Source organism: Macaca thibetana, chromosome 6 (assembly GCF_024542745.1).
Source record: "Macaca thibetana thibetana isolate TM-01 chromosome 6, ASM2454274v1, whole genome shotgun sequence".
NCBI lineage: Eukaryota > Metazoa > Chordata > Mammalia > Primates > Cercopithecidae > Macaca > Macaca thibetana.
The window spans coordinates 23,148,626-23,220,714 of NC_065583.1; the positions used below are offsets into that span (position 1 = coordinate 23,148,626).

Sequence of the window (72,089 nt, forward strand, 5' to 3'; positions counted from 1 at the left end):
TCCATGTTGGCTCTTAGAAATCACCACAGTTTTTGCTCAGGCTTCAGTGCTTCTCTAGTCAATTGCCTGTCCTAGTATTTTGGTCAAGCCAAGTTAAAATTAAGTTCCTGTCTTTTGTTGTTTAAAAAAAATCATAAAACTGTTTGCTTCTAGCATTACCTCATGGATCTTATTCCTGAAACAGTCTCAAAGATTACAAACAGCTTTACTTAACAACATAATACAGGATTCATATCTACACCCACACACATGTTGTGATTCTCCCTGCTCTTCCCTTCTCTAGCAGTCAGAGGAGAAATAAATATCTTTTCTCACACAGAAATCTTCAACTTTTCTGTCATTTTCCTTTTCATCTGCTAAGCTGAAGTAGTTCCCTTCCTCTTCTTCATGCCCCAAACGTGAACCTGATGGCAGATCTTGTTTATTGAAGCATATGCTGCCGGATACACACCACCACAAGGCAAGCCCTGATCCAGTTTGGAAATAGGAAGTATGAGATACAGAGACAAGGATTTCTGTACAGAGTCCTGAGTTCTGGTCTCAGCTGGACTATTAAATGTTGTACTCAGACCCTTAGGCAATTATTAAAACATTTTCTGCTGCTGTTCATCTAAAACATTTAAACCAATATTGACTTCCCCACTGAACTCACAAGATGGTTGCGAAAATCAACAGAAGAAAATGCTAAGGAAAAAATGTAAAGTACTTTCTTGATGTATAAGGTTAAAAGGATTCAAACTTAGAGTTCAAGCCTTGAACTGTACCCACTGTCTATCCATCGTTCTCTGCTTTGATTTTAGTGTTGCTGCCTTTTCCAACATCAATTTTCTCCTATTCTTCTGGCCCAGAAATTCCCTAGTTACTGGTCCATCCCAACACACTGCCTTGTACATTTTCAGCAAGATGATTACTGACTAATTGCGAAAACAATCCAAACTTGTGAGGAAATGGGTCATAATGTGTTTTCTCTCTGGGCAACAAAGAGCAGTCTCTTGACCACCATGGAAGTTATGTTCCTGAAAATCACTGGGGTTGTCAAATCCATGCTTAGCAATGTCAAGGTCTTGTAACAAAGAGGAGATCGGAGGAAAGTGGCATTACAGATAAATGTCTTAATATATACTTTTGAAATACAAAAAGAAAAGATTCTAGAAGGTCTCTACTTCCAGAACACTTTCATCTATGCTTAAAATACTTCCAATATCTTCTTAATACTTTATGAAATATTTCTATCAACTTCTAAGGCAGATTCTTTCTCTAGTTTTCTACAATTTAAAATCTAGATTTTCTGAAATTGGGGTCGCATTGAAAACCTCTCTGCTGAATCTGGCCCGACATATATGTGGGTGTGTATATATAATATTGTATATATAATATTATATCACATATACAGAAATTTTTTTCTTACACTGTACTTACAATTTTTAAAATTTCAGTGTCTTGACACAGGGTTCTTTGCTTTGCTTTGCTTTGCTTTTTTTTTTTTTTGAGACTGAATCTTGCTCTTGTTGACCAGGCTAGAGTGCAGTGGTGTGATCTTGGCTCACTGCAACCTTTGCCTCCTGGGTCCAAGCAATTCTGCTGCCTCAGCCTCCCGAGCAGCTGGGATTACAGGTGCCCACTATCATGTCTGTCTAATTTTTTGTATTTTTTTTTAGTAGAGACAGGGTTTCATTATGTTGGCCAGGCTGGTCTTGAACTCCTTACCTCAAGTGATCCACCTTGGCCCCACAAATTGCTGGGATTACAGGCATGAGCCACCGTGCCAGGCCTACACAGGGTTCTTTTCTAATTGCCACAGTCCACACCACTCTATCTGGTTTGCCCCTGCTGACATGTGTACATTAACATAAAGAGCACAGCCTAGGAGCCAGAAACTTTAGCGGCTAATTCCACAGGGGCATTGATTAGAAGTAAATGTTTTTCCAGCTTTCTCATGTACCAACACTATTATCTTGGTCTTGTTCCTTCTCTCCAAGTCTCAGTTTCTTCTGTATAATAAAGGTACTATCGTATTCTCTGCCAACATTGCAAGTATGATGTGAGGGTCACATAAAATAATGCACATGAATGCAATTTGCACATTGTAGAGTATACTGAAAATCTATAGTATTATAAGGTGGTAGCTCCTGGCCAGCACAAGACAACCTTCTGTCTATATGCACATATTCAGATACCTTGCATCATCTGCCAACCAAACTTTGTGAGTTGAAGAAATATAGGAGAAGAATACAAAGGGTCATTTACCTTGGTAGTTAATGCCCTATATGGATTCTATTTATACAGGACCGTCTACAATTTTTCAGTCTAAAAATTACTCTGCACAGTTGCTTAATGGCCCTTTTATCTTCCATTTAATCACATCCAGGACTTCTCACCATTCCCCCATTAAAGTTCCCATTTGTCTCTCTGATCATTCTCCTGATCTTATTTGTATGCAGAGCTGTACATAACATATACTATGTTTCTGGGCTATCTAATAGCAATTGAGGCCAAATGTACCAAATAGCCAAGTAAAAAGAAAGAAAGAAAAAGAAAAAAACCCAAAAACATATTATTCTAACTATATAAAACACACATGCTTCTCTATGTTTGGCCATGAAACATATGAGCTTAGAGAGACATAGAACAATGGCACATTCATTGCTATGTTGGAGGCACTTTCACTAGAACAGTGGCTCCCAATCTGGCTTAAGGAGCTTTAGAAAAATATACAGACACTTGGGCCCCATACCAGAGATTGTGATGTAATTTGTCAGAGTGGTGTGTAGACATTGCTTTGTTTCAGAAAGTTCCCCTTCTCAAAGTGATTTTAATGAGTAACCAGTATTGAGCATACTACAATAGGAGTAAATCTTGGCTCTGGTCTTGTCTTCTATACAACTGAGCCTTGGCTTGTGTTGAACAATGGAAATTCTTTCTTTAATACAGATATTCCTCCCTGGAATTACAAGTGTTAATAATACGCTCCCTCTAAAAATTCCACTGCCATCAATCAAGCTTAGAGCAATACAACCCCACTGTGTAAAGACGGAGGTTCAAGGTGACACTATGAGTAATAGTGAACATTTGGAAGCCATCCGAACGCTTGCCAATAGAGGATCAGTTTTTTAAAAAGGCACAGCCAATGCAATGAAACACTATACAGCCCTTAAAAAAAGAATAAGTGAAGTCCTGGAAGTCTATCCTGACAGAAATAATTACCCAGAATCCATTTTTAAATGAAAACAAACGGAGGTTGTAGGATATGTATGTAAGATACATTTTTGTGATAAACTTTCTTCAAAAGAAATAACACAAATTACATAATCTCAATTCTTGATTAAACAGAAAAAATTCAAAACAATAAGCCTTACAACAGTTACTCTTAAGAGTAAGATGAGATGGGAGAAAGGGGAAACTTTTACTTTTCACTTTATATTTCTTTGTAATATTTAAATGTTTATAAACAGAATATATCATGTTTATACTTTTTTAAGAGAGAGGAAACATTTGCCAGCCACACCCTCTCCCCTCACACATATTGCCTTCCAACCCAAATATTAAGCTGGCTCTTTTAAAACAGAAAATGATGGCCACTATACTGGCTAAATTTTTTTTGCAGATCAAAAACACCCTGCATCTTTTCCATTCAGCATTCCATGAAAGTGCAACGGAGCCAAGTCTTGTGTGTGGGAAAGTGTGTCTTTGTGTGTGTGGATCTCGTTGTAGTTACAAGGGCCCCTCCCTTTGGTAACAATTTAACACCCACATGCATCCTCAGGAAGGTCAAAAGGGAACAGCAAGAGTGAAAAAACATGTTTTAGAAATGTGAACCAGCTCCCACATCCAAAATTCTTTTCCCCCACATTGAAAAAAAAAAGCAAAAAAACCGACATCATGCATGTTTCCAGGAGTTTCTGGTGGATTTAATAAAACGAGTGGTGATGCGATCCACAGAAAAAGTGGGAAACTGGCAGCAAACTTTTCGTCGGAAATGAGGCACTGTGCTGGGAATAGTATTGTTTTACAACCTAAATGCAAAAGTCATCATGCTTAATTCTGTGTCGTTTTCATAATTCATACAGGGGTCTTGTGGCCATTTGGAAATGTTAGAGTCCTAGGCAAAGAACAATCATGGAATTTCCATATTCGTAGAAAATCAGCACCTCCTCAGATTATTTTAAAAAATCAAAATTCCCTTCACAAAAGAGAAAGTTGGTAATTTCCTGTAATTTTATATTTGAAACTTCGATTGGAATCTTCAGCACACTTAAGTGGCAAAGCAGAAAATCTAATAATCAGCATGTTTTAAGATATTTCAAGTGAAAGAAATAAGTTCGGAGGGTTCATAACGATATTTAGAAATTCTTTCTGAATGTGCTGTGATTCACTGCTTTTTGTTAGCCTGTTTTCACCAATCTATCTTTCTCTGAAGGGATGAGTCAGTAAAATACGATACAATCTTATGCAATGTACAGTCTAGCTTCAGAATCCTTAGGCAACATAGATTGTAATACAAGTTTTACCCTCAAATCCCTATGCAATCTCAAGCATGTTACTAAAACTTTCTGTGCCACTGTATTACAACGTCCTAAAGCATGAATAAAAATACCTGCCTGTCTGATAGAACTGTGATGGTGATAGATGAGAGAGTGCACAATGAAGCATTTTTTAAAGTTAAGGGACTATGAAGAGAGGCAGCACAGTGTAAACAGAAGTGATACTAATGAAAACTGAGCTGTGTCAGGTAACTTCTGAAAGCTTGTTTCTTCATCTATGAAAGGGGATGATTAATTCATAATTAATTCAATGAATGTTTAGTATCCCCGACATGTCAGGCACTATATTACCTGCCTGGAAGGATAATTGTTGCATTCTGCCCACTCACAGGGATATTGTGAGCATCAATAAGGCGATACCCACCAAACACTTTGGAAAACACAAAGTGTTGCACTTTCATGCAGGATTATTATGCATATTTTTAATTTTTCACTCATTAAAAAAAAAATTTATGAGTACCTGCTATGTTAAAGCAACAAATCAGACAAATTCTGTTCTCAGAGCTTAAAGTGTAATATGGTTGCTGAACACATGGATAGAGTTGTAAGTTTTTTAAAGTAAAGTGACATAAGTATTATATGTGTGACAACCTAGCTTCTAGAGCAACTCTAGACATTATGCTTAATTCTGTATCCTTTTCATAGTTCATACAGGAGTCTTGTGGCTACTTTCAAATGTTCGTGGTTCAGGAAGGATTCCTGTAGGAGATTGGCTTGAGCTTCCCTGATGCTGCTGCAGGGATGCTTGTCAACCCACCAGAACTTCATCCATTCAACAGATGTCTATTGAACACCTACTAGGTGCCAGACCCTGTGCTACGCTCCATCATGGGGTGTATTCTCCAGGAAAACATATACACGTGGGTTTCATCTGCATGAAGTTTAAGCCATCATACATTTTCTCCCAGTGCTTCTGAGTACAGGCCTTTTGAAAAAAAAATCTGTATATACCAAACACTACTCTTCTAGACAGGATAGATGCAGTGATGTGCTGATAAACCAGCTCTCTGGAAGCAGGGAGGGAGGAAGAAGCCCTGATTTGTAATACTTGTTGAGTTACATGGTATAAATACTCCCACTGTGGATGATTTCAAGCTACCAATTGTTTGACACCTGACTTGAAGAAATCCTGAATACTTAATTACTGGTTTTCGTAATTTGGTTTGAGCCAGCCCTAGCACACGACTGAAGATCCAAGTGTTTTAGCTTACTGTTTAGTCCAAGAAATGGCAACATAGATTCCTGATGAGTGGCCATTAAATGGCTCTTGATTCTAGTCTCAATCCTTCCTCAGGAATCCACCAAGTCCTTCCAGGATGTCCCCAAAAGTCCGCAGGGCTATAGCCAGTGTGATTCCATACTAGCTCCACACCCTGCAGTCAGAAATGTCCAAATGGGCTAAAGAGTGTTCTCCAGAATGCTGAAATACCATCTTGTGAAACAAAAGTCTTAGGACTCAAATACAAAACAAAAGTAAACAAAAAAAGATCTGCCCATGACTTTTTTAACCTTATGGCATAATTTCTAAGTTAAAAAAAAAGAGGCCATGTGGTTAGGAAATAATTAATGTCATAATAGGAAAGAAAAAGAACAAACAAGGTCAAAAGAGAGAGCCACCCTGTCCATAAGTCCTTCACACTGTAAACAGCATTCATTGCTCAGGGCACATGCTAGTTCAAAAGAACAAACTCTCTGTATGAGTGTTGGGTGGGACTCAGAGGTCTGTATCCAAATAGAAGCGATTTGCTATTTCACCACAAATTCCAGGCACAAGTACATGCTCCGTTCAACTTTACTTAACACAAAGTGCAATTGACAAGTATTTGTGGAGAAGCTACACAGGCAAGACAGTACCCTCGAGAGGTAGGGAATACATTCCCCCTTCTCCCTGAAGCTTGCAGTCTTCTTGGATTCATCTTATGTATACTGGCAAAAGGGTGGTTTGAGTGAGGAAAATTAGGTATGTCCAGACTGGTGGTTTTTAAGTGACAGGTTGAGGGAAACCCAATAAATTCCAAACACCTCTAGGCTATTTTCCAGGTCATTTGCTATCTGGTTTACCTATGTCCTCTCCCCATCCCTTCCTTACAGTCTCCACGACATCACACTCAGTTCCTCAAGTAAAGCATGTTCTTTGCTCTCTATGAACCTTCACAAACCCTGTTCCTTCTTCTGAAACAGGCTCAGTTACCTACCATTTCCCCTCCCCATCTCCCTTGCATATGATTTTCTGAGAGTCGTACTTTAGATCTCACCATGATTTTGGAGGGAATTTTTTTTTTTTTTTTTTTTTTTTTAGCTCTCAGAGGGCCAGAGGACTGGGTTTGGGTCCTGCACGGCCACATATGGACACATTAAGGAGAAAGGCCCACCACCTATTGCCTCCATTGCCCATCAGCAGCACCTCTGACACTAGGGACTGGACACTAGGAATGAAACCACAGCTGTGTGAGGATGGGAGCCCCCTTTACAATGAGGATCTTCTCTCCTTACGCATGGCCGTCACCTCACAATGCTCATGGCTGTCTCTAAGTCTTGTAGAGATGTCCTAACTACAAAGAAGCCTGGGCAATGCAGTTTTTCATTTCCCAGCCTCTATGATGTGGATGTTACACCAGGAGGGCATGGGAATGGCACTGAGTGTGCTGTCTTATAGGAGCAGCTATTTGCTTCACTCAGAGCATAGAAGAGCCAGGATTTAAATTCTAAATTCCAAGCCCATGAATTGAATTTTTACTCTACCCTATACTGGAAGTTACTGGGTGGATTCAGTATTTTCTAGCCTCCTCAGGCCCACAATTCTTGAGATGTGTGGTTCTTCCAGGTTTACTAGCAGAGGAACACCTAAGCTTTAGATTTTTGGACTCCTCATAGCCTTCTTTTTTCTCCCTTGAGGATGAATATAGAACCTCTAATGAGTGACACTGTCGAGAGGAAGGAGGTGGCCGGGCGGGGTGGCTCATGCCTGTAATCCCAGCACTTTGGGAGGCCAAGGCGGGCAGATCATGAGGTCAGGAGCTTGAGACCATCCTGGCTAATACGGTGAAACCCTGTCTCTACTAAAAATACAAAAAATTAGCCGGGTGTGGTGGTGGGTGCCTGTAGTTCCAGCTACTCGGGAGGCTGAGGCAGGAGAATGGCATGAACCCAGGAGGTGGAGCTTGCAGTGAGTCAAGATCATGCCACTGCACTCCAGCCTGGGAGACAGAGTGAGACTCTGTCTCAAAAAAAAAAAAGGTGGGGGAAAGGAGGTGCTTTAAGGAGGCAATAGGACAGGATCTAGGAAAAAAGTTAGGATGATATTGAATAAAGGTCAAATATCGTGGCTACCATTCATTGGTTAGGCACCTGGCATGTATTAACTCTGATTCTCCCAGCAATCCTTCAAGGAAAACAGTGTTACCACATTCTTTAGATGAGTGAGTCTTGATTTTAAGGTAAAGACACCTGATCAAAGTCACACAGTCAGTACGTGATGGAGACAGAGCCAGAAGGCAGGTCTTTCTGCTCCCAAGACTAGACATTCCTAGGTGAAGAAAATAACAAAAGGTATAGGTTATAGAGTCAGAGTACAAGAATTCCAACCTCAATTTATGGGCTGCACAACCTTGGTTAACTCCTTTAAGCTTCCTGGGCCCCGATTGCCTCATATGTAAAATGGAGGTATTTGCATCTATCTGATGGGGTTATTGAGACAACCAAATGAAATAATCTTATGTCCAGCATTTGGCCTATAATCAGTGCTACATGAGATGTTCGCTGTGCTATTATTGCTGCTATGCCATCATCATCATTATTATTATTTCCCTGTGCTGCTGCCTCTCCAAAACACAATATCCTAAGAGGGCAAATTGTATGTTGAATAAAAATGCTAGAGATGCTCATTTGCACAGCACATTCATGGGACCATGAGCTCCTCACTCTTGCTGGAGTGGAGAGTTCCTGCAAAAGAGTAGTGGGTGATAAGACTACAGACAGATGCAGAGCTGCATTGCACTGAAAGCTTTGAATTCCCTGGGAGATGGGCTCAATTGGGCCCTGGCAGGGACCTGCCTCGGGGGGTGGCAGTCACAGAACTATTCCCAGCCGCTGTGCTTCTCATCCTCGCCCCAACACAAAAGGGAAGGATGAGTGACACCTCAAACAACTTTGGAGAGTCTAACAACAATTTTCAACTTCAAACAGGCCACACATAAAAGTTGAAGACTTTTGCTACAAACCCAACCACTGGGAAATCACTGCCTGGCTGACATTAATTCCCCAGCCACTGTGAAGCCGTTACTGAAAATGCAACTTTTTTTATTCCAAGTCCTTTAACATTTCAATCTAGGGCATTGGCAATGTGGAACAAATCCAGGTCAGGTCCTGCTTTAATCCCCAAACTGAGTATCAGTGTTAAGTCCACAAGGAATTAAGACTCAGAGGTGAGGGCAGGGAAAGACAAAGGGCAATAGGAAGTTATTTAGATACCACTAGAATTGTCTTTCTTTATATTAGGATCAATATAGGATTTGGGTTGCTATGATTTTTGTTGGCACTGAGTTTCCAATTTTTAATCTCATATTACATTCAGGTAGCATTTTAGAGTCTATAAATCTGATCTATGTATTATCCTCTGATTTCATTTGCTTTGTGGGGATTGAACAAGTTAGGTTGCAGAATGATGAGGTTAGGAAAAATAGGAACCTCCAAGATCATCCTACTTTTGTTTTAGCACGAGCCATCTCAGAAAGTGTTCACCATGGCTTCACTGCCAGGCAACGTCAGAATTTGGAACATCTTCCACATCACCAGAGGTCTAGACTTCAAAGTGGAAATCATTCACTGAGTTTCTGTTAGTGCAATGGTGTGTGGCACTGGAGACTGGGGTAAAGGTACAACCCTTATTTTAGAGGAGGTTTCAGTCTTGTGGAAAAATAAACAGCTCCTTAGGTAATCATAAGCAGTGGAGAGCAAATGAGGTACAGTTAAATACAAGTTGGGGTGGAAAACGCTGTCCATGCTCAGCGTTTCATGGGACAGGTTGAAAGATAGTTTTAATGTTTGGGGATAAATATGGCATAAGCTTATTGTTTAAAAAAATTCACATAGAAAAGTAAAAGAAAAAAAGTAGACTGTATCTTCAGACCCTACTACTCAGAGATAAAACAATGTTAAAATCCTATTTAACATTCTTGAGATATGTCTCTGTAGCCATCTGATTTTGCAGAGCTGTATGAATGGGAATAGCTGTAGATACAGAGATTCACATGTGAAACCACTCTACACATGCTGATTTGTAAACCTCTTTTTTATTTTAGAATATCACATCAACAAATTTTAATGTCAATAAAAATAGAATTGTCACATCATTAAAAAAAACTTGAATCCTATTTCACTGTATGGATATACCATGTTTAGCCAGTACCCTTTTGATAGTCATTTCAGTAGTTTGCAGTTCTTCATCATTTATTAGCAATGACGCGATGTTCATCCTTCTGTGCACATCTTGTATACTTAGGTGAATGTCTCTTTAGGGTAAATTTCTAGAAATGGGATTGTTTCGGATGACTCACACTTAGGATTTGACAAAAATGGCAAAATTGCCTGATAGGCTACTTTTAAAGTTTCAGGTCCCAGACATCTGGTTGTGGGGTAGTCTTTTCTGCCTTGAAGCTCACTCTTAGCTCCCTGGAACTTGCAAGAAAGGTCAAGGTAGAAAGAATGTGGAGCGGGAAACACACCTAACATGTGCCTGGTCCTGCAGGCTTTTTTTGCACATCGTCTAGTGTAAGTCAAATGTCATTCTCAGGAAATTGGTATCATCCTGGTCACTTGATATAAAAGAAGGGCTGGGAAGCTCAGAAGCTGGGTCGATTTCTTTTCTTTTCTTTTCTTTTTCTTTTCTTTCTTTTTTTTTTTTTTTTTTTTTTTTGAGACAGAGTCTTGCTCTGTTGCCCAGGCTGGAGTATAGTGGCACAATCTCGGCTCACTGCAACCTCTGCCTCCCGGGTTCAAGCGATTCTCCTGCCTTAACCTCCCAAGTAGCTGGGACTACAGGCATGGGCCACCATGCCCAGGTGATTTTTTTTTTTTTTGTATTTTTAGTAGAGACAAGGTTTCACCATTTTGGCCAGGCTGGTCTCGAACTCCTGACCTCAGGTGATCTGCTTGCCTCGGCCCCCTAAAGTGCTGGGATTACAGGCCTGAGCCACTGTGTCCGGCCTGAAGCTGGGTCAATTTCTTAATTTCTCAAAGAAAGAGAGAAGTTCAACACTGAAACTTGGGCGTTCATGGAGTTACAAGATGCCCTGGAGACTTAAAAGATGAGTAATGGAAGTAGGGTGAAGAGAACAAGCTTTATTTACTTTGAATGTTTGTCCCAAACTCCACTTTGTCCTAGTCCTACTAACACTCATTAAAAACCAGCACTATGTATGAGAGCTGTGCCACTGCTCTCTCTGTAACTGGCAGCGCTTGCTTAGGGCTCCTAAGATTGGCTCCTTATGAGGTTGGCTTTTTCATGAGCTTCGGTGTGAGAAACAGGTAAGTTTCCTACTTCTCTAAGATCTTAATATAGGAAAAATTAGCCAGAAGCTTGTGAGGGGAAGCTAGCCAAGGTGTGTGTTTGCTGGAAATAAAATCAGTGGGCCTTCCAGGGCTGGGGGAATGGACGTGGGGGTATTTCTTCACCATCTGTCTCAGTCTCCAATGTGTCTTGATAGATGGTTTTCCCCTATAACCCATTAGTCACCTCATTCCTCTCCCTGAGCTCTGTTTTTTGAAATATGGTTATCTCATTTGAATAGCAATGAGTAAGTGCATTGGAACCTACTTGAATGCATTCTAAAAGCATTAAACTTGGAACATACAATTCAGTGACATACAAATTGCCAAACTATAGTAAAAATTGAAGTGATTAAAACAATTTAATGGCATGAACATGTATCCAGAAAGGAAGAGACAGACAGAGAGAAAGAGAGAGAGAGAGAAAGAAATTTTTTCCAGTGCAGCGTCAGCCCAGTGGTTGATATTTCGGAAGAAGTGGGTGGAGGCCATTGCCAAGAGAAAGTGAAATAATTGATGAAGACCCAAAGGAAAATGTCCTTGATCTTGAAGTTATTACTTCATTTCATGAAATACGTTAAAAGTCAGTGAAAGACTATAAAGTCAGAAAGTCAATTGTTTTTTTCCCCTTGGATACAATTCCAATATGTGCATATAAACATGTCAGAAAGTTCTCTAAAAGAAAAGTATAGCTTGGGATCTAGGTCATGCTTTCAAATAGCCTTATTATACCCGTTATGAAGTGGACACTCAGGTATTTGGCTTGCAACTTTTATCCACACCCAAATGGCTGGGTGATTTATAACTTGCTATCCACATTCTCATAGCTGTTTGGTCAATGCAAAAGCCTCAAATTAGGCTTGAAGTTTATTAGAAAATACAGACACACACACACACACACACACACGCACACACACACAGTCTCTGAACTATCATTCAGCAAATGATGTCATAAGCTAACCACTATTTCCAAGTACCTTTGCACTGGAGCTACATTCTACTTATATGTTCTTCCTCCCTCCTTCCCTCCCTCCGTCCCTCCCTCTCTCCCTCCCTCCTTCCTTCTCTTCCTCCCTCTCTCCTGATGTTCTTTCCTTTCTCCCTTCCTTTCTTCTTTTCTTTCTTCCTTTCTATTTTTATTCTTCTCCCTGTCCCTCTCTCTGCTCCCTCCCCTTCTCTTTCTCCTCCTCGTTCTTCTTTTTAACATTCGTAGCACGGGGAAATAAATGATTGACTTCTTCTTGTCTTATTCCAACCGATTTCATTCTCTTTTGTTTTGGAAATAGTGCTAAAAACCTCAGGAGGAAATGTTTTTTGTTCAGTGACTGATCTTGATACTTCCTGCTTCTTGTCAAGCCAGAAATAGCTCCTCAACAACTGCAACCAGGGAGTAGCAAGAAGTGCAAAAATGAAATAAAAATCTGTGTATTTCTCCACACAGAAAAAAAAAATCCATTTGTTCATTCATAAATAAATAAATATTGATTGGACTCCTCTGATGATAGGTCTTGTGCCCATGCTGGGGCTACACCAACAGACAGAGAAAGAGATGATTCCTCATATCACTGAGCTCAGAGTCCAGCTGATCAATACTTACCTTGAGAAACAGTGTTGTGGACATGATCTGTTACTCTTCCAGGCAACAGGAGGAACATTTGTTTCTCCACGTGTGTCACCATGGGGTCTGGAAGAATTAACACCATCTTCAGCTAAGAGTCAAGCCCTGACTGATCTAAATTGATTAATATAATCTTATCCCTATAGCACAGTATAGTACAATTATTGTGTCAGAGATGGACACATGAACTGTGTTGGTTCAATCAGAGATAGTATCTTTGCTTAATGATTAAGGAAGGAGAACCAACTTCTCTCTCTCTCTCTCTCTCTCTCTCTCTCCCCCCACCTCCCACCCTCTTTCTCTCCTCATTATCTTCCTCCCCATTCCTGCTGAATGTGAATGAGAAAGTAACAAGGCATACTGTGGCTATGAAGGGCCTAAAGTGAAAATGGAAAGCAGAAAGAAATCAGGTCCTTGGTAACATAGTAAGCTGCTGGATCAAACCCTATCTAAAGCTTCTTGATGTTTAACTCCTTCATCTAGATACAGGTTTTACTTGCATTTCCTACCCCTTAGAGGTGAATGAATACTGATACACACAGGGATATATGACTTATTCAACAATTTGAGAAATACAATATTGTACTCACAAAAATGTTCCATGTAACTGAAATGACACTTTATCAAATATACTTGATTTATTTTTTATAATCATTATTCTAAATTATATTATACCCATTGGTGCCTCAAAAATTATGCCAAATAAAAGATGTGAGAAGTACTCATATAATCCTAAATACCTCCTCCACGTTCCATAGTACACTGACGCCTTTGCAAACTACCGACATGGATCAGATTGTTGTCTACATGCTAAATATTTCTGAATACTGTCCTTTTTTAAAAGCTACATTTTGGAGTTTTGCAGTTATATTCTAAGCTTCTAGCTTCCACTCTGTGTGAAGATCATGATGCCAGCCTTTAATAGCTATTTCTTCCATATAAATTACTGCTTCTAAATCTCTTACAAGCTGGGAAACCATATTACTGAGTTTGTTAGAATTGTTTTTAAAACAAGAGTGAATGGACACTACGTAAATGCCTTGGGGGCAGGTGGCATGCAGCAAATCTCCTGTCTATTACATATTATTATTATTATTATTATTTTTGAGACAAAGTCTCGCTCTGTCACCCAGGCTAGAGTACAGTGGTGCGATCTCGGCTCACTGCAAGCTCCACCTCCCGGGTTCGTGCCATTCTCCTGCCTCAGCCTCCTGAGTAGCTGGGACTACAGGCACCCACCACCACGCCCAGCTAATTTTTTTTTTTTTGTATTATTAGTAGAGATGGGTTTTCACCGCATAAGCCAGGATGTTCTCGATCTCCTGACCTCATGATTCACCGGCCTTGGCCTACCAAAGTGCTGGGATTACAGGCATGAGCCACCGCGCCTGGCCCCTGTCTATTACATATTCTTAACCCTATTGTTGGAACTCTAAGGCTCCATGTTGAGGCCTGAGAAGCCAACACAGGAGATAAAAAGACAATAGAGCTGTGGGGTCCTGGGAATACTCCCTCCCCAATTCTGCTTCAATCAGTGCATTTCCATTTTTATCTGTTTTATATAACAGAGTTCAGAAAAAGATTTCATTTGAAATAAAGATTCAATTCTTTAAAGGAAAAAAAAAATGCTCCCCTATACCAGTGTATATGATGGAATACTGTACTAGTTATTTTCAGGTAGAGTATTTTCCATAGCAGAGGTAAAGTCTTGGTTTTGGAAACTTATCTACATAGTTCCAGTGAAGAGAAATAAGAAATAAGAATTGCAGTCTCTACCTAGTGGACAATGGCTTAATTTAGTTTTACTGATGTTGCTTATTCAAATCTCACCTCAACAAAATGCATCTTTGCAAGGTCAACAGTTTATTCTGTTCCATTAAATCTAAGGTGTTATCAAGATATAAGATATAAGGTGTTATGTAAGATATACCATTATTGTATGTAGAACTAAGAAAGAAAAAGCATGGCCAGTTAAACCGTACACTGCGCATATCCTTTGTGCACCACTTCACATACGACAGTTCTGTGCAGTGTTTGGCCTGCTTCTGATTGCTTCCTGCCCCAGAATTTCTCTGACACTGCACTGCAGAATGCCAGGAGCCTTGACATTTACACACCTGCAACTTAAGGATGTGGGGAGGTCATGCTCCATGGAGCAACCCACAACCAACTGTAGACAACGTCCTCACAACAGATGATTCTAAGCCAAATTTCATAAAGCTCTCCACAGAAGGTCCTGGGTGAATTACTAGTCACATACAGGCTAGGTCATTCAATAACATCACCTTGCATTGATTTTCCCCCCTTCTTGTTCACTTGCTCTCTCCTGGCCCTAGAAATCCATTCTCAAATAAGCTACCTGCATGCAAACCTTTGTCTTAGGCAGGTATTGTGAATTGTAAAACATACCCCAATTTCAGAGATGCTAAATATTTTCATCTAAGAATCATGAAGTATGGTAATTTATAAGAATAAAAGACAAATTTGTTAAGTAAACAGGTTGATATCAAAGACTGTCACTCTATACTTAAATAAATAAATAAATAAATAGCACTGCAATTTTATTTGTAAATGGCTCTGCTTTGCATCTCATCTACAGCCCGGGCAATGTTCCACAATGACCACAATGATGACACTTTGCCCCTGTAAGCTCCTCAGGCTACAAAGAGGGATTAGAGAGTTCACTTCACTCTCTGCAGAGAAGCAGAAAAGTCAGTGAGAGACTTTTATGATCTCTCTCCATACCTGTTCCTCCTCTGTTAAATAAATGGCACCTCCATCCACCCAGGTGTCCATAACAGAAACTAGAAATCATCACTCATAACTCTTTTCAAGAAATAATGCTCAATTTATTATCAAGTTATGTAAGGTCTGCCTCCTTAGAATTTCTCAAATCTGTATAATTCACCTTATCTTCACTGCACCATATATTTCATGCCACCAGTATGTTTCCCTGGGCATTCATTGCCTCTGAACTGGTCTCCTACTTCTACGTTACCCTACTCCAACCCATTTTCCATACTATTCTTTTCATCCATCAGTCCGTCCATTCGTCCATCTGTTTGTCCATCCATCCATCCATCCATCCATCCATCCATCCGTCCCTCCATATGTCCATCCATCCATATGTCCATCCATCCATCTGTCCATCCATCTGCCCATCCATTCATCCATCCATCCATCCATCCATCCATCATCCATCTGTCCATCCATCCATCTGTCCATCCATCCATATGTCTGTCCACCCATTTATCATCCATTACTTTGTCAAATAATTATGGAATGTTTATATGCAGGCACTGTGCCAGAGTTTGAGGAGTCAATGTTGAACAAGAAAAATATTGTCTTTGCCCTCATGAAATTTTACAGACAAGTATAAAAATCAGGTTACATATCTATATAAATGTTCATATATATATGTGAACATTTCAGATTATATATTTATACAAATCAACTTGACACTTTATCAAATCTACTTGATTTATTTTTGATGGTAATTATTATAAATTATATTATACACATTGGTGCCTTAAAACTTTATACCAAATAAAAGATATGGAAAGTACTCATATAATCCTAAATACCTCCTTCATGTTCCCATAGTACACAGACAACTTTACAAACTATCGATGTGGGTTAGATTGTTGTCTACATGCTAAACATTTCTAATATTGTCCTTTATTAAAAGCTGCATTGTGGAGTTTTGCAGTTATATTCTTAGCTTTCATCCTCCAATCTGTGTGAAGATCACTATGCCAGCCTTTAATAGCTATTTCTTCCATGAAATATATTTATATATTTATAAATATATTTTACATATATAAATGTTCCGATTTATATATATAAATTAATCTGAAATGTTCCAATTTTTATGTATTTATATATAAATGACAAATATTTCAATATTTTATATTAAATATTTAAATACTATACATAAATATTTATAAATATATAATATATACATAAATATAGATAAACTTGACAAATATTTAAATAATATATATGTATATGTATATATACATACATACATATATATTATATATATAAATTGAACATTTTATTCCCTTTCTTTAGTGATACTCAAATAACTTCCAAAATCTTAGCAGGTGAGCCCTATAAGATCTTTCACAATCTGGCCTCTCAATATCTAGTCTTGCTGCAGATCACACTGTGACGCCCTCCCTCTCTCCCTCCCCCAACACACAGGCACATCTTCTGGTCACCGGCTACAGTGGTTTTCTATCAGCTCCCGTAGCATCAAGCTCCTTCCCATCACAGGTCACCAACTTTCTCTTCTCCACCTGAAATATTCCGTCTCTTCATTTCCTGGTTAACTCTGATTCCCCTTCAGAAGGAATGCCTTCTATGAAGCCTCTACTAGGCTGAATCCCTCTTTTAAGAGCACATCGCATGCTGTGGCACTCATCAAAAGTTTAATAGAAGAATACATTTTTAATTCGAGGTTTATGTTTTTTGTTAGACTGCAAACCTATTGATGGCAGAGCCTTTCTTTATTGTATATGCAATGAGCAGCTCAGTGCTTTTCACATAGTAAATGCTCTTAAAACACTTGTTAAATGTGTTTAAGAAAGATCTTCACGATAGCAAAGTAAAAAGAATATTGGACAATGATTCAGGAGGCCAAGGATCTACGCTTTATCCTTCTTACCCTTTGTGGGCTGCACATATGCCCCTTGCAAAATAAGTGGATACCTACAGAGATCTAAACTCTCTTACAGTTTCAATTCCCACAGACATAGGATTTAACAATTTAAAGGATTAAACCTCCAAATTCGAAATTTTCACAACTGCCTGAATTTCAAATGTGCTGGTCCATCACAACGCTCTCCTTAAAGTGCACTGGGCACATTTTAAGGAGTTTAAATTGAAAATATTTAATATCTAAATATATTCTTGTTTCAACTGAGATATATAACATGTATATTATATATGCCATCTGAAATGTTCAGATACATATATAACAGATATTATATATAAACACACATATAATAGATATTATATATACACACACATATAATAGATATTATATATAAACACATATATAATATACGTATAATTTGTTGAAACATTTACCTGAGCAAATAAAAGACATGGTGTTTTTATGGTAGATTCTGAAAGCTAACTTGAAAGAAATGGTAAAAAAAAAATTAAGATTCATCTCTAAGTTAATATTATAGAATCCCAAACCACTAGATTTTAAGGTTTTTTATAACATTCTCTTAATAACAATTTTAGTTAACCATTTATTGAATAATCACTATATTCTAATAAGATATTTTGTTCATTATCTACATAGTGCTGTGGTTTGCATGTGGGGGTCCCCTCCAAAATTCATGTTGATAAAGATGGCAACAATAGAAACCAGGGACTACTACACTGAGGGAGGAAGAGCAGAAAGGGTTGAAAAACTGTTGGTTACTATGCTCGGTACCTGGGTGATGGGATCATTCATATCCCAAATGTCAGCATCATACAATATACTCAGGTAACAGACCCGCACATGTACCCCCCTGAATCTAAAATAAAAGTTGAAAAATTGGGAGGCTGAGGCAGCGGATCACTTGAGCCCAGGAGTTCGAGACTAGCTTGGGCAGCATGGCAAACCCCTGTCTGTACAAAAAAAAAAATTAGCTGAACATGGTGGCATGAGCCTGTAATCCCAGCTACTTGGGAGGATTGATTGAGCGTGGGAGGTCAAGGCTCCAGTGAGCTGTGATTGCGCCACTGCACTCCAGCCTGGACAACAAAGTGAGACTCTATTTCAATTTTTTAGAAGTCGAAAAAAAAGTAAAATAAAAAACAAACAAACAAAAAACCAAAATTCATGTTTAAACTAAACCCCCATTGTGATGGTATTAAGAACTGAGACTTTTGGAGAAATGATTAATTCATGAGGACTCTACTCTCATGAATAAATTAATGCCCTTGAAAAGAGGCTTCAGAGAAAATTCTCTCTTTTATGCCCTTCTGTCCCTTCTGCCATGTGAGAACATGGCATTTGACCTCTTTGGAGGATGCAGCAAGAGGCTCTTACCAGGTACCAAATGCTGTGCTTGATCTTGAACTTCCCAGCTTCCAGAACTGTAAATAACAAATTTCTGTTATTTATGAATTACCCAGTTTCAGGTATTTTATTATAGCATCACAAATGGACTAAGTCATATAGCCATTCCAACTTTCCTTTGTTGGTATTTTGTGATGCATCTTCATTTCATCCTTTTACTTTCAACTTAGCTACAATCTTATATTCAAATTTTATCTCTTATAAATGACATATAGTTAGGTCTTTTTCAAAAAGTTAGCTTGACAATCTTATTAGGGTATGTACCTTGACTGTATTTACTGATACTCACTGGGGCTTTCTCTTTTCTAGTTCTCTATTTTTTGTTTCTTTTTTTGTTCCTTATTCTTGCTTTCCTGCATTCTTTTGGATTCGTCATATGTCTTTTATTCCATATTTTGTTCTTTAATAGTGTTTCAATTATATGTTCTTGTATTTTATTTTTAATAATTTCCCTAGATACGTCAGTATGCAATCCTGAATTTAACAGTCTATTTAAGACACTTATGAGTTTAACCACTTTTATTTTACTCTCCACCCTTTGTGCTATTGTTGATGTATCTTTTCACTCTTATGTGATAGACTCTACAAGACAGCACTATTACTGTTCCTTAAACAGCAATATTTGTTTATATTTTCCTATCTATTTATCCTTTCTGGTGTTCTTCATCTTTTCCTGCTTACACCTGGGTTCATTTTCCTTCAGCCTGAAGTATTTCCTGTAAACTATGTCTTAGAATATCTATTTGCTTGTAATAAATTATCCCATATTTTGTTTGTCTGAAAGGTCCTTATTTCACATTAATTCTTGAAAAACATTTTTACTGGGTATGGCATTATAGATTAGTAATTTTTTCCCATAAGCACTTTAATGATGTAATTACATTGTTTTTTGGCCTTAATAATTGCGAATGAATAGTTAGTTGTTAATCTAATTATTCCTTCTTTGAAGGTAATGTATCCTTTTCTTCTGGCTGTTTTTAAGAGCTTTTTTCCCTTGTTCTGTGTTTTCTAACTGTTTGAATGAGATGTGCCTATTTAATTTGTTTTTTAATCTTACTTGAGATTCATTGAGCTTCTTGAATCTGTGGGTAATGGCTTTCATAAATTTTGGAAAATTCTTGACCATTATGTATTTATATGTTTGTGTCTGCCTCACCATCCTTTTTCCTAGTGTAACACCAACTATAGGTATTAAACCTTTCTAGTGTTTTTCATATGGCTCTTATACTCTTAAACTCCCTTTTGTTCCTTTCATTCTTTCTTCTCTTTGTGCTTTGTGGATATTATTCATTGGCCAGTCTTTGAGTTTAATAATTATGCCTTCTGTTACATCCACAGTTCTGTTTGAAAATTGTATTTGAAGTTCTAGAATGTTCATTTGATTGTTTTTATATACTACAACTCTTGGTTGAAATTCTAAAAATGTTCATCTTTTAAAACTACCTTGTCAATTTTCACCTCTATTTTCCTTAGCATATTAACCATAGTTATTTCAAACTCCTCATTTGCAAACTTCAATATCTGGATTATCTGCAGGTCTGTTACTACTCGATTTTTTTTTCTTGATTATTGCTTGTGTTTCTCTGCCTATTTTGTGTCTAGCAATTTTTATTCTATTCTGGACATTTAGAAAAAGAACTATAAGGTCTTCATATGATATTTCCTACCAGTAGGGGTTCCCCTTCTCATTTTGTAGACGGATACAGTGATAAGCAAATCTCTATAATCCTGTAAGGAATTAGTTGGGTTTGGATTGGGTTGGAGTTTTAGTAAGATGTATTACATCTTTGGTTGCTCAGACGTGACCCTCCTAGGCTTTTGACTGGGAGCCTTGAAGTCTCAATTTCTTCAACTCTAGAAGTGTTAATATTTCCAGATTTTGAACTGAGTTCTTTAGCTTCACATATTATACAAATTATTGGTTATGTAGGTTTTGTAGATTCTATTCCCTCTAGTGAGATCTTTTTCTCCTAAGTCCCTAGGATGACCAATTCATGATGGTTTTCCTGGAACTCTCTTGGTGTTAAAACTGAAAGACCCACATTCTGGGAACTCCCTAAGCCCCAGGTAAATTAATACAATCGGTCACACTATAATCACCACAAGACAGCAGGAGTTTTCACTTTTCCTTTCTTTCTCAGGCCCCAGTCTCTCACGCCTTCCTAGAACTCAGCAAGTTTCCCTTGTATTTGAGCTCCTCTATTTTCCAGTTTATCATTCCAGATTTTGACTGCCAAAAAACTGCTGACTTGTTTTTCCTTTATACAATCCCTCAGTTTGGTTTAAGTTCAGTTCTTAGGCCACTCGCAGTGATAATAGCTTTGATATTTGTCCCCTCCAAATTTCATGTTAAAATGGCTTCCCCAATTTTGGAGGTGGAAACTAACGGGAAGTGTTTGGGTCATGGGAGAGGATCCCTCATGAATGGCTTAAGTACTGTCCCTATAGTAATGAGTGAATTCCCATTTTATTAGTTAATATGAGAGCTAGTTGTTCAAAAGAGCATGGTACCTCCTTTCTCTCTCTCTTGTTCTCTCTCTCACCATATAATGCCAGCTCCCCTGCCCCTTTCACCATGGCTGGAAGCTTCCTGCTGCCCTAACCAGAAGCAGATGCTGGTGCCATTCTTCTTTTATAGTCTGTAAAACTATGAGCCAAATAAGCCTCTTTTAATTATAAGTTACCCAGCCTCAGGTATTCCTTTATAACAGTGCAAACCAAACTAGTACACCCAGAAATTGCAAATGCCTCCAGTTAAGGAAGCTGCCAGGGACCATTAGATTTTCTACAAAGAAAACCCGGAGTTTTAGTTAGTCTAGTTCTTTGTTTCTGTAGCCTTTCTTTGCTTTAAAAGTTGATTTTTGTAATTTATCCTTTTTGCTTGGTTGGTGCAATGAGAATTTTGGCCTGCCATGTCTGATTAGCCAACTTTGAAGTTGAAGTCTACAGATTATGTCTCTTAATATGTAAACTTGAAAGATAGGTGCTATAATTATCTCCACTTTACACAGGTATTGGGAGGTTAAATGAGTTTCACAAAATCATGTTGCTTCTAAGAGTCTATCTGGAACCCAAGACTGTCAAGCTCCAGAGCTTTTATTCCCTAAATTATATTAGTATAACTTTAAAAACTAATTATAAATAGTATAATTTTCAGATACCAAGGTTCTGAAAACTTAATTGACTTGCCCAAGACCCTAGGGAAAGTTTGAGACAGAGCCAGGATGAAACTTCAGAGCTCTTGGGCCAATGTTTCTTTCAGAGCCACATAAGAGGACATCCACCATAATATATACATAAAGAAACTGGTAATACTCTAGATGCAGGCATTATGCAAAGGAAAAATACTTGCAATAAATTTCATACATCATTAATTGCCACCCTGCATGTGGGGATTTTCACTAATTTATGTTGTGCACACGTGGTCATAATTTATCTAAGGGCTGATACACATAAACATAACTTCAGCAAAAAATGTGTTAAAATGTATGTTTTTAAAAAAATAATAAATAAAATATAGTCTTCAAATATGCTAGCTGCAGTGCCTTTTTCTTCCTCAAGTGGGATTGCTTTTCCTCATAAAACATCACAAGGCGGGTAGAACTCTTCAAAACTGAAGTTACTAAGAATGCTGATTTCAAATGGCGGTGGGGAGAGGAAGGGAAGGATCTTAAGGGTTTTATTTAAGAATCTTATTTCTTTCAATTAGGCTGATCTGATTCTTGCCTGTGGATCATTTTCTTCCTCCAGTGAAGGAAGTATCACCACAGAGACTAAGGAAATGACTTCCTTTGAGTGAGGATAAAGCAAGACAATATCAAAATGAGGGAATTAGTGTAAGAACAGAATATAATCCCCTACCTCCAACTCTCTCCCCTGTTGGTTTGCTCTGTGTTGCGCAGTGCCTGCTCTTAAGGCTTCTCATATGGACTAAAGTACTGCATTGGTGAAGTTTTTGTTAATATAGAGATATTTCCTAGCATAGAAGGTGTGGTGGGCACAAGAATAAGATTTCATTGTATAGCGGAAGTAAAGTTGGGAGGTCCTAGCGAGGAGATCCTGATGAATTAAGGAAAAGTAGTGTCATCCAGTGTAAATCTGAGACACTAAAGAGCAGGAATGACATTTGGCCTCATCCTTTCCCAGCAACCATTGCCCTAGTGAGATCCTCAAGGGAAAACTTAGCTTTGGGCCACACTTCTTTAGGACCTATGGCATGCCAAAGTCCACCGCCCTAGCAACGATATGATAGGTATTGTTTTAGGAGCCGGGAACACAGTGATAAAAATGACAGGCACGACTATTTCCTGAAATTCCTGCACTTAGGAATGATGGGGAATATATGCTGGCCAGAAAATAAGTATACATAAACACACAAACCAAGTACATGCGTCTATTACGCATCCAATCTGTGCCATGGATTTTCTCCGAATTCTCTGATATCCTCAGAGTGTACACAATACCTTAGCAAAGAAGTGAACAGTATTTTGTATGTCTACAGCTACTAGCATCCACCCAGGTCAATGTCCTAATGTCTCCAAGTAAGCCCCAAACATCTCAGCAGCTGTATTCTGGCAGCAGAGACGCGGCTGTCTATTCCCAGATGTGTGCCATTCGATCGCTAAAAAGGAGAGCAAGAAAGAGAAGCAATATAGGGGGAGGAGCAAACTGCGGGAGTTAGAGAGAAGAAAGGGGATACAAGCAAGAGAGGTGGAAGAGTGTGTAATACTGAATGAACTGTTGGGCATTTGGAAGCTCTGTGACCTTTCAGAAACTTCACCAAAATTCTCATCTTCAGAGATACGCAATATACTGACTTCCTTTTGCAAGACATCTGTGAAGGTCAAGACACTCTCCAAGCACTCCTTTCCTGCCTGCTGTCCCCAGCCTAACACTACGCATGAGGAAATAACCAGCAGCCATCAAAGATTGGCCTCGGCACATCCTCCTACACCACCAGGACTGCTGGGAGGTGGTGAACTGCATTTTCTTCTTTTTCTGTGGCTTCTGAGTGCAGATCTCCATTTGTGTAGAGGCAATGAATGGTAAATATCAAGTCCTTGACTTTCTTAGACCTGTGGGACTGGTGTAGAAAAAAATAAAAGCGCTCTCAATAGTTTTATGCTCCTTTCTGAAGCTGACCTCTCCTCTCTGTTTGGAGTTCCTCTGCCTGGTGTACAGAGAAATAATAAAACATGGCAGAGTACAGTCCAGGGTTAAAATGTCATACATCCACTTTGGACTGTATTATGAAATGGTACCATGAGACTCAGGATCAGTCTTAAGCCTCAAATCTGAGTTCCTTTCCCTTCTGCTGCTGCTTAAATTTTTGCCCTAGCATTTTGTAAGTTGGCTCCATCTTCCCCAGGAATATATAGAAGGTGTCAGTTTATATTGCAGGTTCCAACATCAAACTTTTTTAGTTAAAGTCCCAACATAATACTTTACTATGCATGTGGTCATGGCAAAATTACTTCCCCTGAGTAAGCCTCAGTTTTCTCATCTGCAAATGGGAACCAATGATAATGCCTATTCATAAGGTAGCTTTAAAGGTTAAGTGGAATTTTAAAAAAACTCTCTTAGCACGGTGTCTAGAAAACAGTAAACATGAAAGCATATCTGCTGTTAGTTTTATATATGCATATAAGCACATATATATCTATATCTTGGGGAGGGAGGGATTCATCAAGTTTGATCAATAACTTGAGTAGTACACATACACACATACACACGTATGCATGCATACATTTTTTATATATATGTGTGTGTGTGCGTGTGTATATATATATATATATATATATATATATATATATATATATTTTTTTTTTTTTTTTTTTTTTTTTTTTTGAGGCAGAGTCTTGCTCTGTTGCCCAGGCTGGAATGCAGTGGTGGGATCTCGGCTCACTGCAAGCTCCATCTCCCAGGTTCACGCCATTCTCCTGCCTCAGTCTCCTGAGTAGCTGGGACTAAAGGCGTCCGCCACCACGCCCAGCTATTTTTTTTGTATTTTTAGTAGAGACGGGGTTTCACCGTGTTAGCCAGGATGGTCTTGATCTCCTGACCTCATGATCCACCTGCCTCGGCCTCCCAAAGTGTTGGGATTACAGGCGTGAGCCACCACGCTCGGCCACGTACATATATGTTAAACTCCAGTTGGTGACTTCATCTGCCACCCAGTGTGACATGTTTATCCTCTAGTGTCACATGAGCCTGCCTCACCACTGTGCCCTAAGCCAAGCAAGGCCCTAGAGAGAGTGAAACTACTGGCATTAGGACCAAGGAAACCCAGCTGAAATAGGAAGCAACACATTCAAGATTTTTTTCTTGTTTCTGCCTAAATCTCTGTGAGTCTTTTGCCTACTGGGTGAAGACTTCTTTTATCTAATGTATAAGATTCGCCTCTATCTTCAGCATTTATTTTCTCTCCCAGAACATGTCATGGTGACTCCTTTAGTGAAAGAACACATTCTTTCCTGCTGATTCGCCACATACTCCCTCTCCATGCCTGCCACCCAGACACCCGCTCCTAGTATCAACCCTCCCACAAGTCCACTTAGGTTCTATGTCCACCAAGTCCACAGGCAAAATGAACCCTTAAGGGCTCTTAGCTTTGCCCCACTCTGTTCCCCTCCAAGTCCCTTCCGCCTCGTCCCGTGGTGTTCTTCCCACGGTATCCCAGGCTCCTCCCCACAATCACATCTGTCATCAACTTTTCAGTCCCACAATTGTTCTGTCCTTTCTCAGCAAACTTGTGGCTCATTATAAAATGAACATCCCCTAAACCCACAAGCATGCATGTCCATGTGAACACCCACGTATCCATACACACACAGAACTTTTCTTTACATTGGAGATAGAACAACGGGGTGCAGCATACATACAACTGATGGAAAGAATCAGGAAGTACAAATTGTTTTGTTTTCATTCCATGCTGTGGGGTTAACACATAGGTGAAGCCAAATCAGAAGGTAGTGGCTTTTAACCTTTCCTTGATCATGGACCCTTGTAGAATATTACAAAAGTTATGAACACTCATCTTCAAGAAAATGTCCATATGCCCAGGACTTTGCACATAATTTCAGTAGAGGGGGTTGGACTTAGATCCCATATATCTTTAGGTCCCCAGGTTAGGACTTTTAAGTATAGAGAGGTACATTGAGTGCTATAATAAATAAATAAGTTAAGTAAGTAAATAAAATAATCCTAGTTATTGAATGTCTACAATGTGCCCAGAACTTCACTTGTAGTTTCTCTAAAGTTCTCAGTACCCTTCCAAGTTAGATATTACTGTTTCCATTTTGTAAATTAAGAAACTGGGGCTCAAAGATATTAGACTATCTCAAAGCCATTCAGCTGGTGAAGAAAAGAGCTGGGATTTGGTCTAAATGATTGATCCTTTCCCCTTTTACACTGCCCTCTGGTCTTTGGACTCTAAACGGGCTCCAGTTCTGTACCATCAACTATTCCAGTTCATTTTATATTTAGTGGCTTTACAGTGAGGTCTCTGAACATTTATAGAGTTAATTCAAACGAAAGGCCTTGATTTAATGCCAGGAGAGTGACTATAATTAACTGCAGATGATTCCATGCTAGCTCTAGTCATCATCTCTGACAATACCACTCAGATGCAGAATTGTATGTGGTCTCTGGAGCATTCTAGACCATGATTCCCATACACTGAACCCTCCACGTAATTTACACAGAAACATCCCTGCATCCCTTAGTTTTTTATAGACTTGTCTCAATAGAATTGAAAGGCTTTGATGCAGTGCCTAATTTTCAATGCCTATTGTCTTTTTAAAAAAGAGCACGCACAAGTGTAGCCCAACACACCTTTGAAGCTGTCATCATGTCCGCATTCTGAAATGTAATGACCATAGGATTTGCCTTCCAATTCTAACTATTTCTACTTAAGGAAGGAAATTTACACAGTGGGAAAATATGTTGCCCTTTGCTTTGTTTCGTTTCCTTCTGGGGGAGAGTTATTCATGTGTGTCTTGAATACAATAAGAAATAGCACATGCTACTATCAGGATGTTTTCAGAAACATTATTTTGAGCTTTTATTCTCATAGCTAAACTCCACTGTGATTCTCACGTGACAAGAGTAAACTATTAATAGGATTCCAACTTTTTTTTTCTAGTAGACCCTGGAGAAGTCTCCTTTGCCATGTGAGTGAAGGGCAGATCAGATCTTGACATGACACATCGATTTAGTTTCCAAAACAGTAACTTTACTAAGTAAATCATTTCAGCGCTTGATTGTTATTTATACATGCAAATCTGGTTTTCATTTGTTAGGCTCGGACAAGGGGAAAGCTAATAATCTCATCCAAAGCTGAGTATGTTCCATCCTGGAAATGTCACAAGGTTCACAATCACATAACCTGCACTCTGCCATGGGTAGATAAACAAACACCTCCCGAATCCATCCTACAGACAAACAGCACTGAGATAGGAGAACTCTGGGGTATTTGCAAGGATGAGTCTCAACTCAGGCCAATGACTCCTTGGCTTTTTCCTAGCATTATGTAATTCTTTTCCAATGGTTGTATACTGAGAGGAGGAAAGTGGAGAAAGATGAGAAAAAAATGGATAGTTAAAAATTCTGGGCAAGTAAATATTAATAGCTTCAACATAAATTACAGGAACTAGATTTGTAAATTGGGTTATTCTCATAGTAAGAAATCTGATTATATCTGAAGAGGTTCCAATGTTATAAGCAGGATATATGGGCTCTGGGAAGATACATCTATCTCCAATATTTCCCACACTGACATGAAAGTCCACCAGTAATTCCTTGTTTTAAGCATGGTCCTATCTTTTATAATTCTCTTTTAGTGTGCAAATAACATAGCAAGTTCCATGCTCCTTTGGTGGCAGGATGGGCTCTGTGTTCTCTTCATTTCCTCTGACCCTCCCTCTCTCACTTTTGGTGGGAAGGACGTCTTCTCACATAACAGTGCATGAGTTAGGCTATGTAAGAACAAGAGAGAAGTTCCTGAGTTTTGTTAGTGCCCTACTGTTCCTCTGACACCCCGAAGATTCAGACAAAAAGAGCCTGGTTATTTCCATGAAGAAAGGTGCATACTTGAAATGGGACTGTTTCTATAACAAGGAAAACTATAGTATATAGCTGGGAACCTGGGAAAATGTAAAAAAGAAGGAGGGAAAGAAATCAAGGGAACATCCCAGTTCTCTTGAAAGGTACCCCAAGAGAAAGTGAGAAAGATACCTCCGTCCTTCCTGGATTTCAAACATTCATCATTGGCCTCAAGATAACATTGTGTCTTTCTTGTTGATGGGCCCATCCCACATGCCTGGCAGCTGTTACGGAGGGTGTCAGTAGCATTAGTTATTTCATTACGTAGCTTTTCTTCCCAGCCTCACAGACTGAAGCTCAGGAAAACACTAAAAGAAGGAGGCAGGGGTCATCAGGTGGGGTAGAAAGGGAGCAGCCATTCCTTGTTTAAAACCAAACTTTAGTCCAGGCCTCATTTAGAAGTTTCAGCAGATTCTCCTTTGCAGAAAAAGAAGGGTTTTTTTTTTTTTTTCCTTCTCCTCCCAGACAAGTCCTTGGTGGGTTTATTCCAGGTTCTATGAGCAACAGTCCACTTTTAGAAAATCGATCAGATCCCATACTGTGGAATTCCAACTCGCAGGTGTTCACAGAGCTTCTCGATTTGTGAGGAGGTGGTCACATGGCCCCAGCACAAAGAGCATTTGGGTTTTATAGGCAGCTGAAGAAGGCAGTGTAGTTTTTGCGAAAAGACCAAAGATGCGGGATGCTTGAGCACCCTCTTAGGCAATAAGAATTGGAGCATCAGAGCAGGGTCCTCTCAGCTTCCTTCACTTGGTGGTTGGTTTCCGCTTGATTTTATATTGCTACTTTGGATTTAATTTGTTCCAGTTCTAAGAGGATTATGCTTTTAGTACCATCCTTGTGATGATTAATGTGTACTAATTGTTTTACCTTTGAATTGAGACTCTTTGGAGCTGTCTAGGCAAAAATCTCCCTTTTGTAGGAGGCAGGGCTGATGAGCAAGAATCCCAGGGGGACCTCCGCTCTGCTTCAGGTTGATGTGAGGAGAGAGATTAAAGAAAGTGTGGAAAGTAGCTTTCTTTTTGATTGTACCCCAATGGAAATCGTGTTGTCCCACACATTGTATTAACTATTCTGGTGACTTAAAAAGTAGAATCAGTCTGAGCATTTAAAGGGGCCCTAATGAGAACCTTTACTGCTATGGGGCTTGCTTTTGTCACATTACAGGAAGCAGGGCTGTGATTTGTCACTAATTTTCATCTCGGTTGCCTGGCTCCGACAAGAGGCTGGTAGCCTAACGAGCAATGTAAATCAAATCTCTTTCTGTCCACTGATTCTCAGGTGGGTGTAGACCATGGAGATGGGGTAGACTGGAGGACAACAACAGATAACAGTAGGTAAATAACACAGCCAGAGATGTCCCCTTGCTAGGGATCAACCCAGAGATCTCTTTATTCTGAGATTTTGTTCAAACCTTATGACTCTACAGACGTTAAGTAGCAAGTAGCTTTCTGAGTTTCTAGAAGGCATATTTAAATTCACTTTAAATATCTGTAAGTTTCCTTTCACGAACATGTCCCAAAATTGCCCCCAGTGTTCTTATGAATGATCCCACTAAAGAAACAGAAAAGAAAGGGAGAAAAAAGGAGAGAAGGGAAAAAAGACAAAGACAAGCGATTGTGCAATTTTATAAGGTTCTCTTTTAACAGCGTAATTACAATTTCAGTTGTCACTCAGAAAGGTTGAATGACAGATTCTAGCCAGTTGCTTGTGAAGCTGGCAGCATGTCAGGAATTACATGGGGAACTCTGTGAAAAGCACAAGTCCCTTGGCCCCAAACCCATTCCATAATCCCTTACCTACCCACCTCCTGCCCAATATAGGCCCAGGGGAGAGCCCAGGCAGTTTTTATTTTTAAAGAGTCCTAGGTGATTTCTAACAGACTGTCCAAGACCAGCTATGGAGAACCAGTGGAGGGGATGGAACATCTTTAAATATATTCCACTCAACTGGTTAAGTGCTGACATTGGCTGCCATGTGTCTACATTGGGCTTGGTATGTATTTCCTCACAACCAAGGAAAACGATTTCTACTAATTTCCCATGGTAATTCTCAACTGTGAAAGAAGCAAAGAATATCTAACATACACCTGTGGTTCTCTTTATTTAGATATTTTAAATGTGAAAAAGTCATTTACAAAACAAAAGTAGACACGTTGGTTTGCTAACAGAATTGGGGGCTTGTGAACTTCGTAGGGCAAAGAATGCAGGAAAGCATGTTTTTGGCAGCAGACAGAGGCTGAGACTAAGGGGACCAACTTGTCCTGGTTTTCCTATGATTTCTCCTGTTTTGAAATTGAAAAGTGGGACTGTTCTGGTTTGAAACCTGTAAGTCCCACATTCTGGGAAGCCCCTCAGTCCCAAGAACACCAGGACAGTTGGCTACCTACATGAGAATGTCCATATCAATGCAATCAAGAGGGTCAATTCTATTGGCACAATCAGTCAATTCACACCAGTGATTGTCTGTACTGACCTTTTGCCTAGATTGGCTGGCTGTTGTTTTGATGCTGCTGATTTTGATGCTCTGATCAGTACAGAGCAAATGGTCAAATACCTGAAGAAGAACTCACTGAAGAGTGTCAGAAGCCCTGAGTCAGGGCTCTGATGTTCCCACATCTTGTTGCGTGATTTCAGACATCATCCCTGGGCCTAAATTCTGTCCTCTGGGATAAAATTGGTACAAACAGGTTGTAAACATTAACATTCAAATTTTATAATACACATGGAAGCACACTATAAATTTTAAAGTTCTGCATGAATGACTAAATGTACATGGATCACAAAGCCAGAACCATAGTAGGAGAAAAATTATTTTCCTGGGAGAGACTACTGGAATGGAAGGAGCACAGTTTATGAATTGGCTGGATCAGGACTGCAAGCTCAACTCTTAAGCAAATAGATAGGTTTCCTTAAGCACAGTCCTGAAGGTGGCATCCTTCTTAGTTTATGAAATCCTGAGTTTTATCAGGTGATTCTGGATCCAGCCCAAGGGAACAAATCCACCTAGGCTAAGCCAACTATGGCATCCCTACTGCTCTTTGCTAGTGACTTGTGTAGGTGTGGGTCATGTGACTCACAGTGAGTGAAACATAGGAGCAGTCTGCTCCCTGACGCAGGTTTATCCTGCTCAATAAAAGAGATAGTAGCCAAAGAAGAAATCCCTTTTTGCTTCTCTTCCTGTCTTCCTGCTTGGGACATCACGTGTGAAGATGCAATAACAGGGGCCCCCATCTTGAACCTGGAAGAGAGACGAATGTGGAGCATCACAAAATGGAGAGATGAAAGAAGACTGGGTCCTTGAGAACATGGCTAAACATTCAGAACTGCCCACCTTGTGGGTTTATTGTTCGGTGAGAAATATTCCGATCCTTAAAGCATAGCTACTCAGAGCATCAATCATAGCATGGTGTGATTCCATGAACTGTTTGTTACTGGTCCACATTGAGTTAAGCACAGAAATCGTAACTGTTTATGAACTTTTCTAGCAATATGATGGGGTAATATTATGGCTACTGATTCTAAAAAAAAAAAATTTAATGAATGTAAATATCTTCTTTGTTTCATTTTCTATGAATTCGTTTTATTATAGTTTATAAAAGTATCAATCTATGATATATTGGAAATTAGAGAAAAAATTAACTGGTATTTGTTGCAGATAGTTTAAGAAGCATTGCTTAAAGCCAAGGTTTGGCAAACTACAACCAGCATAACATCTGCTCTTATAAAGTTTTATTAGAACATGGCCAAATCTTTTGTTTACATATTATCTACAGATATGTTTATGTTACAATGCCAGAGTTAGGTTAGCTTTACAGAGACCTTACACCCACTACCCCCCCAATCCTGAGTCTAAAATGTGTACTATCTGGCCCTTTTCAAAAAAAATTTGCAGAGCTTTGCTTTAACAAAAAGTCAGGAAACAACAGATGCTGGAGAGGATGTGGAGAAATAAGAATGCTTATACACTGTTGGTGGGAGTGTAAATTAGTTCAACCATTGTGGAAGACAGTGTGGTGATTCCTCAAGGATCTAGAACTAGTAATACCATTTGACCCAGCAGTCTCATTACTAGGTATATACCCCAAGCATTATAAGTCATTCTACTGTAAAGACACATGCACATGTAGGTTTATTGTGGCACTATTCACAATAGCAAAGACTTGGAACCAACCCAAATGCCCATCAGTGATAGACTGGATAAAGAAAATGTAGCACATATACACCATGGAATACTATGCAGCCATGAAAAAGGATGAGTTCATGTCCTTTGCAGGGACATGGATGGAGCTGGAAACCATCATTCTCAGCAAACTAACACAGGTATAGAAAACCAAACAACGCATGTTCTCACTCATAAGTGGGAATTGAACAATGAGAACACATGGACACAGGGAGGGGAACATCACACACCAGGGCCTGTTGGGGGGTGGGTGGCTAAGGGAGGGATAGCATTAGAAGAAATACCTAATGTAGGTGATGGGTTGATGGGTGCAGCAAACCACCATGGTACCTGTATACCTATGTAACAAATTGGCATGTTTTGCACATGTACCCCAGAACTTAAAGTATAATATAAAAAAAAAATTCTCAGCTACATATTCTCCTACTTGCAGTTGAAGTCATTATAATTTATATACAGGTAATTAACTTTTCCAGATCTTAGTATGCTCATCTATAAACTAGAATAACAATTACACCGGTTTGTTGAGAGTATTGAATGAGATAATGCATATAAGGTTGTCAATAAAGCATGTGCCTTATAGTAAGCATGTAACAGGTAAGAGAGCTCTGCTTTCCTTTGCCTGTTACCACCCTTTAATTAAATAGCTACTGTGTCAAAGGCCAAGAGTTTCTATTTTCAAATCACGGGACATGGTAGCTCTTTGATATTCTATTATTTCTCTCCATTGTCTGTTGGGAAAACTTCATCTTCAGCTAGGAAGTTGGACCCAGCGATTAAGAGTAATGCATTGACAATAATCAATGACCAGATTTTAGGAATAAACCACAAGGCTTTTCAATATTGCCTGGCTCAAGGTTCTGAGGACCTGACATAACAAAAAAACCTTTCTAAGCAGAGAGGAAAATGGGTTGAGAGCTCCGTTTTTACTTTCTGAAATGTAATGGAGGATACTCCTTGTGTTGTCATGTGCTTTATTTTAAGACTGCATTCCTGAACTCTTATTGGTAACAGAAAACTAATGTGATTCTTTTTTTCTTTTTAGGAAAGCTAACAATGACTTCAGAAGTGTGTGTTTGTTATCAGATTTAGGGCACTTGTCACATTTTGGCCTGAAGGCAAGGCAAGGGAGGGTTTGCAAAAATATCCAAAAAACGTCTTCATCGCTCTTTCTCTTTTCTAATTAAAATGCAGTTCGTCTTACAGATTCCAGAGCATTTTGGATTTGTGGTTGCAAGCATGAGGTCATTTTTCTTTCCTATATGACCACAGTGAATTTTTAAAGTCTTTAGTGTTTGGTAACAACAGACAAATAACTGTGGAAACCTGAGAGCTGAGCTCAAGTTCTTTCCAGAGTTTTCCCATTATTCCTCAGCATGGGGTAAAAATGAGTCCACCTCGCTGGGTTAGTGCCAGGATCGCTGAACACCCTGCATGTGAAGCTAAAATGTAAGCTCCCCTCCAGATACAGTGGCTAACCAGGCAACACAGAGGTGAAAAGCAGGCCTCTAGTGTCTCTTGGACCTGAATCTGCACACTGGTTCTGTCAACCTTGCTGGTGACACAGAGCAAGTCAGTTATTTAACCTCTCTGAATTTCATCTTCCTTATCTGTAAAAAGAGCAACCTCCTAGGCTGGTTGTAAAGATCAAATACGAAAATGAATGAAAAATGCTTAGCACAGTAGAAAACTGGAGTACACAGATTTGGCCCACCTTTTCTTTGTTTCATCTTTCTCTCAAGCTCAGCCCATAAAACTCCGGAGGAGCTGACACCAAGTTCAGGAGGAAGTCCCTGATTTGGTTAAACTGATCATTGTAATCAGATGCCAGTGACTGGTTCAAAAACCCAGACTTCTGTAAAATAGCCAATCGATGCATGCTGTCATTCTAGGGGAGAGTTTATGACCCATGTTGGTCCAGTAAGACTGATTCAGAGAAACATCCCATTCCCTCCCTTGCTGGATGTAAGCAAGGAAGCAAGTAACTTCAGCTATTGCTAGCCATCATCTTGTGGTCATAATGCTACCTCCTCCTGTTGCCTCCCTCTACCAAGGTCTTGGCTGCAACATCATCCTCTCACCAAACCTACTCCACATCTGCATTATGGATGGGGAGGGAGAAGCAGCAGGCAGGCTATCCTCTCGAACACTGGGCAAGCATTGAGTTTCTCAGTAGGCTTGGGGCAATAAAGAGAAGCCCTTGATTTAAAACAAAACAAACCAAAAACCTTAAAAGATGTTCATAAATTACCCACCACAGTAGATAGATTAGGACATGTATTTAAATTCTTTCAAAAGTGCCTACCTAAAAAAAAAAAAAATAGATAAAAACTAACAGTGATTACTGAGAGAGTCCTATAACTACAGGTTGCAACTATGTTTATCTGTGTATATACAGACAGTAGCAGGGCAGAGAAAGTAACTGCTAAAATGTGAGACGTCACTACCCAGAAAAGAGAAATCAGTACAGGAGCTGGACAATGTATTAACTGGTATCCTGAACAGAGGGCACACCTGCATGTTCCTTTTCTACCAAGGAAGCAGCCCTGTTCTTCCCTAAGACTTACTCTCATCGCTTCCTCCGGATCAGTAGCTCTCAAATTTTTGCATGCACAGAACTACCTGGAGGGCTTATTAAAACACAGATTGCTGGACCCCACTCCCAGAGTTTCTGGTGTAGTGGTGTGTGATGGGGCCAGAGAATTAGATTCTCTAATAAGTTCCCCGGTGATACCAATGCTGCAGGTTCATTGCAGATTCAGGGTCTGAACCAGTTACGTTGTGCTTCTAGAAACTAAGGCCCAGCCAGACTCTCCTCTATATTGAGAGTCTTTGTTTCCAGGGCTACAGAACTCCTGCTTCATTCCTGGTGGCCAAATGCCTACAGATTCAATGACTGTGTCTTTCTTTCAATTCCCCTAGTGCCTCAGTATCTGTCTGAGTAGCAGCCTCATAAGCCGCTGCCTCTGGGACCTGGGTCTTCCTTGGCTTTCACAAACCCTCCCTAGGATGTGAATTGAGGCTTTGAATCCTAGTTCCTGCTGCCAACAACTTTACTCTGCTGATGCCAGTGACAAGTTGGCAACTATGTTTACAATGATAACATGACATCAACAATCATAAGAGCTTGTCTATCTCATACGGGTTACAGGTCTCCTGTGGCTGCTGTCAGACTCCACTTGACCTCTAAGAGTGGTCCCCACAATCCTATCCACCCTAGACGCTGTGACATCAGCCCTCCGTCTGCCTGGCTCTATGATGGGATTCATTCTGAGGCTACTCTCTCTGGATGGTCAGCTTATTCTCAAGGTTAACCTGGGCCAAATCCTGATCCAGATAAAGCATCACTGATATTTTTTCCATAATAATGTTTATCTGCAAGAAAAGTCACCTAGTTTATCAAACGTCTACTTCATTTCCAAAAAGTGAGGTACACATTCACTGCCATGGCAAAGGCTGGCCTTCCTTCGTTCAATGAATTAAGACTATATGCTTTGGGCTTACATTTACTATCTAGGAAATAATTCTGTTTCCCCAAATATGGGCCACATGCCATCAGTGGTTTGTGAATGTTTTAATGTGGCACACTGACTTGACATCACTTACATTGCATTGCACAGTGAGAACATTACTTTCTTTTTAATTCTCTTTGAAACCAGTTAGTGGAGTCAGGGAAGAAAGAGGTCTTCTGGGATTAGTATATCTTCCCTATTTCATCTTTTGTTAATCTCTCTTTTTATATAATAGAGAATAGGCCACAGGCTGAGAACTCCGGTAGACTAACAGCAGCTACTAAGTATGTGATAACGTTGTCTTTTTTACTGTTCTATTTATTTCCATGGTTCCTTCCATTTACGGCAGGTAATACTGACTTTCCATTTATAGTACTGATTTACGGTTCCTTTTGTAAGTAAATATGCATAAGAAAGAAGAGGATTTTGTTTAAAGAACAGTATTATATCAACTAGGATATGGGTGTTAGGAAAGTGTGGCAAAAATCATTAAGGTCAAAAATGACTGAAATTTGAAAATGTTGATGAAAAAAATTCATTGTCCTTTGTGCCAACATAGTCCTTTGTTCTACCATGAGTAGAACAAACCCTGAAGAGTGTTTTCTTTTTCTCTTGCCAGTAGTGAGAACAAACTGCAAGGAGTGATTATACATTCTATAAGTATTTTCTCAGAGCCTAATCAACAAGTTTCTCTTGCACCTTTGAGAACAAAGTTTAGGTCCCCCTCTACCTTCATCCTCAGCACAGACTCTGCCTGCCTCCTCGCTCTCCTCTGCCAGTCTCTCCAAATTGCCCCATAACCCCGCCATATTGGCCTTTCTCCAGTTCCTCAAATCTTAATACATCTCTTCCCTTCTGTCTCTAGGCCTTGGCACATGCTGGCCTCTCTCTCTGGAATAGCCTTCTCTCCTTCCATCTCTTCTTTTTTCACTTGACCACGTCAGCTATTGGTTTAAATGTTGCTTTTTTCAGAGATGACTTGCTTGACTTTCAGGTCAGTTGAGCATCTCCCCGATGGCACCTCATTCTTCTATTCTGAAGCACTCTTCACAACTGTAATCAAGTAACCATTTAGGTATTGATTTGTCTCATGTCTGTTTCCCTTGCTGGACTGTAAGCTTGTGAGAGCAGTGAGCTTACCTCATGGTTGGTTCTCAGTAAGTATTTTTGTAAATGACTGAATCATAACCTATGACAGCATATTATGTAGACACCAGGACCCTAAAATAAAACTTAAGTAACTAAATGAAAAGAACAGAATCATTTTAACAATTAAGGATTGAAGTCAGGTACCTCTGACCACTAGTCATAACGAGTGGCCAAAATTATGTGTGCATTCAGTGAATCAAATCACCCAAGCACACAAACGTGGCCCTCTACATTTACTGCTTATAAAAACAAAAGATTGAGAACATTGGTTGAAGCCAGATGTTCTGCAGGCTGGATCTTGTTGTCCTAACATGACAGATTCTCATAACTGGAACTGTGTGTATTTGAGATGCTGGAACATAAGATCCAACCCAGAAAATATTTTGAAATAATGTTGTTCAATTACTTAATCCTTGTTAGGCTATTGAAGAGAAGACTCTTATATACACTATTATAAAAACATTATGCCCAAGTCTCAAGTTCTGGAATATCCAATTACAATAGCTTTTTTCCACATTCGTATTCTCTCTTTTATTTAATTGCTCTTAACATTTGGAGCAGATTTATTGTATATGACAGTGAGCAACATGAGCCTGTGTAAGAGCCGGCCATGCCATTTCCTGCTCTCCACCCACCCACCATCCTAATATCACTCTTCCCTGCCTTCTAGCATCCTCATTAGCCCAGCCTAGCTCTTGTTCCCTGCTTGAAGTGTGGGCTCTCAGAAAAGCACTCTAGTCGAGTAAACTGCTCACCAGCAGACTCCATCTCTCCCTCTCTGAACTGACCAGAGCTTTGATTAAAATCAATGTGTCACCCTATCCTAGATCAATCTATAACATGTGAGATAAACAAAATAATCTTCATTTCTAAGATGTCTCATCAAGAGTTAATAAGCAGGTAGTCATTGAGTGTTTCCTGTCAGCATGTGTCTGTGTGTCAGAGTGTAACAGTATAGCTTGTGTGTATATGCGTGTGTGTGTGTGTGTGCTGCTCCATTTTGTCATGCAACAAGTACCTTCTCATTTTGGCTGAAACCATGTGGGATAAAGAAACTTGATAAATAAGTGGGATTTTCTGAGTCATCTGCAGCTCTTCTCCATACCCCATCTTGGACAGCCTGCCCAAGGTAAAGGAAGTGGAACTGAAGACATGACCCTGTTGAAGACAAGTGGTGGGAACGAAGGGGCAGAGAGGTCTGGCTAAGATGGAGGCACACAGATTGTCAGGAGCCCAGTGCAGGTGCTCCGAAAGCATGACACAAGAGAACCAGAGCTCCAGAAATCCCTTCCCTCTTCCCATGTTGACTGGCCACATACTCAGAAGTTTTGTCCAAAATGCAAAATATTAACTAGTGATTTCAGAATTGAAACTGAAGTCTTTTTGACTCCATTGTTGAGGCACTTAACCACTGTGATCCATGAAACATTTAGATATGCTCTATTCTCACTTAACAATACTGAATTTATGCAATGACTCTGAGGATGGTCTGCTCTTCTACAATTGTGTACAAACTGATGTTCTTAGAAACTTTTAAGTATGCACAGCTGTTTTGAGAAGAAAATATTTTGATAGAGAAACTTCTGCTTCGTTTCATCTGGGGAAGAAAACAATGGAGCTATCAAATGCTGAATGGAAAAGTTTGTATAAAAAGGCAAGAGCATCTAGAGTTGCCTTTTTTCAAGGAAGAAGGAACATTAAGAGAAGTGTGGGCAGGGATCTTTCTGCTGGAGGCTAATTGGCAGTCCCTTTGGAAGGAAGCCAGAAATGTCATCTTGTTTCCAGCCAGGGATATTGATTTCAATACTAATGGAGATTTGAACTGGACCTTGAACAGTTTACAAAAGTTCCTCCCTCTGGTCAGGAAGCCATGGGCTTGATGTTCAAGTGAGTTTGGGATGTGCTCTGTGGCTATGTAGCAAGCGCCTATACCTCTGTCCTGTCATCACACTGATTCTCAACATCTTTTCTCTCTCCTCTTCTGCACTGGGAAACATCATCCTGTTATAGAGAAGTGCATTTACAGCTGAAATTACCAAAGTGGCCCGTTACGTTTATCAAGACAGAAAAAGAAAAAAGATTATAGTTTGTCCCAGCTGTCTGCAGAACAGATCTCCTGCTATTAGAAGGGTACTGATCCATGTTGGTTTTTTTCCCCTCTCTCCCTCTTAAAAATTAAGTACATGTAGGAATACCCTTCAAGATGTGATTTCAGGGGAAAAACATGATGATTAGCAGGACAAAAGGTCAGGGCATTCCAGAACATTGAGTTTTCCACATAGCTGCATTTTGGGGTTGTGTTTCAAATCTGCCACCACGTGTGCTTCTATCTCACACGAAGGGTATCAGGGAGATCACTAATCCCAAGGGAAGGTTTTTCAGAGATGAATTCACACCAAACTGGAGTGGGGTTGAGGAAAGGAAAAAGGAGGCTGAATTCCACTTACAATGGCTAATTGTTGTGACTAATTCAGCTTTTGGAAGGTAGAACTCCATGGAGTGTGTGAGCTGCAACATGGTTCCTGTTTTAATTAGTGGCACCACAGGGAGAAGATGGGCTTATAATTGAGTAGTTTGCTGATCGGTCAACTTCAACCCATAATCAGACATGCTGAGAAGTGGACATTAATGGGGAGCTTTGACTAGCAGGAAGTCTGCCCCATTAGCATAGCTGGTGTCAAATCAGGTTGTTGTCTTTCCTCTTGATTCTTTCAGGAAGAAGATGCCAAACAAAATGTTTTCTAGACTAGCTCTCTCACTCATTCTCCATCTACTACATCTCTGTTCCCATTTTGCTTAGCAAATCTCTGCACAGGCACACTAACATGAAATGAATGACTGGCGTTTCCATCTTGCAAATTTCCCTCCAAGATTTATTGTTGAATTCTCTCTTCTCATGCCAACGCCACGACTATCCATCACAGTATACAATCCCCTTCCATAAATGCACCTTAATTTTTCTTTGGAAAAATTCTCTCCCTCCCATTCTGTGGAATCTTGATGAGACTCTTATTTAAGGGTTAGACTCTCTGTTTTCTCCTCCTACACATCCCCACCCCCACCAAGAAAGAATTGGAGTCGTGATCCAAATTAGGCCATCCGAATTTTTTTCCCCAAAAACTTTGACTCTCGAGAAAGATGTCAGAAAAGAAAAATAGTTGAAGCTAAAGTTTCTAGTAGGAAACTGTGATCAGATTTTTTTCTCTCTCTCTCTTGCTATGTAAACCCCTAAGCTGTTGGTTTCCTCTCCATTTCTTATCCTAATTCTCAATACTTGCCCATATCTGCAAGTCCTTCACTCTCCTATGTCACCTTCCTCTCTGCTTAAATTAGGCAGAATGAGTTTCTGTTGCTTGTAGTTGAGTAATCCCAAATGAGAAGGTATCCAGGAGAAAGCACCCCAATGTACAGCTTCATATTCATTCTCCAACATCCTTTTCCTACTCCCAGTAAGAAAATGTGCAGAAGGAAAGAAAATCATACTTATGGTATATGAGAAGATAAATTTAAAAATGAGAAGAAATGAAGCACTCTTACTAATGAGTCTGGGTTTAGGGCCTGGCGTGAGTGTCTTCATCCCAGATGTTCTCATGGGATCTGCTTGGAAGCTGCATTCCCATGGGATTCTCACTGTTCTTTGGACCATGACAGTGATTTGTCTGGCTTCTCTTCCTGTTCAGTTTTCTGTCAGGGGCCCCCGCACTCATTCATGCCCTCAACTATTTGGGGTTGACTGCTGATACATGCATAAATGTCATGCAGCATCTATGCATGTCATGCAGCATTTCCCCGCAGGAGGGGGAAATACCACCTACCCTCCATTTCCTGGCTGTATTTTGGGCATGGTTTGTATTAGCTAGCTTAAAGGCAGGGAGTATTGGCATGTTTTCAGATGGGTGTGTTGTACATGTGTGTATACTCTGTTGCCAAGCTACCCAGGGGTAACACATCCTCAGAGCTTCACTCGCCTGCCCAGCATGTTCTTGGTGCCTCTGCTCGGGGGAAAACACCCACCTGGGCTTGGGGAGACCCTAATGTGTTTAAAATGTTGTTTCACTTAGATGTACAAATCAGGCATTGGTCCTCAACGCTAGTCTGGGGTCAAGAAGTTCCAGCAGCCAAAAAAGCCACAATTCCCACCCTGTAGATTACAAACTGTGTGTTCAGAATTTTAACGAGTGAGCTGAGGCTTTTCCTGAGCTGAGTAGGATTTATACCTTTCACTGGTTATGAACACAGAAGTGACAAAAATATACATACATGAGGGCGTTCACCATAGTTAGATGGGGGTCAGGGGAAGGAAAGCCAGCTTGGCCAACGCACTTTCATAACCACATCAATTCAGTGCTTTCACGGGCTTGATTTTCTTTCAGCCCAATCCACTAAGGAGTTGCTCACTAGTTCTGTGGATTTTCTGCACAATTACAGATTATTGCCATGGCAACAACAGAACCATGTGACAACTTTGCTACCTCAGAGACCAGGAACAGCCACTTACGGGCAACACACATCATCTCGTAAATGGGACTCTGTACCGTTGGCCTCACATTGTTTTAAGGCTAATCACTGCTTTTTCACAGATGTAATTTTTCCCCCACCCACTCTATTTTCATAATCTTTTAAAACAATTTGGATTTGCTCTAAAGCACTTCCATATTGGCCTATGTTTATTTGGTCATAATAAAGGTATTATTTTGGTGGACTGAAGAAAGGAAAAAGAGGGGTAAAACCTGATGGGTGAAGGCAGATGGGATGCAATGGGCAAAGAAGAAACAATTTTGCTAGCAGATGGTTTTCTTGCCACGATGTTACTAGAGTTGAAACCCATGACAGTTCTGAAATTCTGGGTTTGCCACATACAAGAACATGCTGGGAATGAATAAAATGTGCTATCTTACCAAATGAACTCAACTCTTCTGTCCACGTTGCAGGCACAATGAGAAATGGGGCCATTGATAATGAAGTTAGAGATGTGATTGAGAAGGGGAACCAGGTAATACTTGTTCCCCGGCAAAACAATCAATTTATTTTTCAGAAACTTATGCACATAGCCAAACCCCAGGCTCTTTCTGCCAAACATTTTCCCTTTAATTTTTTAACCTCTGGGCATTTCAAGGAAAATTGAATCCACATGTTTTCAGATTCATTTGCAAATACAGTTTGCTCAGAGCTGTTTGATGACCAGTATGCCCTTTGAGTGTTTTTATGAGCGCCAACTTATTTTCCCCCAAGCCTCTTGCTTCTGAACCAGGAAGTGGCATTTGGAGTTTGTAGCAGAATTAAGAAACGATCATTTTCTAAAGCCTTTGCCAAGTGCTCTTGCCTCTTTCTGGAACCTGGTAAAGCTTAAAAAAAGGTTTTCACCCAGTGCATAAGACTAATCGAGGGTAACTTACTGTTTTTACAACTGAAAAGCAGACCTGATATGGACACGATCCAATTCCTGGATCACATGGCTTCCCCATCTTTCTTTATTACTGATGACATTTGCATGGAAGCAGATGCTTTCTTTCCCAGGGACACGTCTCCACCTGTGACATAATTCCCTGATTGGAATAATGCTTCTGAGACAGGGTGGGAAGTTTAGATTTAACCCTCCCTGCAGACAAAATTTTAGAAAACACTCTTTGTTTATTATAAGTGAATCGTATCTGCAAAGAAGAAGGGGCCCCTCTTACTATGGACACATGGGATTTGGCAACTGCATGTTTATTCTTTTCTGTCTCAGCCATATGACCCAAAACAAAATTCTAACTTCCAGAAAGCCCTGCATATGTATGGGGGATGTGTGGGGGATATTTATGTATGTGTGTGTGCCTGTGTATTCTAGGTATTATTCAAAAGATACTCAGTAGCAAGGAGAAGAGCAATTGGGAAAGTTGCACAGAGCAGGAACAATGTCTCTATGCTGGGGATTTTTCTGAGTTCAGTTCTCAAGTTTCCTTTGAGGCTGCTCTGATGAATTCCACCTGCATTCCAGGACACTTTTGTTAATGAGGAATTAGTCTGAGGAGTTCTCTGGATAAATATTTGTGAGCAAATAACATTCTTCCTGGAAGCTCATTTAATATGGTGTCTATTTTTTCTTCCTTCTTTTTTTCTCTTTACCAGACTTATGATCCCAGAGAAACTCGCACTAAATTCACATGCCCTATTTTTAACTTTCATCTGGACTTCCTTCTTTTTTTTTTTTCCTTCAAGCATGAGAATCAAGCAAATAATGACCCTTTGTATTGTGTCCAGTGGAAGGTCACAAGCCCAGGGAATTTACTTAAGTTCCCGGGAGAAGTCAGGCTGTAAAAGATTCATGTGCACGGACTTCAGATGGTACCATTTTGGTTGTTGGGTCTGCTAAGTACATTCACTTCCATTCTACAAACAAAAGCAACTGGTGAATGAATACAGCAATAGTTTTGGCTTTTGTAGAGAAATTGACAGTACATTCATAGCTTGGCTTCATCCTTGGCCCACCCAAATCAAGACAGTTAAGTGGATCCCAGGCTGCTGACATTGTTTTGGTCAGCTACAGCCTATAGAAGATGGCATTGATAGACACCACCAGAGATTTGAGCTGTCAGATTGCTCTTTCACTGTTTTTAAACCATTGCATGTTTTTCTCCCCCTAGAAGACATTCCTTAGAGTTTATTATACAGAAGAGGAGAAGAAAGAGAGGAACAAATGTGCCTGTTGGTAGCTTACTGGCAGTTACAGCAGGAGCCTCAACTCTGCTGTACTCAGGACTCAGGTGGCCCATCTGAGCGAGTGCAGTAGACCCACAGGGATGTGCTGAACTATGGGTCACCCATCCTTTCTTATGTGGACAGCTGCTACTTAACTCAAGATGACTTTTTGCCCTATGGAATGACAGGTCTTCTTTTGTGATAAGTCATACATTTACAGTTTTAGATGAAATACTCTGATTTTAAAACCTTGAGATGTACTCAAAACTATGACCATGTATGATGAACTAAAGACAGTAGGCATGTGCAGTGGGTTATGGCTCTTCTGGGTACTAAACAAGCTCATTAGAGCAGCCCAAATGAGTGGAGAGGCAGTCAACACAGAAGATCGCCTGGCCATTTTCAAAACTCCTGATCTCAGTGCCCAACTGTGATGCAAAGTTGTAAGTCAGAGGCAACTGTGGTTATGCTCAAGAGGTGGGAGGAGCAGCATGAGGTAGGTGCCCCAGGGAAGCGGTAGGAGGATGTTAGTCATGACTTGCACCCTAACTCGGGTGATTCATTTATGTATTCAGTTGATACTATCTATTGAGTACCCTCTAGGTATCAGCACCATGCTAGACATTAGATATGTGGTGATGAACGAGAAAGTTATCGTTGCTATCTTCATGTGTGGAACATAGACATATGCCAATAATTACACAAATAAATGCAAAGTGTCCAGTGCAATGTGTCCTCCAAAGGAGAGGTGTGGACTGTGAAAATACATCTTTGGAGGATTTGTTCTGGTCAGGGTGGTTGAGAAAGGCTCCCCTAAGGGAGTAAATCTGCCTATTATAGGAAGGTGGGGTAGGAGTTACCCAGGCACAGTGGGAGGGAACCACCTTTCAGGCAGAAGAAACAGACCCTGTGGCATAAGGGAACATGATAAAATGCAAGAACACAATTTCAGGGTTAGTGTGGCTGGAATGCAGAAAGCAAGAAGGAGCTGCAGAAGTGGGCAGGGAGAGACCCAGCAGGGTCTTGTAGGCAGTGTTAAGTTGTCATGACTGACCTTGGATCCAGGCAAATTCAACTGAGTGATTTTAACCAGGGAAGTAAAGGACTAGGACCACATCTTGAAAAAAAAAATCATTCTGGCTGTAGAGTGGAGAACAGCTTAATCAGAAGCAAAAGCGTAGGCAGGGAGAAACATTAGCAAACAATTGCATTGGACCAGGAGAGATGATGCCAACTCCGACTAGGGTGGTGACTGGAGTTACATAGACAGGTGAATAAATTGGAGAGTGCCAGGACATACAAATGGGAGGAGAGGCAGGTGCATGTGACGTTAATTGTCTTTGTCAACTTGGCTAGGTTACAGTACTCACTTCCTATCAAGCACTAAGTTAGGTGTTTTTGTGAAGATATTTTGCACATGTAGTTAACATCTATAGCCATTTGGCTTTAAATAAGGAAAGCACCAGTGATGGGGTAAGTGGGCCACATCCAATCAGTTGGAGGCCTTAAGAAGTAAAAACTAAGGTCTCCCAGAGAAGATAATATTATGCCTCAAGCAGCAGCATTAACTCCTGCCTGAGTTTCCAGCTTGCCAGGCTGCCATGCAGCCTCTGTATGTGCTAGTCCCCAAGATTGTGAGAGCCATTTCTGGTTCCACTTATCTGGAGAACCCTGACGGATACAATACATATTAGAAATGTGCCATGACATCTTTAAGATACTATTGTTCCTTCAAATAAATAAATAAATAAGTAAGATCCAAAGGATATCAAATCCATCCCTACAAAGAAATGTTGCAGACTCAACCCATCCATTTTTTCAGTATGAATAATGGTGGGACAGGGAGATATGTCTTTAGATGAAGAACAGGAGTATGATTGAGAGAAGTAGGAAAAAATACAACTCTTTTAAATAAAAATGGAAATGACCAAATATTTCACAAAATGTGAAACATTTTTCTTTGACAAATAGGTCTTTTCATTCTAATGCTTTCTGAGTCCTTAAAGAAAGGGGGAGATGTTGGTAAAAGCCAGTGCATTTTCATATGCACAACCCCTAGAGTCTAAGATTGTCTGGTTTTCCCAGGTTCTCAAGTGCGGAGTTCCTACAGCTGGATCAAGGTTAAGGTCCTGGGTGAGAAAGGCTGAAGAAGCTCATGCTTACCACCAAACAAATCCACCCAGAAAATCTAGAGGAAGTGCAATAAATCGGTGGCCTCCAGTTTCCATTACTGTGAGCCCTTTAACCCCTGAAGCCAAACAAAAAAGTAAATAAAGTCTAAGAATAGAACTGGCTTTAACATTTTTTTTTTTTTTTAAGGAAAAGCTTTCCTTTTATCTCTGCTTTCCCTCTCCCCTACCCCTTCCCTCTGTGGTTCTGATCCAGACCTCCTCTGGAGAGAGGCAAGTTCACTGTCTACGTGGGCTGGCAATGCCGGGAAAGAGTCCATTCAGGTGGAGAATCTCATTCTGCAGTGCTCCCGCTAAGCAGCCCTTTCAACGTGCTCGCCTGGTGACTCTGGCTCAATCATTATATTCTGGAAATGCAGCAGGTCATTAAGGGAAGAGGTAGAGGGGAAAGTAAAGGCAGGGGCCAGTTCCGTGTTGAAACCACGTCCCCCAGAGAATGACAAGGAAGAGAGGAGCAGGGAACTGGTGCATACTGCTTAGCCTATGTTTGCTGGAATTTTTTTTCACTTTTGGATCAATAAATAGACCAGAGATCAGAGACAGAAGACCTCACCCAGAATCTGAATCCCCCTAAGATCTACCCAGTAAGTGAGAAAGCATGCTCAATCCCTTGCAGAATATCAGGCAAGTCAATTAAAGTCAGTGTCTCAGTTTCTCTGTCTACAAAAGAAAAAAAAAAAAAAAGGAGTGGTAATTCTCATGTATTGAGGCTACAGGAGGCAACAGAATTATAATGTTGGAAGTGACTTCAGCTCAATTATCCAAACTCCCAGCTGATGGAGAAATCCCCTCTCCCTCACCTCTGACCATTGGTCACCGGGATCCACCTTTTAACACAGCCATTGGAGCAGAGTGGAGGGAAGAAATTTAATCCAGAGCTCATCTATTTTTCTGCTGGGCAGTTCTGGTTTTTGGCAAACTTCCTTTCTCTATAGGGACAAGTCTTTCCTCTAAGCTCTACTGAGCAGGGAGGAAGCACTCTTGGTGGTACTTAGATCCAACATGGTTTATTATAAGAGCTGTTAATTTACTGGACATCCTCTGTCATCAAAAGCCCTGCCTTCTAGTACAACTCACCATGAAATAATCCATCAAGTATAACTATATAGAGAGATATAGGTACCTATATATGCTATATAAACACACACATAAAATATTGCAGAAGCGAAGTGAGAGCATAAAATCAGCTAGCAGAAATGGCTCCACTTAAACAGGGCATTAAGTGGTATTAACAAACTAGTTCTAGAAATGATCAGAAATTCCCAGTCGAATCAAAGATTGATATCAAAGACTCAGAGATACCTCAAGGCCAGTATCTCCAGAGAGGATTGGAACTGATTGGAACTGAAGCTCTATCTCTTCCCCATGCATTTGAGTGAGTACTTTAAATCTCCAAAGATTGAACTATAAAGAGAAATTAGTTTATTAATAATTCACAGACTTCAAGGAAAAAAACGTCAAAAGCATATGCTGAGGAACAAAGCTGATTTTATTTTTCCTGTTTAGAATAAAGTGTAGAGAAGTTGAAGTGCCAGGCTCAAAAATTGAATTTGGTCTTTTTTTTTTTTTTCCTTGTCTTCATGTTTTTAAAAAAGTGTTCCTAATAAAATATATGTGAGCATTTAGTCTGATTTCCCTCTGCATACTTCAAGTTTTTCAAATCCTCTGAGGTTTGTGGAGAGTGTCAAAAGCAGAATACTTTATTCAATACTTTAATAGTTTGAGATATTTTCATGGTGAAGTTATTAGCCAAGTATACTTAATTGGAGTTTGTGAATTCAAGGCAACATATTCAAGAATGGTGTGAAAGAAAGAAAGGTTTAAAATGTGGATTCAAAATGATTCCACCCAATTGATTTAATGATCAAGTCATTCTCCAAGGGAAGCCTCTTGTGAATGTGAGAATAAGGGATACATTTGTTTAGGGGTCTACCAGACTGGGATGTCTTTGAGGGCAAAAATTTCACCTAATTTCTTTTGACATTCCAGGACTCAGTCATGAGCCAGCTACTGAACTGTCTTAGTCTCCCCCACTGTGGCTGAAAACAGACTGACATGAGGAAATGGATGGGAACTAGAGTAAGCGCGTCTCCCCACTTCCTGAACAGGTGGGTCTTCTCTTCCCTCAGAGGAAAAGCCACGTGCCTGCAGAGGGAGGTACATGTGTGTACTCCATCCCATCCCCTCATGCCTCCTCCACCACACTGCTTCTGCAATTGTCCCCTCTCTCCCGCAACGTTTTCCCATCCAGTGGATCATTTTCATCGTCTCTGAAAATAGCTCTCATCTTAATCAAACGCTTGACCCCAATACTCCTACAACCAATTTTCTTGGCTTCTTTTAAAACAAAACCTATTTTTTAAAATTGCCTTGTAATTCCATCTGTAGCTCCTAATATTCTTTTTCAAATCCATTCTAAACAAGTTTCAGCCTCCACTACTCTACTGAAAGAAAAAATTTGTCATTATCTGAGATTATACATTTGCATTTTGATTTATTAATTGTCTATCTTCCTTATTAAAATGTAATCTCCATGGAAAGAACTCAGCTTTGTTCACAGTGGTAACACACAGTAGGTTCTCAAAAAACATTGGTAATATAAGTGAATGAGTAAAGGGAGATCGTGCCCTTTTATATGAAACTCATGTGCAATCCCAGCTTTGTCCCTTAGATGGATAAACAGTGTATTAATAAATAAAATGATGCTGGAGAAACTACTCTTTGAACAGTCACTTTCTGAGAAATGACTGCTGGAGAAAGCTTCCTATTTGGAAGCAGAAATTCAGGCTTACAACCTCATCATGAAGGATAGTATGGGTATGTAGCAGGCAATAAATACATATTGAATTGATGTACTCATAGCATATGACAATTACCCCATATAATGCTATAGTGTTTTTTACTAAGTAGTATAATCAGGAGCAAGGGTAATCCATCTTGGACTTGAGCTGAGTGGCTCCAAATATACAGCAAATTGAAGGAACAGCCTCGGGCTTTGCACTTTAGGGTGATGGCAAGGCAGCTGCCAGTCTTCAGCATGGAAACACTTCTTAAGACTATCAGATTCGTTGTTCTTTTTTGTGATAACAATTCCCAGTTTTAATTCCTTATCTTTTTGCTTTAGGTCAGGGATGGCAAATGAGATGCATCTCATATGTCGAATCTGTTTGAGCCCATCATCAAATATTTAATTCAACAAATATTTATCACATACTTACAAATAAAAGCACTGTTCTAGATGCAGGGGATAAAACAGTGAAGAAGACAAAAGTCCTGCCCTAACAAAGTCTGCATTCCAGTGGTTGGTGATTACTGAAACTGGGATAAGCAATAAAGATTCTGTTATCTATCAGTAATGCTTGCAAGAGGTTTGCCATTCTGGTTATAGATTTTGTTTATAATATCCACCTAGATTTCTAAGTCAACCAATTGGTTTCTAAAAATGACTTAACCCTACTGCAAGCTCAGCCATACTCCAGCCTATAGGTCCAAAACTGACCTCTAATTAGAAGGAATTTAAAGACACCTAGGTCAGTAGCATTTCTTCGAGTCAGCATTTGCTGCTAAGCTCAGCTAGATGTTTTACTTGGTCCCATGAGCTGTTTCCTTGCTCAATTCTTTTCTGACGAGGTCAAGTCCTTATACCCCAAAGCTTTCTATCTGTTCACCTCCTCTCAGTTCCCATCTTGGTTCTCCCATTTGTCTACTTATTCATTTATCCATGCAAGAAATATTTACTCAGCAGTTACTATACGCCAGGCACCGTTCTATGCAAAAAGGCTGTGCTGAACAGAACAGGCGCACTCCTTGTTGTCAAGGAATTTATGCTCCAGAAGCAAGACAAAGATATACAGGCACCTTTATAAGATAATTTCAGATACTTTGCATGACTAACAATAAGGTAATTTAGGTAGGTTGATTAAGAGAGCACCGTTTTAGGAGATGCAATTGAAGATGAAACCTGAAGGAGGAAAAAGAGTCAGAGGCAGGAAGTGGGAAGTCTGAACATTCCAAGGCAGAAACCATCTTGGCCTGTTCCAAAATCATTATGATTACACTAGAATGAATGAAGTGGGGGTAGTGAGAGGTGGGATGAAAAGGCACGCAGGAGACAGACCAGGGAGGTTTCCAGAATGTGCTAAGGATGCTGTTTGCCTTTCTGTCCGGAATGTTCACTCATTTCTCACTGCCAGACTCTCCAGGTGCCATGGTAATCTATTTTCCAAAGTTTCTACCAATGGGACCTGGAATCAGACATGTCCAGAAACAACAGCTTAGTACTAAGAACTCTCAATGTCTCCCTCCACTTTCTTGTGAGCCTCTTTTGGAGCCTTCACTATGCATGTTTTGATCTAGCCCACTTCCAGTCAGACCCTGCAGCACATTCCATAGCTCAAAGCTCCCCTTGTTCCTCACTCTTTTAGGTTCCCAGATTTCACCAGATGAAAACCATCAGCCAAGGAAAAAGCATGCCTAAGGAGGATTTGTTTCTGACATTACTTGAAGCACTTTGTGACAGGGCAGCCTCGGTTACAAAGTGGTCCCAAAGCATAGGCCCCCGGGGTCGTGCTATGGCAAGGCTCTAATTACTCTTTCTGAGTTATTTCAAAGACTTTGAGCCCAAGGGCATTGACTATCAAAACTTCTCAGTTTAAAGAAACTCCTTAACATGGACAGCTTATTCAATGATTTAGGGTTCTGTGCTAGAACCCCTGCCCCCACATTATCCTCACCACCCATCATTTGGTCTGCTCTTCTATTGTTACAGAGCCAATCCACTGGTTCTTTAAGGCTTTCCTGTTTATTACCTAGAAATAGTCTCAGAATAATCAACACTTTAAACCATTATTAATTTTACCCCAGTTTCCTCCCTCTCTGTCCAAGTTGTCTTGTGAAGCTACCTACTCCATCTCTTTAATTTCTTCTCTCATCTGATCTCCTGATAGCATATTTTTTTTCTGATCATTTTTAACTTATAGTTTTGCCAGTGCCTGGTGCTATGTGTTCAAATATCCTTACCAAAGTACAGATGGGAAAATCTAAGTTTTTTAACTCTTTGGTGATATTTAACTGAATCCACTTTTTCAGGGTTTAATTCCAACAGTGACATCATATTACAAGACCAAAGAGAAGAATACAAAGAAGGAAATGAAGAAATGTCCAGATAATGACAAGAATTTTGAAATGGCACTACTGTTTTCTAATACCATGGATGTACTAGAATTACACCTAGCAAACTAGATACAGATACTTTGCATCTAATATAACAGAGGTGGTTGTTTCTAGCATTTGCTTCAATGCAAAAGGTGGAAAGATCTGCCAAAACATCATATTCGACAAAATCATTAGAAGTGTGTTGTAGATAGGCTTTGCAAAACCTTTTTGTGTTGATCTTCCTTGGGTGAGCATTCTGGAAAGAGAAGACCTGGTGGTTTACACAGAGCTCCCAAGTTGCCATCACACTAAAGACAGAATACAAGTTTACTGATACAGACACAGAAAGGCTGTAAGTCCCCACCTTCCCCCGCAGCTTTTCAATAGAGCAACTTTTGAAACAATACAATGACATGCAATTCTAACAGGAGGATGGATCTTGGTAATTTCGAATATTTCAATCTAAAGAAAAAGGCACAGAAGTAAAAGGAGATATGAAGAAAACATGCAAAACAGGGATCTATGCAGATGATGACAAGATTATGAAGTCCTCCTCAGCAGCTAAAAGGTCAGGTATTTATGAATTTTTTATACATTAAAAATGGATACCAGCATGACCTCATTAAAGAGCTAATATTAGTAGAAAAGGATAGGTCAGTGTCAAAAGCAATGTCTGATTCCCAGTACAAGGTACCTGGCTTAATCGACTTTTGTCAACCTCAACAAAACATGAGTACAGGCTGGATACAGGCTGTCACTCCCAATTAACACAACCTTCGAGTTTGTCCTTGTTTAGTGTCAAGAAATTATAACACATCCTCAAAGAGACAGTCGTTAGACAGTAGTGTCGCATTCACACCTGTCTCATACACAAACCAATGTGACTACTTATTACTGTTGCCATTCCAGTTTTGGTCAGTTTTTACCTTTATCTTTTATTTTCATGCCAGAACAGCCACCTTTGGGAGCAAACCAAGGAAATGAACACCTCCTTTCCCTAACCAAATAGCATAACATTAGCCAGAGTAAAAGAAAATGCACCAAAAACTACCAGTGCTCATTGGTGATCTAGAAATATGATCTTGGCCAACGACCAACACTGGAGGCCTCTCACAGATGAGCTTGACCTCCACATGGATCTGTGTTGGCTCCCCAAAACTCCACCTACTGAAAGGCTGTGTCAACCAGCAAGTGCTTACTCGGCAATGGGACATGCACAGCACATGGCAGATGCTCCCAAGACAATTGTTTATCTCCCCTACAGATACGCTCAGGCAGAAATGGTCCTGGAGTTATGCATAGAAAGAACATCAAATGCTGAGATGAAGCTTGTCTTCTGACCAGTTCGTCTTTTTATTTTATTTTTTATCTCTTTAGCGTCCAGAGGTTGAATCAATTCCCAAAGTTCAGTGCAATTTTTAGAGTTTACAGGCATTCCACAGTTCTGAAGGAACAGAGTACAAAAATCTGGTAGAGTGAACCAAACTCATAAAACTGGGACTGCAAAATGCCACCGCTGCCCCCAGTTTCTCATACTCTGATTCTAGCAGTTGAGGGGATTCCAGGTCCATTAACACACATGTGTTTTTATTTTTTTACTAGAGGTCAGTGGTAAAATTCCCTTTGGTGCTGCAGACCTGTGTGCAGAAATGCGAACGATAGGAAGATCTGGCTGGGCGCATCCTATTTAATTTACACTATGCCTGGATCTGTCAGGTCCTAAAGAAAGATGCAGCCCAGGAGATTTGGGAACTTCCTAATGTGAATGGAGTTGGCAGCCCACATTCTTGGCTTCCACTGATTACAGCTTCAGTTTCTGACCCCCAGGAGGCCAAACCAGCAAGAGGAAAATGCATATAGTAAATGTTGAGACCTACGTCCATAATGAAAGTGCCCCCCTTTCATCACACTGGTTCCTGTCTTCTGGCAAAGTCTACTGCTTAGAGTTAATGCCCTCCCTCTAGCATGGAATTGAAGAAAAATATCAAAATCTCACATCAACCCAACAATAGAAGGAATTGTTTAAAACAGTATGGCTTGCATAAGATTACCTATTGGCAACCCTTTTAAGTCAGGTTTTTGAATAACATTTAATTCAATGGGGAAACACTCAAAATGCTAAGTTAGAAAGTAGGATGCAAAATTGTATTTTATAACATAGTCACAAAAAAGTGTTAAATGGTTATGTCTGTATGGTGAGATTAAAGATGATTTTAATTTTTGGTTTTTACTTTTTACATGAGATGGGATGATAATTATTAATTTGTGGGGTGTGTGTGGCAGGGGAACTCTCCCTTCATCTGTCCTTGCTCCCTGACAAAGGACTTAAACTGCTCAGGCAGGTTCTCTCCAGAAAATGTACTGGGAGTCACAGAAGGGGAATTATCCTCCCATGGTGGGAAAAGCAGAAGCAGCAGGAAGATTGGATTGGGTGGGGGGGCAGGGGAGCAAGGATGAGGGTTCTGTTGGGGAGAGAGGGAAGGGAGAGGGAAGAGAAGGGAAAAGAAGGACAGGGGAGAGGAGGGGAGGGGGAGAGGGACAGAAGGAAGAGAGAGAAGAGGAGAGAAAGAAAAAGTCCCTGGAAATGTTCTCGTTCTAGAGAAGAACAAAGAGAACAAGGGATTTATTATTATTATTATTATTATTATTATTATTATCATTATTATTATTGTTGTTGTTGTTTTCTTTAAGACAGAGTCAAACAAGGGATTTAAATAGGAGTTCTCAACCTGGCGCAGTAACTCATGCCTGTAATCCCAACACTTTGGGAGGCCAAGGTGGGCGGATCACTTGAGGTTAGGAGTTCGAGACCAGCCTGGCCAACATGGTAAAACCCCGTCTCTACTAAAAACACAAAAATTAGCTGGGCATGGTGGTGGGCACCTGTAGTCCCAGCTACTCGGGAGGCTGAGGCAGGAGAATCACTTGAACCTGGGAGGCAGAGCCTGCAGCGAGCTAAGATTATACCACTGCACTCCAGCCTGGATGACAGAGTGAGACACTGTCTCAATAAAATAAAATAAAATAAAAATTCTCATGTTATAAGTTCCTCAATGTCTATCTTCGACAGAAATGTGGGTGAAGATGGTTACTTCTGGTTGGACCACCCATGCTTTTTAAAATATGGCCCTGCTCTGTGGGAGGGTATATTATAACTTTGTAAAACTGTATGTTTTCTAAAATTTTCACAACAAATAACTTTTACACTTATACTCAGTTAAACAAACACATAGATAAGCTCATAAATAAAACTGGCTCCTCTCAATAACTTTTTGGAAGAACTAATGAACAATAGCTATTCTCCTTGGCTATGGCAAGTTACCATATGCCTTTATCCTTAAACCATAAGGCAAACATAATACATATTTTTTGAATTGACTAATTCAAGAGATATTTATTGAGCATCATCTCTGTACTAGGCACTGTGGAGCACACTCAAGATATATAATGCATTGAGCAAGCCAGTCATAGCCCCTTGCCCTGAAGAGAGGTCAGAAGAGGCTAGAAGGTTTCTAGGACCATCTGGGCAGTGCTCCAATCCAGCCCTTGAAAATGCAAAGGCCTGAATGTTCCTTGTAAAGTGAGAGACAAGGTCAAGGTACAAAGTCCATTTGTAGTTAAACATCATTTTGAATCAATTTTAGTCTGGAGCCAGAGGCAGTTAAAAAAATCAAAAGTTTAAGACAGTTCCCTTAAGAAAAATAAAGTTCTTGTTATTCATTATAATGCAATGACAGAAAGTGAAGGGTTTGTGAGGTGAATTGGGGGTTGGGAAAGAATCTCACCCTTCTAGGCTATGTAATTTGGAGGCTATTAAAATCCACTCACCCTTTCTTTTAATGCATTTGTTACAGAGGAACAGTTGCCCAGAGTTTCTCAGTAACAGCTCAGCATATGCAGAAAATCAATCCCAAACAAAGTTCAAAGAAATCCTTTCAAAGCTCTGTGCGAAGTGACAAATGGTTGCTAATGAGCGATAGAGGCCCTCTCCTCATTTGACTAACAGGTGAAAGGCTGGCTGGCTGGGGAAGGACCACCTGCTCACTCCTGGCCCAATTAAGACCTCCAACTGTTTGCAGTAACATGAGATTCACATTAATTGATTCCCCTTCTTAATCTGCCCCAGAAAAACCCAACGCGAGATGGAAACTCTGAGAAATAAACTGACATGGATTGTTTCAACATTTCCATAGCCTTCGGCTGCCAGTAACTCCTCCCCCTTTCTCTTCAACCAGCATCTTTCTTGGATGCCTTTGAATTGTGCCCTCCCACCTTGTAGACAGACACATGGTGAGTTTGTTTCACTTCCTGCCGGTGCTCACTGTCCTACCTGATGTGGGTCAGCTAGAGCACTTGATCAGGGCTATAGCCCCAAATATAAAATCATGGCCATGAAATTCGCTGTGATTTCTCAGGTATTCTTCCACCAGATTTGAGTTGACCTTTGGGAACATCTTCTCATGTTTTTGTGTTCATAAAACTCTATCACAGATGGAATGTGTTATCATTTTTTTACGTCATATTTAAAGGTAAAATTGCCTTTACATTTCCATATTTTCTTTCTTTATGATGGGCTTTTTTGATTGTTGGAAATGACTGCTTATGTCCACTGAAAGATATGCACCAGAATACTCATGACAGCTTCATTTGTGATAGCCCCAAACTGTAAACAACCCAAACGTCCATCAACAATAGAGTGGGCAAATAAACTGTGGCATATTCACACAATGAATACTACACAGCAGTGGAGAAATTATGAACTTCTGGTACTTTCATCCAGACTGGAGGGTGATTACCTGGGGGGAACTGGTCCAGAAGAGACATGAGGAAACCTTATTAAGGTGCTGGGAATTTTCTATAACCGGATCTGGTTCCTCAAGAGAAAACATATGTAAAAATTCATTGAGCTGTATCTAAGATTTGTGTACTTTGCAGCATGTCAGCTGCACCTTTAAAAAAACATAACAATCAGACAAATCTTGCTAGGTCAGTTTACTGAGGCCCGGATGAGAATGGGGTAATTTACTAAAACAGACAGTCCTGTTTGAGGACCATAAACTTGCTTTGACTGGCAAATATAGCAGGGTCCAACTACCTTTAGTAGAGTAGTAGTAGTAGAGACAATAATAAACTGTGGGGTTTTTGTTTTGTTTTGTTTTTGTTGTTGTTGTTGTTGTTGTTGTTTTTGAGACAGAGTCTCATTATCACCTGGGCTGGAGTGCAGTGGCATGATCTCAGTTCACTGCAACCTACATCTCCCAGGTTCAAGAGATTCTCGTGCCTCAGCCTCCTGAGCAGCTGTGATTACAGGCACCCGCCACCACACCTGGCTAATTTTTGTATTTTTAGTAGAGACAGGATTTCACCATGTTGGCCAGGCTGGTCCTGAACTCCTGGCCTCAGGTGATCCACCCGCCTTGGCCTCCCAAAGTGCTGGAGTTACAGGTGTGAGCCACCACGCCTAGCCAAAACTGTGTGTTTTAATAGTCTTTACAGTAGAAGAGTGATGTAGAACACAGCGTAAATAATTATTAATTTCATATCATTTTATGTGTATATGAGGACAGTTTCATCAGGATTAAAGGGCTTGTTATTGGCTAGATAATGACCCCACATTCAAAATTTCTACATCCTATTTCCTGGAAACCATGAATGTTACTTCCTATACCAAAAAAAAAGACATTGCAGATGTGATTGAATTAAGGATCTTGTGATGGAGAGATTATCCTCTTCTATAAGGACAAGGGTCCCTATAGGATGGAGGCAGAGGAAGATTTGATTATGATAGAGAAGAAAGTGCTCTGAGCACAGAAGCAGAGACTGGAAGGATGTGGCCAAGACCCAAGGAATGCCGGCAGCCTCTAGAAGTGAAAGAGGCAAAGAATGAATTCTCTACTGGAGCTTCCATAAGGAACTGGCCCTGCTGACGTCTTCACTTTAGCCTCTTAAGACTTGTCTTGGCCTTCTATCCAGAATTGTAAGATAATACGTTTGTGCTGTTTGAAGCTACTGTGTTTGTTATAATTTGTTACAACAGCAATAGGGAACTATACAGGGCTCATGATCACATAGCTAGTTTCACAATTTGCCCTAAGAGCCCCTAACTTCACATTCAATTTTCTTCCATCATTTTCACCACACCAGGTCACATGACACAGACAAGCTACCAGAATGCAAAGGTCCAGACTCGTCACAGCAGGGCATGGGGTCAGCCTGGGCAGCAGGCATGGGAGATTCCACCTGGGACATCCCTGAGCTCCCTCTGGGCCTAATCAGGACCCTCCCTGTGAGAGTCAGTAAAATATTCTTTCTGAAACCTAGCTTTCAAGAAATGGAAGAAGTTCCAAAACAGCTGCCAAAATACTTTGAGTAAATGTCACTCCTAGATGGGTCTCAGAACCTCCTGGACAGAAAAGCCACATATTTTTAGTGAATTATGTGTACGGCATATAATTCAAACCCCAAAGTAAATTTCCAACTGTGGCTTGAATTATCTGGTTTGGACACCTATGAAGATCCAGTTTTCCAGTGGATTGTCAAATCTTTCAGCCACTTGATGGTGATGTGAATATATTATTCATTCATTCACTCACTCATTCAATACTTAGTGAGCTGTTATGCCGTGCCAGGTAGACAGGAGGTACAGAAGAATCAGAAAACCTGGGTTCCCGCCCTAAGGAAGCATTCACAGTCCACTGAGATGTTTCTAGAGACTGTGGCTGAAGGAGTGAAAAATGAAGGACTAGCAATTTGAGAGCCAATGGTCCTCTAAAGCTGACCATTTCTCACTCAATATTGACTGATACTAAAAAGCCAGTGGATTGGGGGTAATGATTTGGTCTTATGCGTTTGTAAATTGGTAATTGCTGCAGGCTAAGTGCTCAATAATGTGTGATGAAGGGGGAAGTAGGCAGGAAGGGAGGAAGGAAATGAGGGAGGGAGAGAGGGTGGAAGAAAGTGAGGGAAGGAGAGAGGGAAGGAGCAAGGGAAGAAAGTGCAGGCAGGCCAGTGCAATGGCTCATGCCTGTAATCCCAGCACTTTGGGAGGCTGAGGGGGGTGGATCATTTGAGCTCAGGAGTTTGAGACCAGCCTGGACAATATGGTGAAACCTGTCTTTACAAAAAATACAAAAATGAGTTGGTTGTGGTGGCTTATACCTATAGCCCCATCTACTCAGGAGGCTGAGGAAGGATGATTACTTGAACGCGAGAGGCAGCAGTTGCAGTGATCTGTGATCATACCACTGCACTCCAGCTTGGGCGACAGAGCAAGACCCTGTCTCAAAATAAAAAAAATAAAATAAATAAAGTGCAGGCAGATAACCACCAACAACACTACTGTTTCCTCAGTTTTCTATTTTCACTATGGTCTCCTACCAATCTCTGATCTCCAGATTGAAGATTGACCAGACACCATGGTTCATGCCTATAATCACAACAGTTTGAGAGGCCAAGGTGGGCAGATCACTTGAGCCCAGGAGTTCAAGACCAGCCTGGGCAACATAGCAAGAACCTATCACTATAAAAGAAATATATCTATATTAAAAAATTTGAGGATCACATTTTTATCCATTTGTATAATCCTGACACCCAGTACATATCAGCAGTTAGTAAACATAATCGTGGATCAATGAACAATTCCCAAGACTCTGTGAGAGAATTCCAAAAGAGAGCAGCCATTCAACCTGGTTGACCTTCTCATAGCACCCTAGTCTAGTATGCTTTCTTTCCATTCTAGACTTTTCGCAAGCACTGCACCACCTCCAGAACTAGGGAATAAGTGAATATACAGCTATTGGCTCTTCAGATCAGCAGACGACTGTGTCCCATGGCCAAAGCAATTGGGTGTAAAATAAAAACAGTAAATGAGGGCAAGCTTTCCCCAAATAAATACAGCATCGCTTGCCCATTTTCAACTGCCAGCATCAATACTGATGGGGAGGAGGGTCAGATTTAAAAACAGCAACAAAACAAAACAACCAGAAAGGAGTGGCAGAAATTCATTTCTTGCTGGTTCTAAAATGACGAAAAGTCATCCCTGGTCTCGGCGGCTCCATGTGTCATTTGAAAGAATTAATTATTTCACACCAGACGGAGACCAGTAGTGAAGTTCGTTGAGGGAAGTTTGGAAACCTGAGGAAAACAAGGCTTTCCAGCTGCCACTGTGCCTCCAAGTTTCTCAGAGGAGCTCTCAGCTCCGTTGTTCTGTTTCACATCTCCTCATGTGTGATTTTTCAGGCTCTTCTCTGTGAGCTGGGGACTGACTGAAGGTGCAACTTTCCCATCAGTTTCTCCTCTCAGGAGAAATTGGAAATATGTCCTCTCTCTAAGCAGCCTCAAAAATCTTTTAGATAGAAGATTAACTGTCTCTCTGCTGCTGTGTGTGTTCTGTGGACGAGTGTCATGTTCCCCTGCCCCCTCATACCTTTTCTGTTCCTCATCAGTGATGGACTAGAGGTGCTGGGGACTAGCATCTGCCTTCGTTGGCTCCCAAGAGCTGTTTTCCTGGCCAGCACCCACTCAGAGCCAAGGAGTCATGGCCAGGCCCTTTGGCAACCTGGGTAATGTAAAGAGGTGTTTGGCCTTCAGGTAGTGTGGGAATCGTTCCTGCAGATTTGCATTTTCCATCATTGAAAACCTCGTATGAATATTGGCCAAGATATAAAACAAAGCCGCAACAGTTTCTCTTGCCCAAAGACTAGCACATCCACCTGCATTTGCCTGAAAGAGGAGCCAGGGTTGCCTTGCGTTAGCACTGAGAAGCATGAAGCTCCCTTCACAATCACCATGCTGGCTCCAACAGTTTCCCTCACCCCTATGACTTCCAACCACCATCAGAGTGGAAGCCAATGATGACAGTTAACTTTGGCCAATCCTGCTATCTCAAATCCACTTCCTCTGATACCCACAGGCTCAGTTCCTCACTTCTGCAGGCCTCCGCTGAAATTTCCCTTTATCTGAGCCTCTCTGAGAATCCCATCTAAAACAGCACCCCTCTCATTTTCCCACCCTGTTATCTACCTTAATCTTCCTTCACAGCTCTGGGCATATTGTATATGTGTTTGTTGCCTGCTTTCTCCCACTAGAATGTGATCTCTTAGAGTCGCCTTAGGTCTCTTTAGGTGACTTCTGTATGTATCCCAGCACCTAGAAAAATCCTTGGCATGTAGTTGATGCTAAATGTATTTTGTTAAGTAAATGAAAGAACAAATGGTTCTGCAAGACCAAAATGGTTCCTTTTATGGGAAGAACCTTGAGAGCCAGGTTGTCCTATGCACATCAATATCAAAAAGATGGAAATGTACCTGAAATGCATACAGCGTTTTAATAACCCATTTCAAACTTTGCACCCATCAACTTAACTCCTTCTAGCTTTTCCTACAATCAGGTATTGGTTTGCTAGCATGGGCAGGCATAAGCTAGGTGTGGATATTGAACAGGACAGACACTCTCCCTGATTTCAGGGGACTGATAGCCAGGCAGGGAAGACAGAAATTGAAACAAGTGATAGCATCTAGCCCTCTTCTGGGTTATGATGGGAGAGTACAGGGTGCTATGGGAGCATAGTGCTTCTGGAGCAAACTAGGTCTCAGGCATTAATCCTGTTTTAAGAAGTCATAAACTAACTCTTCCCTCTAAGAACTAACAAACAGTTCTCTCTGAACACGACTTAGTGCTGAATTCAGAAAAAACAACAATGTTTTATGATAGCCCTTGAGAAGTGTCCTGAGGTCAAGATTTTTGAGATTAATAGTAGGCCAATTAGAGAAAAGAAAGATTAAGATGATGTTTATTGCACTCTTAACCTGTGATAAACATGTGTTAGCCTCCCTTTCTCTCTTTCCTTCTGTTTCTCATCTCGTTTTCCATGTATGCCCACATTTAGATATACATGTATAAATAGGTCCTTGAATTCTCAGAATACTCTTCTTGTGGTAGATGCTCTAAGTCCCATTTTGAAAGTGAAGGAAGCTAGGCTCAGAGAGATTGCATAACTTCCCCAAAGCTACAGAGTTGATAAGTGACTGCCCTGAGATTCAAAGCCAGGTATAAATGGCTCCCCAGAGCAGGTCTTTCTAGGTTCCCCCAATCCTGTTCCATAGGCTTATTTTTATATTGTAGATGTGTTAGGTCCCCTCATGGTGTCTCCCAGTGCCTAGTGTTAAGGGTTCGGTACACAGTGAACATTGCTTATAATTCATGGGTTCTGATACAGCGTTGGCCTTACAGAAAAGCAAGCTCTACAGCAAAGACAACTCAGCCAAATGGGGCAGGAAGGAAGCCAAACACCAACATCCTCATGGAAATAACTGTGGCTTCTGGTCATGGGAAGGAAGGAGGGCTGATTATTGAACCATCCTGGACACTTTGCTGGGATTTCTTCCGGTGGCTGAGGTAGAGAATGAAGAAAAACAACTTATCCTTTCTTTCATAGACTCCATCACTGACTTTCTGGGTGACCTGGGCAAATCATTTAATGTCACACACTTCTCTTTCTTCATGGTAAGCTGAGGCAGAAACAACAGTCGGCAGCTGCACGTGGACAAAGATTCATATAAAAGTCAAGCTCCTAAAATGAAGCAACACAGGCATGAACACAGGATTCTTTATTACTACAGGCAGAAGTTCATGGAGGGAAATGAAAAAGGGGAGGGCCTTTACATTTTCCATGACAGGACTCAGCTGCCCTCAACCATCACTGTCAGGCAACATCATATCCTTGATCTACTTCCCCCAAAGTGAATAATCAGAGGGCTGCCCCTGCAACGTCTCTTCATCTCATCTTTGCATTTAACACCCAAAGAGCTCACCTTGGAAAACAGAAATAAATAAAATGGCAATTACAGTAATAATAAACCCAATATTTGTAAAACAACAGGCAGTTTACAAAAACTTTTATCTATGTTGCTAATTTGAATCTCACAATAACTCTCAGTGATGGGCTATTATCTCCCCCATTCTACAGATGAGAAACTGAGAGAGCTAGGAACTTGACTTCATAGCAGAGATAGCACTAAAAATCCGTGTTTCCATTCAGTGATCTTTCTACACACCAGACTAGTTTATGATGATGACACACATCACTTGTGAAACACATGGGCCCCCAAACAGCCCCAGTTGTGAAATACTCACCTTGAGAACAAAATCTTTCCTACACAGTGCTATTACTCAATTGGTTTTCATTTCCAAAGGCCACGGGATTGTTTTTAATTTTCATAAAAGACCAGTACATGTATGCCAGCACATCCACTAGAGTTTCCCTCCCTGTTAGTTGGGCTTGAAACTCAGAATCATGTTCTTGGTATTTTTTTTCAACAATGAAGTTAACAGAATTCATTGTCAGATCCTTGGCCCTCTTTTCATTACTTTTGGATGGAAAAGAGACATTTGAACAGGGGTAAAGGAAGGGGCTGGCCAAGCTTAGGGGCTGAAATTTGGGAACCTGTAGACAAATTTGGGAACCTGTTCACAGATACCTGCCGTCACTGCATTCAAAATCACATTCAGAATTTACATGAATTGTCTGAGAAATTAACCTCTAACCCTATTTACTGCACTGGTAGTCCACTGGGTCCCCTTAAAACAGGTTATCCTACACTACCAGAATAATTTATATCTGCAGCTGTAACAGTTTTTGTATTCACATAGCATGCTTAGTTTTATTTGTTTGAGTATTTAGAGAATTTTCAGGAGGTTGTGGGAAGCAATCATGAGAAGTAACTCTACTCATTTTAATCTTCAAAAGTATCATTTTCTTGGGTTTATTATTCCAAACACATTGACTCTCCATAACCCATCATCCTGTTACTCACAGCTCACAAGCCAATACCTTAATTATGCAACAATAAACTATATTTAATGATGACCTGAGACCCAGAAAAATTCTGTCTTGATTTCTGAATCATCAAAGAACAATCCAACTGTTGTCAGTCCTGTAGGAAGTCAATGTATTGGGTCCCATCCTTCTGACTGCTCATCCATCAGAGACACGTGTGTTTACTTTGCAGTCACCCCTACCAGGGCCAGCTTCATGGGTGTGCAACCTGAACAAGTTGCACTGAGCGCTACACTTAAAAGGCCCCCATGCCTCACTTAATGCTCTGCTGTTACTGTCATGAAAAATCTTAATTATTTTTTAACAAAGGCTCTGCACTTTCATTTGCACTGGCCCCACAAATTATGAAGCCAGACCTGATCCCAGGAATATAAGTTCCATAAGGGCTGAGATTCTTGCCTGTCTTGTTCACAGTTAGTTCCTAGAATGGTGCTTTGTACTGTTCTTAATAAATATTTGTTGAATGAATGAATGAATACCAAGATACTTGAATAATGAGAAGCTCCCATTCTCAGGCCAAGCCAGGAAACATGGGGTTGCTCTCATTTACCATGTCTGTGCCCTGAACTCTCAGTCCAAACATTTCAAAGTTATGTTACAGGCCTAGATAACTGCATAAGGAAGGAGAGCTGGCAAGAAAGGGAGAAAGGGGGCCCAAGAGAGATACAGGCAAGCCTACTGAGAGACACTGCCCAAGGACGCTGAGAGCAGAGGCATGGGCTGTACTCTGTGGCCAGTGAGTAGGGGAGCAGACTCCTGCCTTTTGATGCACCAGCAGGAATTTTCCTCAATGTAAGCCAGGCTGCAGGGAGAGTTTTTCTGATTTGCAGTCTCAGTACTACTCCATGTCCCCCGGGTCTTGTAGAAGGACAGCAGCCCAGCTGTAGGCTCATGCATGCCCCAGGCCTGTCAATGGGTTTCCTCGGCTCTGAATCCTCCTTTGAGCTCCAAAAGTGGAGCTAAGGATGTGGAAGCCACGCTCCTGAATTGTTCAGGCCACGTCAGTGAAGACCAAGAAATCAAAGAGAAGATGGGACCTGAGAATGCCAATTCCACTAAGAGCTTCTTGGTGGCAGTGGAGGTGATTAGGAAATGGGTGGGTACCCATCAGTACAGTTCACACAGGAAACAGGACTGAACAAAAGAGTCGGGTAGAGGGTTTCATATGGTTGAAGCCATTTTTCATAGATTTTATTGATCACCTTCAGCCTTTGCAGGTTTAATTGCCATGTCGATAGACCTTCATTAATTTTCTGTTTGGGGGCATCATGGTAACAAGCACATCTCTTTCCATGTAGCCATTCATGCTTAATTCAAAAGAAAGGGGGATTCTGAGAAACAACCCATTTGGGTAATGGGTTGTAGTCGCTAGCCTCTATTCATCAGTTTCACTCTTTATTAAAATGACAAGTTGTGGGTAGAAAATCAAGTTATCTGAGGTCTTTGGGGAAAGTAGACAACTTGGGTCATAAGGAAAGACATACGAGAAAAGTAAAGCCAGCAAATAGTAGTTCTCTGGACCACATGGAGAAAAAGCACAAAATTGGAAAGAGAGAGAGAGAAAGTTTGGACCCTGCACAATGTCCAAACTTTGGTCACTGCCAAAGTTTGCAAAATATCATTTCATTTAGAAAAGCTATGATTTAATAGCAAAGGAGGACATTTTGTTGGAACGCCTAGTGTAACAAACACTTTTCTCTCCACTTAACAGCACTCTCCTGGCTTCATCTCATGGAGAAAATAATAATTTGGATGTTTTGAATTATAGCAGTAATACTAAAGGCACTCTGGGCCCACCCAAATTCCCAGTGTTGAACGTGGTGTTAGGGCTCAGGAAGAATGTAGGAATATTACAGCAGGCAACTGTTGGTTTTAGGACTTGGTTCAGGGTTCAGTGCAGTCAGAAGGAGTGAATAGAGCTTTCTGTAGGGCTGCACCCCTGGCTGTGCACCTTTTGCCAGGTCAAGGCCAAGACAGGGCTCTCTCAGTTGAGAAGAGTCCCAGGGCTTTGGACCATGAACAAGTTCCAGAGGGAAGAACGTGAGCCTGTGCATCTGGAGGTCTTGGATCTGCTCCTAGCTCTGCCACTAATGAGCCCCGTGACCTTGGGTAAAGTTTCTGTCCTCTCTGGGCCTCCCTCCTCCATCAGTACAGTCTTTGACATTTAGAGCTACAGAAACCCTGACAAATCATCTGGGCCTATATTTCCCAAAACGTGTTCATTCCCATTCTGCCTGGCTTTATCCACGTTCTTAATTTTAAAAGAAACCAGTATCAGTTACAAAATGTAGAGGGCAACTATTAACTGTGAAATGAATTTATTCAAAACAAAACTATATTGTTACATTCTAAACAGATAAATGTTGCTTGCCTAGGAACACAATAGCAACAAAAACAAAAATAATAATAGGAAATACTTACTGAGACTTTAATATGTGCCAGATGCTATTCTGAAGGCTTTATAGATAATACTTCATTTAATTAACACCACTCTATCAACTGGTCTCTATTGTTGTCCACATTTTGTAGATGAGAGAACTGAGGAACAGGGAAATAAACTTGAGGATATTCCCTTCTTTGTTAAAAAGGCTATTCATGTGCATAGTAGTGTGAATCTAAGACTTTTTTCTTTGATGCAATCAGAAAGATTAAAAGAGAATTTTTAAAAGAATGACTTTTTCATTTTCAGAGTCAGTCTTATTTGACGCCACAAGTTTGCACAGTCACCTAAAATCACCCTGGATAGATAATGGCTATCTAGAATGATGGTAGAGGATGATCTGGTCATGGAGTAATTTGAGAGGTGGAAGGTGTACTACCATAGGCTTTGTGGTGTTGAGCCCATTACTTCCTTTGCTAGTGTTGTCCTTTTTTCTCTTGTCTGTGTGAATAAGTCCTACTGGTATTTCAAGCATCACCTCATCATGAACCATTTCTGACCTCCTGTCCATCTCAGAGGACACAGGTCTCCCTCTTGCTGGTGCACCCCATTGTATCCTATACACATTGCAATTGTAAACGTTGCATTATATATAAGGACCTCTACCTTTGGGTCCAATGCGCTCTTTGACATAGAAAGTAAAGCCTATTCTAAGTAAGTCCACCAATCTACACAAATTCCAAGCCTAATATGAAATAAGTGACCTGAAAAAATAATTGTGCAAGTATTTATAACATAAAAGTAAAACACTGAACACAAATGCTATACTCTAAAAGTTCTTTCTGGGAATTGTTTCATCATGGATTAGACTGAATGAGGCTTCTTAAAACAAGAATCCAATGAGGTTGGGTTGAATATTCTTTCTTTTCCAAGTGAATTTCCCTGGAGGAAGTATAGGTGCTCTTCTTTGCTGTCATAACCGGCATGGTATTCCCACTAGGGTCATCAGTCTCGGAAATTCCCTAAGTTTCAGTGTGCATTAATGCCTTTGAAAGCATCAGGGACAAACAGCTTCTTGGTGGCATGGTCCCACACTTAGACTTCTTTGGCTAATGCTTCTGCTTCCATTTCCTTCTCTTTCTCCTCATCTTCAATGTTCTCTTGCTCTCCCATTTGTACCAGAGTCTGTTGAATTACAGGTGATCCCTGACCACTGTTGAATTGCAGGTGATCCCTGACTGTCAAAAGGGTATGTCTTCTGTAGCCATTGGACCACCCAAAACGCAAGCTTTGATTGACCCTGACAGGTATATGATACTTAGGGTAAAAAGAAGGCATGAAGGCAGAACTCACAAATTAATTCATTGTCAAGTCCAGGATCACTTGTCATTTGTTTCATATCTGTCTTCCTGACTTGATAAGAAGTTGTTTGAAAGCAAGGAGTGTGTCACATTATTTTGTGTATCCCAATGTTTTTTGAGCATTATAGACAAACAGATCGACAAAGTTACTAAAGTAATTGATTAGTAGCTCAATTAATGTAGTTTGACATTTTACCAAGAACTAACATCCATAATTGTTTAACCTCTACCTAAATATTTCGAAAGAGAAAGAGAAAGAAACAGAAGGCTACTTAATGAGGTTTTCCAATCCATTTTGGATCAGTCTAGTCTTTAGAAAGTCTTTCTTTATATTAAATTAAAAGTCTCCCTGTGACTTCTAACAAACATTTCTACTTCCACCCTATAAAGGGGCACAGCAAGGGTCTATTCCTCTTCAACAGAAAAGCTTTTGTATGTTAGAAGATAATGTTCTTTTTCAGCCCTTTTTTCCTTTAAGCACATCAGCCATTCCCTCAATTCTTCAAATCTTATGATTCCCAGATCTCTTGTCATCCTGGTGGAAGTCAAAATAATCCAGGCTCTAGACACAATCCACAGCTTTCAAATCCAGGCTCCACACCAATCTCTGAGCCTCGGTGTCCTCATCTGTACAATAGATATTATTATAGTAATAACTCCTTATATGTCTAGTATGGGGACTAAATCAGAGGATACACATAACATGCATGATACAGTGATAAGCATGTAATATGCACTCAAAAAATGTTGGATATTAACACAGCAGGTGGCAAGTAATCAGAAGACCCAGCCCCTGGGTAACCCACAGCTCCCTCAGAATAGAATCATTTCTGTTAATAAAACCTCACTGGGTTCAGTTTTAGGGCAGCCACATTGCCTGATGGCTCATCTTGGGCTTGTGGTAAATCAAAATCTTCAGGTCTTTTTTATTTTTTTACGTAAACTGCTGTCAAGGCTGCTCTCCCACATCTTATACTTTGAAAATCAATTTTCTGAAACTAAAAGCAGAACCATATATTTGTCCTTATTAGATTTTCTGCAGATAGTTTGGCCTATCATCCTAACATGTCAAGATAAGTTTAAGTCTTGATTCTGTCATCTGACCTATCAGCCACCCCTGCCAACCCTGTGCCATCTCCAGATGTGATAATTATCTCTTTTCTCTTCATCGAGGTCACTGATAAAATTCTGAGCAAGTTCAAGGCCAGGGACAGAGCCCTGTGGCAGTATTAACATTCTTTGGGCGGCATGCCAACTCTCTCATTTTATGGATGAGAAGAAAAAGATTCAGAAGGGCTAAATGATTTGCCCATCGTCATATAATGCAGCAGGCTGTTTCCCAAAGTGTGTACCTAGGAACAATAATCCCTTGAGAGATTTTCCATAACAAAGGATATCTATGGCCAAATAAGTTTGGGAAACCATGCATACTGTTTCCTTCTTTGGGCATTTGCAATGCCCAGTAGTACACTAAACATTTTGTAAAGTCCTACAGTCAGTAATCCATTCAACGTGTTTAGCTCAGTACTTCTCAAACATATTTGAAAACAGAATTTTATCTTCAGGTAACAACTAACATGCCACAGAACCAGTGTCCCATAGTCACTTAAGAGCAGACACCAACAAGATGGAACGATTGCCTCTCACCTGTCCTGAGTCCTAAGACTTTTCCAGAAGTTCTGTGACTTTCAAATGAAAAATAAGATGAGAAAGAGCTTTGGAAAGGAAGAAATTTAACAAATGGAAGTGTAGTAAGATGAAGAAGACAGAGATCAAATGCCTCCAAAAGCAGACGTAAAAAGAAGACCCCAGGGAGTGGGATGTTCCCCAAGTGCTCCTGGTAAGACCTCCACTCCCTGCCTCCCACCACCCCCTGCACAGCCTTGCATCATGCTCTGCTTTGAGATGATCAGAACTACCCTCATTATATTTTCATCCCTAGTCATATCAATCATCCCAATAAACCAAGGATTACCAGGGGCCTCAATTGCCAGTTTCTCAAGAAAGCTCCCCTGATTTAAAGTTGCAATTTTCCCATCTGGCATCCCTCTTTTCTTCCCTGCTTAATTTCTTTCTATAGCACTTACCACCATCTGACATCATAAATATTTCATTTGTTTTGCGTTTGTATTTGTTTTGTTTATTGTCCGCATCCCTCTGCTAGAGAATAAGCTCCATGCTGGCAGGGGTGATTATTTTGTTCACTGCTTTATTCTCAGCACTTAGAATAGTGCATAGCTAATAGATGGTGCTCAATAAATAAGAAAATATGGCTCAGATCAAACCAAGAGGGCCTAGATGAATTACAGCCTCTCAGAGGGCAAGGATCATGTCTTGGGTTTGCTTTGACTTATTTATGATGTGATACCATCTGCTGAGTGGGTCTTTATTACACTAGAAATGAATATTATTACTCAGATAGATATCAATATACATAGGGAAGCTATTAGTCTCAGAAACCACATTCTCCCTCCTCGGGTGACCTCATCCACCAGGCCTTGGATGGGCATGACTCATAAATCCACAACACCAAGCCTGACCTTCATCCGTGCCACAGCCCACTTTTGCTGCTGTTTGCTGGACACTTCTACCTTGCTAAGCAGCTCAAACTCAGCAGGCCCACAGGTAGAAACACTTCCCCCTGCCAAAAACTAGTGAGGAAAGAAAAACCAAACAACCTTCTTCAAAACTATTTATTATTTAGGCATCTATTTACGTTGATGGCACAAAAGCATTACAAAAAATGAAAAAATCCATGCCTTTTTTTTTTTTTTCCTGACTTCTCCTTCTTCCTTATAGGTGCTATATCTGAAATGTCCCTGCCAGCTATTTCCTCTGTTCTATTTCCACCCTAGTATCAGGCTTCTATTATCTTTTGCCTGGGTCCACTGAAATACTTCTCTCCCAATCTCTCTGCTCCCTCCTTTTCAATGCATGCATCTAAATCACCTGAAGGACCTCTAAAACACAGAATGCTGAATTGCATCCCAGGATCTCTGGTTCCATAGATCTGGAGTGGGGCCCAAGAACTTGTTTTTCTAACAAGTTCCTGAGTGAGGCTAGAGCTGCTGTTGGGCGACTACAGAGTCTTTGCCTGGAAGAAACTGAGCTCTACTTAATATTTTTCAGAGCTTAATGCTACCCATCCTAAGACTCATGAGGTCAGGTCAAGTGCCACTTGCTTCTTGGAGTCCTTTCTGATATCATCTCAGCCTCCCTTAACTCCTCCAGCAGTTGGCCTCACCCTCTCCATCTCTCTTGCTTGCTTGTTCTCCCTCTCACTTGGACTTTCTCTTCCTCATACTTCATCCAGCCCCATAGAGTAAGTGCTTCCTGGGCGGAGACTTACACCCACCCTCTGCCTCTTGCTGCTCCAAAGCTCTTTGGGGCAATTTCCCTGCCTAGCAATTTTCATCATCCGGAACCCAACCGCAGCACCTGTCTTCCCAGCCAGGTCTCTGCAAGCCTCTTTCAGTCCATTTCCCCTACACACTGAGGATTATCAAAGTATTAAGAAAAAAATGTACTGAAGCATAACAGCATGTACTACAAGCCTTCTTCAGGCACCTAGGTGGGAAACTGAGTAACCAAGGGGCAAAAATGAATGAAGTGAAAAAAACAACAATAAAAAGGGCAGGGGTTACCTACAAAGAAAGTGAGTGCTTTGCAACCTGAATTTTGTTCTTTACTATTTTATCCAGAATCAGCACTGTCTGTCACATTCATGCTGGGCAGTGAAAAGGGGCATGAAGAACAAAAATAAAATAAAATAAAATAAAATAAAATAAAATAAAATAAGCCTAACCCTTGTCTTGCATACCTTAAAGATCCATGTGCATCATGCTTGCAATACTTGGGCTCTGAATATGACCCTTTAGTCAATTTCCTACATTGCTGCAACTCCACTGTGAGTTATTTTCACTCAGACCACACATGTAATGAATTTAAAACAATGCAATTTAATCACATCACGAAAACACATGATTTTGATTTTATATATATATATATTTTTTATTTTTGTTTCAGGGGTGCATGTCCAGGTTTGTTATATAGGTAAGTTGCATGTTACAGGGGTTTGGTGGCAGGAGATTCCACTCTTTCGGCTTCCCTGGGCCACATTGGAAGAGGAAGAATTGTCTTGGGCCACACATAAAATACACTAACACTAATGAAAACTGATGAGAAAAAAAAAAAAAAATCTTGAAAAAAAATCTCACAATGTTTTAAGAAAGCTGATGAATTTGTGTTGGGCCACATTCAAATCTGTCCTGGGCGACATGCAGCCTGCAGGCTGCAGGTTAGACAAGCTTGGTTCCAGGTTATTTTGCCACTAGGTAATAAGCAAATACCCAGTAGACAGTTTTTCAGTCCTTACCCTCCTCCCACCCTCCACCCTCCTAAGCCTCAGTATCTATTGTTCCTTTCTTTGAAAGCACATGATTTTTATACATTCTTTTCTCTCCAAAAGAAGTGGCCTCACCATGGGTGTTTCAAATCCTTTCTTAGCCAGAGAAACACTGGTCACACTTTAAATTAAGTGTCATGAGCAAGGATTTAATTTAGAGCTAATAAGACAGTGATTATATGTTAAATACTATATGGTTATTAAAAGCATATTTATTGAGGTTTAACAAGTATGTCAAGATAATACTGCATAAACAGCAGGAACTGTTAACAGGATGCAGTTACAGATTTTTACATCAGGCAATGTATCTTGTGCATGGATATACTTTATATTAGACCATTAAAGAAATCATGAAGAACCTCAAAGGACCTCCACCTGGGAGGGCTAAAGGGACAGTGAATTTGTGTACTGTTCACTTACCCTTAGAGATCTAGGATCAGTTCCTCTTTGAGATGGGCATGAAAAACGAGCTTGAGGGGCTTCGTGCATCCTTATTTGTGCTCTGTGCAAAGCCAAATGTACCATTTGGCATGACAGATAAAGGCCATTTAGGAAAACTCACTGGGATGGGGGGAAAAGAGTTTAGGAGGAATCACTTGGAATAAGTCAGAGGGAGGGGACTCGTGAGGACTTAAGCCAGGTTTCTGATACTTACTAATACTCATTTTGCTTGAAAACTTAAAAATGTGTGTGTGTGTGTGTGTGTGTGTGTTTGTGTGTGTGTGTGTGTGTCCATGTATACATTCATGCAGTAATACCATACACATGGCACTTAGGATAGGAGACAATCACCCCAAAGTTGTGTTTGAGGACATTCCTCTTCTATGCCATATACCAAGTGTGATGTTCTCGAAACTTGCTGCTTTGGAGAAAATGGGCTGGAAGGAAGGCGCCTTCTCACCTTACCACCCAGCCTCCCCCAGTTGAAGGGGCAGGGATCCAGCAAAGCCTGTGTTTATGGCCCCGTGGGCTGACACTATGGCAATGCCCCGACCCGGTGGCGCCCATTCAGCAGGATGACTTCACAGGAGGGTCAGGCCAGGGGACTTCAGATGGGCCATGAGTAAGAAGACCAGCAAAAACTAATATCCCTAACAGTTAGCAAACACGTTGAAGGAAATTATTCATAAATATTTGAAGAGCAATGCGGTCCGAGTTTTGTGCGAGCCAGCTGCTGGTCTCCAGGGTTCCTCCAGTGTGTCAGCCCCCTTTTGAAGAGAGTCAAGGTTCTGCTCAGATGCCAAGCCCCAACTTCCCTCAACTGCCTTTTACACAGAAAGTGCCTGGATGCTTCAGTGCTGTTATGCAGATATGCAGCAACCAATGAGGTGGTGACCTACAAAAGATA

At 40.4% G+C, this 72,089-nt stretch overlaps 1 long non-coding RNA gene across 3 annotated transcripts; it reads left to right on the forward strand.

The window, feature by feature from the left end:
- Positions 1 to 10,907: 10,907 nt before the first annotated feature.
- Positions 10,908 to 51,806, forward strand: LOC126956300 (uncharacterized). 3 transcript variants are annotated; one of them, XR_007726290.1, is made up of 4 exons: positions 10,908 to 11,066; positions 23,589 to 23,835; positions 47,595 to 47,713; positions 50,694 to 51,806. It is a non-coding gene; the product is annotated as an uncharacterized LOC126956300 (long non-coding RNA). The 3 variants fall into 3 exon arrangements; XR_007726289.1 differs by lacking the exon at positions 23,589 to 23,835 and adding an exon at positions 45,736 to 45,967; XR_007726288.1 differs by lacking the exon at positions 23,589 to 23,835 and having other exon boundaries at positions 10,911 to 11,066.
- The last annotated feature ends 20,283 nt before the right edge of the window (positions 51,807 to 72,089 follow it).